The sequence below is a fragment of the Zea mays genome, chromosome 1, assembly GCF_902167145.1.
Source record: "Zea mays cultivar B73 chromosome 1, Zm-B73-REFERENCE-NAM-5.0, whole genome shotgun sequence".
NCBI lineage: Eukaryota > Viridiplantae > Streptophyta > Magnoliopsida > Poales > Poaceae > Zea > Zea mays.
This window is the reverse complement of record NC_050096.1, coordinates 45,505,298-45,576,757: the sequence shown is the minus strand read 5'-3', so window position 1 is coordinate 45,576,757 and position 71,460 is coordinate 45,505,298. Positions and strand designations below refer to the sequence as shown.

Here is a 71,460-nt window from a genome sequence, read left to right as displayed (position 1 = left end):
GCTTCATCGACACCTTTGTCGTAACCTCGTTTCCATCCTCATCTAGCACCACTGCATATCTTGACTTACTGCAGTGGATGCAATGTGTGGTATTTTCATGCTCCTTCCAGAACAACATGCAATTGTTCTCGCAAGCATCAATCTTTTGGTAGTTCATGCCAAGACCAGCTACGAGCTTCTTGCAATGGTACAAGTCCTTCTGCATGTTATGATTCAGTGGGATGATATCAATAATCAGTTTCACAATATCGTTGTAACAGTTGTTGGAGAAGGTGTACTTTGACTTCATCGCCATAAGACGTGTTACCACCTGCAGTACGCTCACATTGGTTCCTTCATGCACTTTAGCCTCTGAGGCTTCAAGAAGCTTGTAGAACTCTCTCACATCCTCTGGAAAAGCTTCATTATTCTGTAGTTCTGGGTACTCATTCCTAATATCATCTAACATCTCTTCCATTCGGTCTACATCCAGGTCCCCATCCGACTCAATAGTATGGTCCACCTCTCCATGCTCATGCCATATCAGATAGTTCGGCATAAAACCATGTTTGAAAACATGATACGAGAGCTCCACTTTTTTCAACCGAACCAAGTTCCGACATTTTATACGCAGGCACCTCGCTAAACGAGCATCACCAGCAAATGCGAGTGCCACGAATTCATCTGCAACTCTCACCCATGCATCAGAGTGCCCATGAGTGGCACTGTCGAATCCATCGTACATCGCCCTTCTTCGATCGTCACTCATATTCAAAGCTAAAGAAATGACACATATTTAACAACATATATACACTTAGGTACGAGTTAAAGCATCACTACAATTACACATTAGAAAAATATACAGGTTAATGCATATTTATACTCAAAGTTGGTAGATATTTGTACTCACAGGTTAATGCAGGGTGTTGCGGGCGGGGTGGCGCGTCGGCGAGGCTGTGCTCAGGACGCAGGAGGGCGTGGGCGGCGCTGGATGTCGGCGGGCGTCGCTGGACGTCGGCGGAAGTCACGGGAGAGAGCGGGCAGAGCGGGCAGCACTGGAGGGAGCGGGCGGGGTGAGCGGCGCTGGAGCGGCGGCGCTGCGGGAGGGAGCGGGTGGCACGCGGGATGCAGCGGCGGCGGCGGGTTCGGGGACGAGGTAATGCTGGTAGCGGCGAGGGAGAAAGAGGAGGTGGAGGCGCGAGAGCAGATGCGGCAAGCTGGAGCGAGCGGGGCGGCGGCGCGCTGCGCGCGGAGGGAGCGGGCGCCCGGGGCGTCGCGGGTGGGCGCTGGCGTCGCGGCTGTGCGCGGAGGGTGGGCGCCGGCGTCGTGGCGCGTGGAGGGATGGAGGTGGGCGGCGGTGTCGCGGCGGCCAGGCATGGGCGACGGCGAACGGGGGTGGCGGTTGGGCGCCGGTGCCGCGGCGGGATGGAGGTGGGCGGCGACATCGCGGCGCGGGCGGGATGGAGGAGGGCGGCGGCGGCGCGGGCAGGATGGAGAAGGATGCAGCGGCGTGGGCTGGTGAAGCTGACCGGGTTAGTTTCGGGCTAGGGTAAAAGAATAAGAGTGTGCGGCAAATGGTGGGCCGACACTCTTAAATTAAGAGTGTGGATTCACGCGAGACCCCGACACTCTTAATTTAAGAGTGTCGGTACTGTTAGAACCTACACTTTTATAGTAATAAGAGTGTCGAGACCGACGCTCTTATATTTACCGACACTTCTTCAACGTTTTCTTGTAGTGATCCAAACCCGTATATATGGCACTGCCGACGTGGAAAACCAGTGAATATATTTTTATAAATAAATTTATTTAAAGATACAAATGTTGCTAATTTTTTTGTACATCTAGTTAAACTTGAGAAAATTTAACATATAAAAATATTATAACTATGAGCCTCTTTGAAAGTAAAGTATTTTTATAATTTCTAGATTTTACTATAGTTTATAGGAATATTATAGTATTTTTATGTCATGAGTGTTTGGTTGTATTTCTAAAAACTATGTTTTTAAAATCATGATATTTCAAGATAGATCATATTTTTAGAGTATTGAAACCTACACTCGAATTGAAAGTTTTTATGGTACGGCTAGTTTTTATCTCAGGAGCGGAGCTATAGGCAAAATAGGCCATCGCCCCCTCAATTCTGTGCAACCTATTATATCTAATGATTATATCTACAGATAAGTGTAGAAGAAATTGAAGTTTTGGATAGGCTAAAGTCCGAATCCAAACCTCTAAAACTAATTACTAGCTGCTAAAATTAGCTAAGGGGTTTAGAATAGATCGACTAATTAACAAATTAATTATTAGCTATACCACTAAAATAACCATTACTTGTTAGCTACCTCAACCGAGCTAAAAACAGTTAACAAATTAGGCTCTGTTCCAAACCTCTAGAGCTAATTATTAGTAAACTAATAAGTTGTTAGTTGGTTGAAGCAACTAACATTTAATGGCTATGTAAGGATATAATTAACAATTAGATGGCACATTCTAAACCTCTCAGCTAATTTTAGCTACTAAGTACTAATTATTAGTTTAGATGTTTGGAAAAGGACCATATCAGGGGGCTAATATATAGCTTTAAATGTTTATAATAGGGTCTAAAGCAATCTTGTCATGAGCTTCCTCGTTAAATCAGTTTAGTCCTTCCGACTCTTGTCCTCCTCCTCAATTGAGTCCTAGCATCTATCCGTCTGGCAATATTATTCTTGATGCCACCCAACTAGTCTACCTCGATGCTCTGTTTTTGCCATCGCACCCTTCCCGACACGACGCCATCCGGCCCACCCCTTCCTTGTGCCTCCGTTATTGCCCCGTCGTCGTCATGGCATCGGCCCGCCCGACAAGACGGATCTCGCTTGTCGCAATGATACGACACGTCCTCGGCGAACTAGCGAGCTTTGGCTCTCAACTGGAGACGTCGCGTGACCCTACCCCTTTTCTCGGGTCCCTGTCCTTCGAGGAGATCAACGTTTAACAAGGTACACACGACTTCGATTCAGTCATCAAGAATTTGGTGACATGTTTGTTTTCTTTTGTTCATATAGTTTTCGTCTTTAACCTTGTATTGTGTATTCATATGAAAGTTGAATTATTTTTAACACTTGTTTTTTAAGGTTCTGCTTCGTTTTTTAGCCCCCGTAAATTCTCCTCCTACGTCTGCCACAATATTATCTAAATATCATGGTATATAATGTTGTATTCAAACACTATATAATATTTTAGGAGATAATCAACACCATGGTATTGCCATAACGATTGTAAAATATAGTATTCTAAAACTACGGTTTTAAAAAACATTGTTACTAAATAGGCTTTATATAATTATATAGAGAAAATAGAAAATATGTCGAGTATGGACTAGACGGAATGCCGTTGTAGGTTGGGACTTGAGAGACGCCCTGTTTTGGCTTCGTGAAGACAATAAGATCGTTCGCAATGGAAGGTTTATGAGATATTTCATTATATTAATTAGTATGTCACATGGTAATTTTAATGATATGGTACTATATTTATTTATTATAAAATAGATGAAACTAGTTTCATCATAATAGAACTATGCCAAAAAAGTTTCCATGGTATTGTAAAACACGTGAAATCACTATTAGGAACAATTTGTTTCATCTTTATCTATTTCATTCATTTCTTTTGGTTATTTAGATGTAGCATTTAAGTCACATGTTAGCCTATAAAATTATGGTACCTATAAAATTATGGTACGAAACACTTTATTAAGAAATAATGTTTCATTCTTCATTTTATCTTATTTTTATTGAAGCGTCAACATTAGAAATAGTGTGATGTAAGGATGGCCTAATAAAGCGCGGGATCCTGGATTCATGATACGGAACGGGGCACACCAGTGCCGGGCAAAGGTTGGATGTACGTGTGGAGTAATCATGGGGGGGGGGGGGGGGGGGGGGGCTGCTGATAGGCGATACCAGCTGTGGATTAGCGTGGATCCCTTAACCTGGTGGGGTCATTGCATAGTACTGTTTAGGCTTAATCTGGCCACCCATGATGGGCTGAGCAAGATGGGGATGGGGAGGCGGACGACCCCATGTGCTAATCCAAGCTCACGCCATCACGGCAGCAATCTGCTGCCGGCGCGTCGCGACAAGCTCGCGCGGCGCAAACAGATTGGCAGTGGCATGGCAGAGCATGGATGAGTCCAAATCGACCTCGAGCAAGAGCTTATCGCGGACGCTGAAGGCAGGTTAACATCATGGGTGTTTGCTCTCTCTCCCTCGTTTGATGTTTGATGAAAAAAAAAATGCTCCCCCCTCTAATCTATCTAGAGTTCTCCCAGTAATGGGCCGCACGCCCGCACCCTTTGTCCGTGGCCATCAACCAAGCGGACGGATGACGCGGTATGCTGTCCACGCACACGCGCCAGGGGAGAAAAAAAAGGTGACGAGGCTCCGAATGTTCGGCGCACTGCTCCATGCGTGCGCGTGATCACGAGTCATGGCTGCCATACGGACCCCACCTTCCCAAATTGAAAGGAACCCGCTCATCGTAAGGTTATACGGGGACATAACGTGGCTCGGCCCATGTATAAAATTTCCCAGGTAAAGCGGCCTGCGTCCAATCGCTCAACTGGGCCCAATTAGTAACAGGCCAGCACATCGTTGTATCATGCGGCTCACTCTCACACCCTCTCCCGTTCATCCCACCAACCACCCGAGCGTTAGAGTATCTCCGCGTGTTCACTCTAGAAATAATACAATCTGCAATATAAAAATAATATTTTAAGTAATCATATAAGTAAACTGTTGAACACAATCTTAGAACATGATTGAAAGAGCTCTAAGGTTTTGTTCGGTTGCACATGAATCCAAAGGGATTTAATCTTTCATCTAATCCCAACTAAATTCGTATGTTATTGTCACATTGAATGTTTGGATGTTATTTGGAAGTATTAAATATGGTCTAATTATAAAACAAATTACATATATGTAAACTAAACGGCCAGACGAACTTATTAAGCTTAATTAGTCCATGATTCTTTAATGTTTGACACTGCTCTGTGTTTCAGCTTCAACATGAAGCTATGGTGTATGATATAAATTTAAACAGTTTAAAAAATATTTTAAAATTAAATAAAATAATAAATTTACTTATCAAAATATCTTATAAAATTTTGCAACTTTAACTTCACAATTTTCTGAAGCTCCTAATGACCTGCTTCATCAACTTCACCAAATTTTATGAAGCTAAAGCCATCCCAAACAAAGCTTAAACTTTTGCTAATCATATATTAATTAGGCTTAGTAAATTTGTCTCGCTATTTAGTTTTTGAGCTGTGTAATTATTTTTGTAACTAGATTATATTTACTACCTGTAATTGACATTTAAATATCTGATGTGACATAAACTAAACTTTAATCAGCAAAAAAAACAAACACTCCTAAGTCTTAACTAAAATTAAAATCTAGATCTATAGATTTATTATAGAACATGTTTAGCTTAGATCCGCGATGCTATTCTAGAGCAGGACAAACAAAGCAACTCTAAATTCACAACCAAGAATTCGATGGGGTTTTCCACTTGTGCACTTGGAAATCAGTTTGATTATTTTTTTTGTAACAAACACGTTGTAATGTATAAGAATTGGTGTAGTTTTTATAGTCCAAATGCAATATCTCAAAATTAGCTTTGATTATTATAAAATTGGCGCATGAGATAGATAATGAACCCATATTCGTTGCAATATCTCTACATAAATATGTTTGTTTGAAATATGTTCAAGTTACACTAGCATTTCATTATATGCTAGTTCTATGCAAGAGCAAGAATGATGACCCATTTATCACGATATACATTCATAGTGGTGGGCTGGTGGCATTGGCTTTCGTAGTACAACCATCCGTGTTACTGCTTAGCGGTTGTACCTTTTTGGTATTGTTGAAATAAAATGTGGATGATGATCAAAATGAGCAAAGTCTGAATCTTCAGTGTATTATGCTCATGAATGAAATTGGCAAGACCATACAAGAAACCATAACCATTTTTTGATTCCACACAGGGTAATTGGGCACCTTGTATATAATTTGCCACTTCACTTTGAAACTCCATAATATCAACCAATAACATTTCGAATTGATGGTAAATGTGAGTGACATTTTCCTTTTGTGTTTTTAGATCTCTACCCCTATGCCACACTCGCATATGATACCTTTAACCTATGTAACAATGCAAATAGCTTGGCCAGTTAGAATATCCAACATCGACAACATAATATTTTCCTTTATATTGTATAAACAATACAAGTTATTATTTGCTATCATGTCAAAAAAGTGACTAAACAACAAAATATTCGTTCATATCACCTTTTGGGGGATGAGGGAAGAAGGTTTTGTCCAAGTTGATTGTATTGTATAGCTCACTTATATCATGCGTAGCTCATAGATGACCCGTGAGTCCAGTGGCGAAGCTGGAGCAAAATTGAGGAGGGTGCAATTGGTCTAGTGGATGCATACTAATTTTTTCTAAGGGTGCATATATGGTGAAATTTTAACTGCATTTATAGAATTTGCATTTTTGAGGGGGTGCATTTGCATCCGCTAGATACAACCTAGCTTCGCCCCTGCGTGAGTCGCATGTCAAAATCATAATTTGCAATAAAAATTTGAGTTTACTAGCTCGGGTCATATCAAAGTTGTAATATGAAACATATGTTAGTGTTTATTAGCTCGAGTCATATAAAAGTTGCAAACCTTGCCACACCCGGTTTTAAAAACAAAACTAAACACATATCACATGCATGCAAGTATCAATTTAATCATACATGCGACTAGACTTGATCATGGTCCACTCAACCCGACCAACCCGATCTGATCTATCCGGGAAAAACCTGGCCTTACCCGACTCGACCATTACAATAGGTGGGTATGTGACATAATTTTTAACCCACAATAATTCACGAGCCAAGTATGGATCATGATTTTTGATCCAAAACCTGATCTAACCCGAAAACCCCTGACCTAGAGTTAAAAATCCGAACCCAACCTAAAAAAAACCGACCCAACCCAAAACCCCCAACTTGACATGTCAAACAGGGCCAACCTGCCATTAGGCATGAGTGGGATATGTACCGTGCTAAATGGTTCACAACCCGACTGGACCCAACGTTTGAACATGTCTGCATGCGACATCAATAACAGTGATACTCACTACTATAATTCCTTTTATATTATAGCACCTTACCTAGCTGGTCCTATTTTTATTTTTTAATATTAAGCAATTGACTTAGAAAAAGGCCTAGCTGCTCTTTTCCTGGCACCTGCCATATTTTAATTAAACTGCATATGGTGGACATCAATTATTTTGCTGGTTTTCGTTTTTCTCAGGTTTAGATTTATTTAAGTAAACAAAATTTATTTTTAATATCAAAACATGATTTTTAAATAAAAATATATTTCTGAACTCCTGAGAATCTCTAGTTTTTATACGTTTTTTCTGATTTTTTTTAATTTTAAAAATTTAAAACGAAATATTCAAAATCTATTCACAAAATCCGTTTTCGCCTAAGGCTGCGAACGAGAAAATCAGCCGGTTACCGTCGGATTTCGTTCGAGATTTGCAACCGTGGTTGTGAGTTGTGATCACTGAATGCGGAGGCAAGCCAGTGATCAGTAAGTCACTGCTTAAACAGAACAGAAATGTATAAAGGTTATATGGAACCTGTAAGATCTCTGTTACATTGAAAAACAGGCTTTTATTGTATTGGAAAAAAGATATACGTTGTGACCTCTGAAGCGCCCTGAAAATTCTGAAACGCCTATCTTTCTCTGATCGATCTTTGCACCGCTGTTCTGCTGGGGAACCGTTATCGCCTGTCAGCCTTCTCCAACCATTAGAGTGATGAATGGCAGGGAAAGTACATAACATGCACCACGGCGCCAGAAGCACGTTGCCTATCATTAGCAGAGTGATGATCATAGGCTGAGCAACATAATCATAAGCAATATAGCATCAGACAAAGCATCCAAGGTATCATATGTACTGGATGATCAGAATGTCTCTCAACTGAGCAGCCGAACAGCTGTAAATCAAGAGGGATTACAGCACTAGTTACCAAAGGATAGCTAAACATTAACGAAGATACTTTTCAGGCTATTCTCCCCCCTTTTCAGTTGCTGCAGACCTGCAATCAAAGAACTAAAAAAATCTCACCATGTGCTATCCTACATCTGGCTAAGCTTTTCCTGTAACCTAAACCGATTTAACTTTGTAGAAGAACATCACATCAAGTGACCTCTATCTCCATGATGCGATCGTCTCTTTGAAGAAAAAAACATATAGGCTGGAATTGGCTACCTTGGCCAGCCAGTTATCCAAGTCCCTCTGCAAAAGAGAACAAAGACAACAAAACTGTCACGGAGTTGTATCTTCTGGAAAATCGAACAGTCACACGTGATTAACTTCTCATGCATTCAAAGCAGATTATCACTCCATTTCTGAACAATAACAGTCGCTTATGGAAATTTGAATCGTCTCTGTTTGCTAGAGGTGAGACAGGAGATTTCAGCAGGGGTAAGCTTGCATAATGAGTAGTTTCATCAGAAAGATCAGCATTCCTACACTACTACATACCAAACGATATGAGCAACCAATTCGATGCCCATTCTAGAAATTAAGAATGTCTAGCCAAATCGAGTGATCATGTGTTAGCTGATATTCTCATAGTGAAGTGGAAATTTCTAGCCGCGCTGCCTCACAATTCCAACATGAACCAACCATTATCGAACGTGAATCCCGCAATAATCATTTCGTGACCTGGTCCCTGCTAGCGCAAGCACGCGTTTACCCAGAGCAAAAACCATACCTCACCAACTAGAAGTCGCCGGTGGCGGTTGTGGCGGTCGCGGCGGCGCCATCGACAACGACGGAGGCGGTGACGGCGACGTCGACGAGGAGCCGCATGCGCTCGATCTCGAGATCACGCATCGCCTCCAGGCGCCGCTCCTCCAGCCGCGTGGCCTCCCTCTGCTTGGCGGCCTCCACCCGCTCGTACGTCCCGGCAAGCCTATCCAGAGCCGCCGCCACTTCCGTGCAATTCCTCCCACCGCCTCCAGGGTGGTCCCCGGAGGCGGCGGTCAACGGCGACAGCGACACCGCCGTCCTCGGCCGCTTCGGCACCGGCGGCCAGTAGCGGGGCAGAGGAGCCCCGCCGCTCGGCTTCTCGTCCAACACCTCCTCCTCCTCCTCCACCTTGGGCGTTTTGGCGCCAAGACGGTGCGCGAACCCGGGAGGAGCGGAGGGGGCGAGGTGCAGCAGCGCGCGGAGGCGGGTGAGCCACCCCGAGACCGGCGGCGGCGTCGGCGGGGCCCCCTTGGGCCTGGAGCGCTCGGCCCTGAGGCGCTTCTTGAGATAATCCAGGCGGTTCTTGCACTGGTCGACGGTGCGCGGGGCCCGGCCGGCCGCGGCGCGGCGGGAGGTGACGGCGTCGGCGCAGGCCCGCCAGTCGGCGGGGCGGAGCGCGCCGCCGCACGCGCGGAGGTGGCGCGGGCCCCATGCGTCGAGCAGCGCGGACGTCTCCCCGTCGCTCCACGGCTCGGGCGTCCACGCCGGCGGCGGCGGGGGCGGGCGGCGGCGCGACGACGACATCCGCGCTGGCGGAGAGAGAGGCTGGTTCGAAAGGGAGGCGAGGCGAGTCCGGTTGGGTGCGGCCGTGAGGAGCGTGTGATGTTTGTGCTGCTGCTCAATCGATTGGCCAGTCGGTCGCGTCGCGTCCACCCATAACTTCTGCGTGGTTCCGTCGTACGCGTGTGTATATATAGGTGGGTGGATGATGCGTGCATCCACGGCGCGGCGCGGCGCGGTGCAGGGGTGAGTGGGCTTGCGTGCGATCACGCTGAGGTTTTTTGCTGCTCCATCGGCCTGGGTTGGCTTGGTACTGTGCTGCCACTGAAACGCTGGTTGGTCACCACTTTGTCCTCCCGCTGGTGGGAGGCGATCAGTCACCATCCCACGGCCTGGTTTCGCCGCGGCCGCGACGGGCGGCCGGTGCGCGGTGGCGGACTGGCGGCCGGCGCGCGTCTGCGGGAGTCGACGGGGCGCAGCAGAGAGCAGACTAGCTGAGGAGGATTACTGTTACTACGGCATTGGTTCTGACTTCTGAATACGACACGGTGCTAAACAGACACGTTATTATTGGACACGATGACAAGACGTGTCATACCGTGACGGACTCTCGTGCCAAGTAATAGTAATCTTCTAAAATGATTGGACATCAACGTGTAGCGCCTAGCAACAGCAAGTAACTGCAGTGCCAGTACAAAAAAAATGGAACTAAAAGTGTACTGGTACGATGCACGATCCGACCATTTAGTTAATCTTTCATCCAGTCATTCATGATTTCCTTAGCAACAAAGGTCACTCCTGGTAAGCATTACTCCTAGATATGTTGTTGTTGTCGACTACACTAAAGTCAAGTATTGGAGCTAGCATAATTCTACCGTGCATCCATGTTTCATGGTCAGTGGCAGTAGTTTTCAGCTTCTACTGCTCCACCTTCAGGGCGCTGAACATGGCCTTCTACACCTCCCATCTCCTGCTGCATCTCCGTCTTCACCTTCTCGGCGCCGATTCTGGCCAGCTCCACGCGCTCGTACACCTCCGCCAGCTTCGTCACCACCGCCCCCGGGCAGAATCCCGTCCCTGCTGCGGCCGCATTCCTCGGCCTCCTCGGAACAGTCCAGCTCCCCACCAGCCCAATGCCTCCTCCGGCCACCTTCTCCTCCTCCTCCTGCTTGACGAACGCCGGCGCCTTGGCCGGAAAGCCCGGAGTCGACTCGTCGGGGCTGGCCAGGAACGCGTGGAGCCGCGGGAGGTGACACCACCCCGACGCCGGCTGCTTCAGGAGCTCCTCCTTGTACCGCTGCTTGTGCTTGAGGGTGCGGACACGGGTCTGGCACTGGACGAGGGTGCGGTTGAAGCGGCGCCCCGCGGCGGCGCTGTGGGCGTTCACGGCGCTGGCCGCAGCGCGCCAATCCCCCAGGAAGAGGCGTCGCTGCCCGCGACGCCGGTGGGCGGCGCCCCACGCGTCGATCAGGGTCGTCGTCTCACCGTCGCTCTAATTCCCGGAGGCACTCTCCGGCGGTGGACTGTGGCTGCGTCGTCCGGGCATGTCGTGCGAGCGCAACTGAACGAGCAGAGCGGGTGGAGGGTGGTTGCACTTCGACAAGCAGAGAATTCTAGCGTGGCTGCAGGCCGCAGGCAGCAGGCACCTCATATACTAGCGTCAGGCCGCAAGCCGAGAATACTTTGCGGTACCTACCAGCGAGGCAGCGACTCACGCCTGTTCCTTTCGCATGGAACAAAGGGTTGAATAAATCTGGCTTGAATTTCTTTAATAATTACTATAAATTTTGGAGATTAAAAATTAATTTTGATCTGTTCCAGCAGAAACAAACGAGCCCTCCATTTCAAAGTTTCATGGGTAGGAGAGAAGAGAAGAGAGGAAAAACCATTTGCGAGACACACACCTTCGACTCACAATTACCAATTTACCATAGTAAATTTGTGGGAAGGAGAGGAAAATCATTTGTGTTAATTCATCATTCTCTTCCTGAAACTTCTCTTCATTTTGAGCGGGCCCGCAACGGTAAATAGTTGGTTACCTTTTTACTCTTTAGACGGTTAGGGTATTTAAACAGAGTTACATCGCTTAAATAGTTGATTACCACTATAGCTCATTTCTTTTTTTGTTAAACAAAGGATAGACATTGCAATATAAGAATGATTGGTGTTGCAAATATATACACCAATAGTTTGAAATTTTAAAATATAATTATTTGGGCTGGGCTAGCACTCTCGGGCCATACACGACACAATTCTCGGACTAGGTCACAACACTATTAAATGTGTCGTGCATTGGGTCGACTCGTCGGTCAAGATCCATTTGCCCATTTATAGTCCAATACCTCCTCACTCACCATCTCTGAACTTGCGAGCGTGGAAAAGAAGCGAGAGAAAAAACTTCATCTCGTCACACCACGTACCACGCTACCCGTTGACTCCGCCTCTCTCCTCGCCACGTCACCGCTCGACATCTCTAGGACCAAATCCTAGGTGCATCGCTAGACATAGTTGGATCCACGTGACCCTGGATCGTGCCGCCACATGGGTGCACTGTCAGGATGACACCGCCGCACGCCAAGCTCGACATTGATTTGGCCTGATCCAAAGGCGCGCCGACAACCAGTTTGTGTGCTGATCTTGTCCTGGTCCCAGGTTGTCTCCCTTTGGTACGATCTAGAAAAATCTATGGTTTTGGATCATGTTTAAATAAATATCTTGTCGGGGACCATAATTAGGGGTACCCTCAAGGCTCCTAAATCTCAGCTGGTAACCCCCATCAGCACAAAGCTGCAAAGGCCTGATGGGTGCGATTAAGTCAAGGATCGGTCCATTCAAGGGACGGGATCGCGCCTCGCCCGAGCCCAGCCTCGGGCAAGGGCAGCCGACCCCGAAGGGTTTACGTCTCGCCCGAGGACCCCCTACGGCAACGAACGCACCTTCGGCTCGCCCGAGGCCCAGTCTTCACCAAGAAGCAACCTTGGCCAAAATGCCACGCCAACCGACCAAATCGCAGGGGCGTTTAATGCAAAGGTGGCCTGACACCTTTATCCTGACGCGAGTCCTCCAGTTGACAGAGCCGAAGTGACCGTAGTCACTTCGCCGCTCCACTGACCAGCCTGACAAGAGGACAGCGCCGCGTGCGCCGCTCCGACTGCTGTGCCACACGACAGAGTGAGGCTGACAGCAGCCAAGCCCGGCCCCAGGCGCCATAGGAAACTTCGCTTCGCTGGACCCCAGGGCTCGGACTCGGGCTCAGCCCCGGAAGACGACGAACTACGCTCCGCCCGACCCCAGGGCTCGGACTCGGGCTCAGCCCCGGAAGACGACAAACTCCGCTTCGCCCGACCCTAGGGCTCGGACTCGGGCTCAGCCCCGGAAGACGACGAACTCCGCTTCGCCCGACCCCAGGGCTCGGACTCGGGCTCAGCCCCGGAAGACGACGAACTCCGCTTCGCCCGACCCCAGGGCTCGGACTCGGGCTCAGCCCCGGAAGACGACGAACTCTGCTTCGCCCGACCCCAGGGCTCGAACTCGGGCTCAGCCCTGGAAGACGACGAGCTCCGCTTCGCCCGACCCCAGGGCTCGGACTCAGCCCTGGCCTCAGCCGACGGTCTTCGCCTCGCCCAACCCAGGGGCTCGGACTCGACCTCGGCCTCGGAAGATAGACTCGACCTCGACCTCGGAGGAGCCTCCACCTCGCCCAACCTAGGGCTCGGACCGACCACGTCACAGGAGGTGCCATCATTACCCTACCCCAAGCTGACCCAGGCTACGGGGAACAAGACCGGCGTCCCATCTGGCTCGCCCCGCCAAACAAGTAATGATGGCGCCCCACACGCTCTATGACGACAGCGGCTCTCAGCCCCCTTACGGAAGCAAGAGGACGTCAGCAAGAACTCGACAGCCCCGACAGCTGTCCTTCCGCCAGGCTCCAGCGCTCCTCCGACGGCCACGACACCACACAAACCGGGTGCCAAAACCTCTCCGGCTGCCACGATGGCATGTACTTAGGGCGCTAGCTCTCCTCCGCTAGATACGTTAGCACACTGCTACACCCCCCATTGTACACCTGGATCCTTTCCTTACGCCTATAAAAGGAAGGTCCAGGGTTTAGGGTTGGCCGCGCGGAGAAGGACGGGACGGCGCTCGCGTGAGGCCGCTCGCTCCCTCCCGCGTGGACGCTTGTAACCCCCTACTGCAAGCGCACCCGACCTGGGCGCGGGACAAACACGAAGGCCGCGGGATTTCACCTCTCACGCCTGCCTCCCTCCGGCTTCTTCCCCCCTTCGCGCTCCATCTCGCGCCGACCCATCTGGGCTGGGGCACACGGTGACAATTTACTCGTCGATCCAGGGACCCCCGGGTTTCGAAACGTCGACAGTTGGCGCGCCAGGTAGGGGCCTGCTACGTGTTGATGAACAGCTTCCCGTCAAGCTCCAGATGGGCAGTCTTCAGCAACCTTTCCAGCCCGGGACGGTACTCCGTTTCGGGAGTCTTGAGTTCATATCCCTCGACGGCAGCTACGACATGATACTCCTTCCCCCGCCGCGCGACAGCGACAATGGCGGCCGACAGCCTGCCCGCCGGCGGCGGAATCGATGACGTCTTCCCCGCGTGGTGGAAGAACAACATTCGAGCTCGCCCCATCCCCTCCCCCGCCGACGGAGGAGGAGGCGGGGCAACCAAGGCCAAGCAGGAGGCAGCACCTCGTCGGCTGTCGAGCGAGTCGACGGCGCCGGCGCCCCAACAGGGGGCACGTCGGGCATCGACCTCGCTTCTGAGACGATAACGAGTGCCGTCTCCCCGCAACACGCCAATCCCAAACAAACGGACGACGCCAGCACGCTCGCGAAGGACTTGCTGGGCGTCACCTTCGTGCCTGAGATGACGGTGCAGTAAGCCCCTGACGTGACTTCGTCACCGCCCGTCGACCAAGAGGTACCAACCGATTCCCATCTCACGCCTTTTGGATTCAGCCTCGACCCACCAAGCGACTTCGCTTTGGTGGAGCTCTCGTAGAGGCGAGTCCAAACCCTCTGGGGTATCGTATGCGGTCACCCTGGGACCGGCTGACGGTCGTCTCGACCTACGGGCCCTCGGGGTCCGAGGAAGATGACGAGCCCGATTTCTGTTGGGATTTCTCCGGACTTGGTAAACCCAGTGCCATGCGGGATTTTATGACCGCGTGCGACTACTGCCTTTCCGACTGTTCCGACGGTAGCCACAGCCTCGGCGACGAGGACTGCGGCCCAAGTCGTGAATGTTTCCATGTCGATCTAGGGGGTCCCAACGAAGGCAACCACCTTGGTATGCCGGAGAACGGTGATCTCCCTAGGCCTGTGCCTCACGTTGACATCCTTCGGGAGCTAGCTGTGGTCCCCGTCCCGGCGGGGGGTCATGACCCACAGCTCGAGCAAATCCGCGAGATGCAGACCAGGTTCGACGAGGGGGCAGGAACACTTGAGCCGATCCGCCGGGACATTGGGCAGGAATGGGCGGGCCAACCTCCGGGCGGAGAAGTGCATCATCTACCCCAGGGTATCCAGCACCGCATCGCCGACGATGTCAGGGTAAGGCCGCCACCGACTTCTAGTGGAGTCGGCCAGAACCTGGCTGCAGCGGTAATACTTCTCCGCGCGATGCCAGAGCCATCAACCACCTAGGGGCGGCGAATTCAGGGAGAGCTCAAGAATCTCCTGGAGGATGCCGCGGTCCGGCGGGCCGAAAGCTCCGCCTCCCGAAGGCAGGGGTACCCCTCGGAACATCGCGCCGCGACTTCCCGATTCATGCGGGAAGCCTCGGTCCACACTGGGCGCACGCGCAACACAGCGCCTGCGGCCCCGGGTCGCCTCGGCAACGAGCACCATCACCTCAACCGTCGGGCCCACCTCGACGAGAGGGTGCGCCGAGGTTACCACCCCAGGCGTGGGGGACGCTACGACAGCGGGGAGGATCGGAGTCCCTCGCCCGAGCCACCCGGTCCGCAGGCTTTCAGCCGCGCCATACGACGGGCGCCGTTCCCGACCCGGTTCCGAACCCCGACTACTATCACAAAGTACTCGGGGGAGACGAGACCAGAACTGTGGCTCGCGGACTACCGGCTGGCCTGCCAACTGGGTGGAACGGACGATGACAACCTCATCATCCGCAACCTCCCCCTGTTCCTTTCCGACACCGCTCGCGCCTGGCTGGAACACCTGCCTTCGGGGCAGATCTCCAACTGGGACGACCTGGTCCAAGCCTTCGCCGATAATTTCCAGGGCACGTACGTGCGCCCTGGAAACTCCTAGGATCTCCGAAGCTGCCGACAGCAGCCGGGAGAGTCTTTCCGGGACTACATCCGACGATTCTCGAAGCAGCGCACCGAGCTGCCCAACATCACCGATTCGGATGTCATCGGCGCGTTCCTCGCCGGCACCACCTGTCGCGACCTGGTGAGCAAGCTAGGTCGCAAGACCCCCACCAGGGCGAGCGAGCTGATGGACATCGCCACCAAGTTCGCCTCTGGCCAGGAGGCGGTCGAGGCCATCTTCCGGAAGGACAAGCAGCCCTAGAGCCGCCCACCGGAAGATGTCCCCGAGGCGTCAACTCAGCGCGGCGCCAAGAAGAAAGGCAAGAAGAAGTCGCAAGTGAAACGCGACGCCACCGGCGCGGACCTTGTCGCCGCCGCCGAGTACAAGAACCCTCGGAAACCTCCCGGAGGTGCCCACCTGAAAGGGAAATGTGCCCTTGGGCCATTTCTAAGTATTTTGGTGATTGAGTGCCAACACAAGTGCTTAAACGTGAATCTATGCCCATGGATGGACAAAGTGCAAATCAAGAGCAAAGGTATGTTTCTAAGTCTTAGTACATTGGTTTTGTGTACTAATATACTTGTCTAAGTATCAGAAACAGAAAGAAGAAGAAAAGAGAAGAGGTGGCTGTGTACAGCCAAGAGGCTGTTTCGGTCTGGGGCACCGGACTGTCCGGTGGTGCACCGGACAGTGTCCGGTGCGCCAGGCTGGCTCGAGCGAAGTGGCCGCTCTCGGGAATTGACCGGCGACGTACGGCTAAAATTCACCGGACTGTCCGGTGTGCACCGGACTGTCCGGTGAGCCAACGGTCGGCCGGGCCAACGGTCGGCCGCGCGATCTGCGCGGGACACGTGGCCGAGCCAACGGTCGGAAGGGGGCACCGGACTGTCCGGTGTGCACCGGACATGTCCGGTGCGCCAACGGCTCCCAGATCTGCAACGGTCGGCTGCGCCATTTTAGGAAGGAGATCGGGCACCGGACAGTGTCCGGTGTGCACCGGACTGTCCGGTGCGCCCGATGACAGAAGGCAAGATCAGCCTTCCTGGATTGCTCTCAACGGCTCCTAGCTGCCTTGGGGCTATAAAAGGGACCCCTAGGCGCATGGAGGAGTACATCAAGCATTCCTACAACATTACTAAGCACCAAGACATCGATTCCACGCATTTGGTTCATTGTGATAGCATCTAGAGCTCTTGTTGAGTTGTGAATTCATTGAGTTGTGTTGCGAGCTCTTGTTGCGACTTGTGTGCGTGCTGTTGCTCTGATTTTGAGTCTTGTGTGAGTTGCTAGTTTCTCCCTTACTCCGTATTTCTTTGTGAATCTTAAGTGTAAGGGCGAGAGGCTCCAAGTTGTGGAGATTCCTCGCAAACGGGATATTGAAAGGCAAAGCAAAACACCGTGGTATTCAAGTTGGTCTTTGGACCGCTTGAGAGGGGTTGATTGCAACCCTCGTCCGTTGGGACGCCACAACGTGGAGTAGGCAAGCGTTGGTCTTGGCCGAACCACGGGATAAACCATTGTGTCATCTTTGTGTTTGATCTCTTGTGGCATTGTGTTTTGTTGAGACTCCTCTCTAGCCACTTGGCAATTATTGTGCTAACACTTAACAAGTTTTTGTGGCTATAAGTTTAAGTTTCACAGGATCACCTATTCACCCCCCCTCTAGGTGCTCTCAATTGGTATCGGAGCCGTTCTCTTCAAGAAAGGGACTAAGCGCCCGAGGAGATGGATCCTAAGGGGAAGGGAATCGTGATCAACGATAAGGAGAAGGAGTCCTTCGTCAACGAGCCCAAAGATGACAAGCCTACCGACACCAGCTCGGGCCATAGACGGAAGGAAGGGAAGAAGAAGAAGACAAGGCGCATCAAGGAGATCGTCTACTACGACGACAGCGACGAATCTTCCTCTTCCCAAAAGGACAACGACGACAACGACTATGATAAACAAAAGACGGTTAACTCAAACTTTTCTTTTGATTATTCGCGCATTCCGCATAGCTCAAATGCTCATTTGCTCCCCATTCCACTTGGCAAGCCTCCTCACTTTGATGGAGAGGACTACGGATTTTGGAGTCACAAAATGCGTACTCACTTATTTTCTCTCCATCCAAGCATTTGGGAGATTGTGGAAAGTGGAATGAAATTTGATAGCTCAGATAGCCCTTCGTTTATTAATGAACAGATCCATAAAAATGCACAAGCTACTACTGTGTTGCTAGCCTCTTTGTGCAGGGACGAGTATCACAAGGTGAGCGGCTTGGACAATGCCAAGCAGATTTGGGACACCCTCAAGATCTCTCATGAGGGGAATGATGTCACCTTACTCACCAAGATGGAGTTGGTGGAGGGCGAGCTCGGACGATTCGCGATGATAAGGGGCGAGGAGCCGACACAAACATACAACCGGCTCAAGATCCTTATCAACAAAATAAGGAGCTACGGAAGCACGCGATGGACGGATCACGACGTCGTCCGCCTAATGCTAAGGTCATTTACCGTTCTTGATCCTCACTTGGTAAACAATATTCGTGAAAATCCTAGGTACATCAAGATGTCGCCCGAAGAAATTCTTGGAAAATTTGTAAGCGGGCGAATGATGATCAAGGAGGCAAGGTACGTGGACGACGCGTTGAATGGCCCAATCCATGAGCCTCAACCCATTGCTCTCAAGGCAACAAGGAGCAAGGAGGCGCTACCCAGCAAGGTGGCGCAAATTGAGGCGGCCGGTCTTAATGATGAAGAGATGGCCCTCATCATCAAAAGATTCAAGACGACGCTAAAGGGTCGCAAGGGACAGCCAAGCAAGACTAAGACCAAGGGAAAGCGATCATGCTTCAAATGCGGTAAGCTTGGTCATTTTATTGCTAACTGTCCCGACAATGATAGTGACCAGGAACACGGGAGCAAGAGGGAAAAGAAGAAGCATTACAAGAAGACCAAGGGCGAGGCACATATTGGAAAGGAGTGGGATTCGGATTGCTCCTCCTCCGACTCCGACAATGAAGGACTCGCCGCCACTGCCTTCAACAAGTCATCTCTCTTCCCCAACGAGCGACACACTTGCCTCATGGCAAGGGAGAAGAAAGTAAGCACTCATAATACTAGTACTTATGCTTCTTCAAGTGAGGATGAGTCTAGTGATGATGATGAGATAGATTACTCTAGTTTGTTCAAGGGATTGGATAGAACTAAAGTAGATAAAATTAATGAATTGATTGATGCCTTGAATGAAAAAGATAGACTCTTAGAAAAACAAGAGGACCTTTTGTATGAAGAGCATGGCAAATTTGTAGAGGCACATAAATCTTATGCTTTAGAAGTTAAAAGAAATGAAGTGCTTTCCAGTGAACTATCTTCTTGTCATGAAACCATTATTGCTTTAAAAGGTGTTAATGATGATTTAAATGCTAAACTAGAAGTAGCTAGTAAATCTAACTCTTGTGTAGAACATGTCATGGTTTGCACTAGGTGTAAAGATTTCGATGTTGATGCTTGTAGTGATCATTTAGTTTCAATTTCCAAATTAACTGAGGAATTGGCTAGTCTTAATGCCCAACTTAAGACTAGCAAGAATGAATTTGATAAACTAAAATTTGCAAGGGATGCCTACACGGTCGGTAGACACCCCTCAATTAAGGATGGACTTGGCTTCAAGAGGGAAGCCAAGAACCTAACAAGCCATAAGGCTCCCATTCCCGCTAAGGAGAAAGGGAAGGCCCCTATGGCTACTAGTGCTAAAAAGAACCATGCCTTTTTGTATCATGATAGGAGACAAACTAGAAATGCTTATAGGAGTTATAATGCTTACGATGATTTTTCTCATGCTATGTTTGCTTCTAGTTCCTCATATGTGCATGATAGAAATGTTGGTAGAAGGAATGTTGTTCATAATATGCCTAGAAGAGATGTTGTTAATATTCCTAGGAAAGTTAATGAGCCTTCTACAATATATCATGCTTTGAATGCTTCCTTTGCAATTTGTAGAAAGGATAGAAAGGTAATTGCTAGAAAGTTAGGGGCAAAATGCAAGGGTGATAAAACTTGCATTTGGGTCCCTAAGGAAATTGTGACTAACCTAGTAGGACCCAACAAGAGTTGGGTACCTAAGTCCCAAGCCTAAATTTGCCTTGCAGGTTTATGCATCTGGGGGTTCAAGCTGGATTATTGATAGCGGATGCACAAACCATATGACGGGGGAGAAGAAGATGTTCACCTCCTACGTCAAGAATAAGGATTCCCAAGATTCAATTATATTCGGTGATGGGAATCAAGGCAAGGTAAAAGGGTTAGGTAAAATTGCAATTTCTAATGAGCACTCCATATCTAATGTGTTTTTAGTAGAGTCTCTTGGATATAATTTGCTATCTGTTAGTCAATTATGCAACATGGGGTATAACTGTCTATTTACAAATGTAGATGTGTCTGTCTTTAGAAGAAGTGATGGTTCACTAGCTTTTAAGGGTGTATTAGACGACAAACTTTATTTAGTTGATTTTGCAAAAGAAGAGGCCGGTCTAGATGCATGCTTAATAGCTAAGACTAGCATGGGCTGGCTGTGGCATCGCCGCTTAGCACATGTGGGGATGAAGAACCTTCACAAGCTTCTAAAGGGAGAACACGTGATAGGTTTGACTAACGTGCAATTCGAAAAAGATAGACCTTGTGCAGCTTGTCAAGCAGGTAAACAAGTGGGAGGAGCGCATCACAGCAAGAATGTGATGACCACTTCAAGACCCCTGGAGCTGCTGCATATGGACCTCTTCAGACCCGTCGCCTATCTGAGTATAGGGGGAAGTAAGTATGGTCTAGTTATTGTCGATGACTTTTCCCGCTTCACTTGGGTGTTCTTTTTGCAGGATAAGTCTGAAACCCAAGGGACCCTCAAGCGCTTCCTTAGGAGAGCTCAAAATGAGTTTGAGCTCAATGTGAAGAAGATAAGGAGCGACAACGGGTCCGAGTTCAAGAATCTTCAAGTGGAGGAGTTCCTTGAGGAGGAAGGGATCAAGCACGAGTTCTCCGCTCCCTACACACCACAGCAAAATGGTGTGGTAGAGAGGAAGAACAGGACGCTAATCGATATGGCGAGGACGATGCTTGGAGAATTCAAGACCCCCGAGTGTTTCTGGTCGGAAGCCGTGAACACGGCTTGCCACGCCATCAACAGGGTCTACCTTCATCGCCTCCTCAAGAAGACTTCGTATGAGCTACTAACCGGTAACAAACCCAATGTATCTTACTTTCGTGTATTTGGGAGCAAGTGCTACATTCTAGTAAAGAAGGGTAGAAATTCTAAGTTTGCTCCCAAAGCTGTAGAAGGGTTTTTGTTAGGTTATGACTCAAATACAAAGGCGTATAGAGTCTTCAACAAATCATCGGGTTTGGTTGAAGTCTCTAGCGACGTTGTATTTGATGAGACTAATGGCTCTCCAAGAGAGCAAGTTATTGATTGTGATGATGTAGATGAAGAAGATGTTCCGACGGCCGCTATACGAACCATGGCGATTGGTGATATACGACCACAGGAACAAAAGGAGCAAGATCAACCTTCTTCCTCAACAATGGTGCATCCCCCAACTCAAAACGATGAACAGGTTCATCAAGAGGAGTGTGATCAAGGGGGAGCACAAGATGATCATGTGATGGAGGAAGAAGCACAACCGACACCTCCAGCCCAAGTTCGAGCGATGATTCAAAGGGATCATCCCGTCGACCAAATTCTGGGTGATATTAGCAAGGGAGTAACTACTCGATCTCGATTAGTTAATTTTTGTGAGCATTACTCCTTTGTCTCTTCTATTGAGCCTTTCAGGGTAGAAGAAGCCTTGCTAGATCCGGACTGGGTGTTAGCCATGCAGGAGGAACTCAACAACTTCAAGCGCAATGAAGTTTGGACACTGGTGCCTCGTCCCAAGCAAAACGTTGTGGGAACCAAGTGGGTTTTCCGCAACAAACAGGACGAGCACGGGGTGGTGACGAGGAACAAGGCTCGACTTGTGGCAAAAGGTTATGCCCAAGTTGCAGGTTTGGACTTTGAGGAGACGTTTGCTCCCGTGGCTAGGCTAGAATCAATTCGTATCTTGCTAGCATATGCCGCTCACCATTCTTTCAGGTTGCTCCAAATGGATGTGAAGAGCGCTTTCCTCAACGGGCCAATCAAGGAGGAGGTGTACGTGGAGCAACCCCCTGGCTTCGAGGATGAACGGTACCCCGACCACGTGTGTAAGCTCTCTAAGGCGCTCTATGGACTTAAGCAAGCCCCAAGAGCATGGTATGAATGCCTTAGAGACTTTCTAATTAATAATGCTTTCAAGGTTGGGAAAGCCGATCCAACTCTTTTTACTAAGACATGTGATGGTGATTTGTTTGTGTGCCAAATTTATGTCGATGACATAATATTTGGTTCTACTAACCAAAAGTCTTGTGAAGAGTTTAGCAGGGTGATGACGCAGAAATTCGAGATGTCGATGATGGGCGAGTTGAACTACTTCCTTGGGTTTCAAGTGAAGCAACTCAAGGACGGCACCTTCATCTCCCAAACAAAGTACACGCAAGACTTGCTGAAGCGGTTTGGGATGAAGGACGCCAAGCCCGCAAAGACTCCGATGGGGACCGACGGACACACCGACCTCAACAAAGGAGGTAAGTCCGTTGATCAAAAAGCATACCGATCAATGATAGGGTCTTTACTTTATTTATGTGTTAGTAGACCGGATATTATGCTTAGCGTATGTATGTGTGCTAGATTTCAATCCGATCCTAAGGAGTGTCACTTAGTGGCGGTGAAGCGAATTCTTAGATATTTGGTTGCTACGCCTTGCTTCGGGCTCTGGTATCCAAAGGGGTCTACCTTTGACTTGGTTGGATACTCAGACTCCGACTATGCTGGATGTAAGGTCGATAGGAAGAGTACATCGGGGACGTGCCAATTCTTAGGAAGGTCCCTGGTGTCATGGAACTCTAAGAAACAAACTTCCGTTGCCCTATCCACCGCTGAGGCCGAGTACGTTGCCGCAGGACAGTGTTGCGCGCAACTACTTTGGATGAGGCAAACCCTCCGGGACTTTGGCTACAATCTGAGCAAAGTCCCACTCCTATGTGATAATGAGAGTGCTATCTGCATGGCGGAAAATCCTGTTGAACACAGCCGCACAAAGCACATTGACATCCGGCATCACTTTTTGAGAGATCACCAGCAAAAGGGAGATATCGAAGTGTTTCATGTTAGCACCGAGAACCAGCTAGCCGATATCTTTACCAAGCCTCTAGATGAGAAGACCTTTTGCAGGCTGCGTAGTGAGCTAAATGTCTTAGATTCGCGGAACTTGGATTGAATTGTAGCATACATGTGTTTATGCTTTTGATCATGTTCATTCTGCATTTTGTGGTGCTCAAGTTGTACAAACACTCCCTGGACCTCACAAGTCCTGTTTGCAAGTGATGCACATATTTAGGGGGAGCTGTGCTACAACTTGACCCTTTGAGACTAACTGTTTGTTTGAGTTTGATTGTTTTAGTCTCAAAGAAGGTTTGAAAGGGAAAGGTGGACTTGGACCATGAAAGACTTCCACTGCACTCCGATGAGAGGGTAACTTATTTCAAGTTCATCTTTAAACTCTTATTGCCTATTTGCTCTTAATTGAAAATTTTGGTGAGGCAATGGGGTTAGAGGGCCAAGATTGATCCCGTTTTGGTGCTTGATGCCAAAGGGGGAGAAAATAAAGGCCAAAGCAATAAATGGATCAGCTACCACTTGAGAAACTTTGAAAATAGTAGGATAGAGCTTTTGGTTTGTCAAAACTCTTGCATTGTCTCTTTTGTCAAAAGTTGGCCTCTTGTGGGGAGAAGTGTTGATTATGGGAAAAAGGGGGAGTTTTTGGAATCTTGAATCAATTTTCTTTGGAAAACCTCTCTTTATGTTTCTACAAGTGGATTTGACTTAGAGATAGGATTTTGAGTTTGATTTGCAAAAATAAACCAAGTGGTGGCAAAGGATGATCCATATATGCCAAATTGAATCAAAATAAACTTGAGTTTTTATTTGAAGTGATATTGCACTTGTTCTAGTTGCTTTATGTTGTGTTGGCATAAATCACCAAAAAGGGGGAGATTGAAAGGGAAATGTGCCCTTGGGCCATTTCTAAGTATTTTGGTGATTGAGTGCCAACACAAGTGCTTAAACGTGAATCTATGCCCATGGATGGACAAAGTGCAAATCAAGAGCAAAGGTATGTTTCTAAGTCTTAGTACATTGGTTTTGTGTACTAATATACTTGTCTAAGTATCAGAAACAGAAAGAAGAAGAAAAGAGAAGAGGTGGCTGTGTACAGCCAAGAGGCTGTTTCGGTCTGGGGCACCGGACTGTCCGGTGGTGCACCGGACAGTGTCCGGTGCGCCAGGCTGGCTCGAGCGAAGTGGCCGCTCTCGGGAATTGACCGGCGACGTACGGCTAAAATTCACCGGACTGTCCGGTGTGCACCGGACTGTCCGGTGAGCCAACGGTCGGCCGCGCGATCTGCGCGGGACACGTGGCCGAGCCAACGGTCGGAAGGGGCACCGGACTGTCCGGTGTGCACCGGACATGTCCGGTGCACCAACGGCTCCCAGATCTGCAACGGTCGGCTGCGCCATTTTAGGAAGGAGATCGGGCACCGGACAGTGTCCGGTGCGCCCGATGACAGAAGGCAAGATCAGCCTTCCTGGATTGCTCTCAACGGCTCCTAGCTGTCTTGGGGCTATAAAAGGGACCCCTAGGCGCATGGAGGAGTACATCAAGCATTCCTACAACATTACTAAGCACCAAGACATCGATTCCACGCATTTGGTTCATTGTGATAGCATCTAGAGCTCTTGTTGAGTTGTGAATTCATTGAGTTGTGTTGCGAGCTCTTGTTGCGACTTGTGTGCGTGCTGTTGCTCTGATTTTGAGTCTTGTGTGCGTTGCTAGTTTCTCCCTTACTCCGTATTTCTTTGTGAATCTTAAGTGTAAGGGCGAGAGGCTCCAAGTTGTGGAGATTCCTCGCAAACGGGATATTGAAAGGCAAAGCAAAACACCGTGGTATTCAAGTTGGTCTTTGGACCGCTTGAGAGGGGTTGATTGCAACCCTCGTCCGTTGGGACGCCACAACGTGGAGTAGGCAAGCGTTGGTCTTGGCCGAACCACGGGATAAACCACTGTGTCATCTTTGTGTTTGATCTCTTGTGGCATTGTGTTTTGTTGAGACTCCTCTCTAGCCACTTGGCAATTATTGTGCTAACACTTAACAAGTTTTTGTGGCTATAAGTTTAAGTTTCACAGGATCACCTATTCACCCCCCTCTAGGTGCTCTCACCACCTCTTCGACAAGATGCTCAAGGAGCCGTGCCCCTATCATCAGGGGCCCGTCAAGCACACCCTTGAGGAGTGCGCCATGCTTCGGCGCCACTTTCACAAGGCCGGGCCACCCACGGAGGGTGGCAGGGCTCGTGACGACAATAAGAAGGAAGATCACCAGGTAGGAGAGTTCCCCGAGGTCCGCGACTGCTTCATGATCTACGGTGGGCAAGTGGCGAACGCCTCGGCTCGGCACCGCAAGCAAGAGCGTCGGGAGGTCTGTTCGGTAAAGGTGGTGGCGCCAGTCTACCTAGACTGGTCCGACAAGCCCATCACCTTCGACCAAGACGACCACCCCGACCGCGTGCCGAGCCCGGGGAAATACCCGCTCGTTGTCGACCCCGTCATCGGCGACGTCAGGCTCACCAAGGTCCTCATGGACGGAGGCAGCAGCCTCAACATCATCTACACCGAGACCCTCGGGCTCCTGCGGGTCGATCTGTCCTCCGTCCGGGCAGGCGCTGCGCCTTTCCACGGGATCATCCCCAGGAAGCGCGTCCAGCCCCTCGGACGACTCGATCTACCCGTCTACTTTGGGACACCCTCCAACTTCCGAAGGGAGACCCTCACATTCGAGGTGGTCGGGTTCCGGGGAACCTACCACGCAGTACTGGGGAGGTCATGCTACGCTAAGTTCATGGCCGTCCCCAACTACACCTACCTCAAGCTCAAGATGCCGGGCCCCAACGGGGTCATCACCGTCGGCCCCACGTACCGACACGCGTACGAATGCGACGTGGAGTGCGTGGAGTACGCCGAGGCCCTCGCCGAATCCGAGGCCCTCATCGCCGACCTGGAGAGCCTCTCTAAGGAGGCGCCAGACGTGAAGCGCCACGCCGGCAACTTCGAGCCAGCGGAGACGGTTAAATCCGTCCCTCTCGACCCCAGCAACGACGCCTCCAAGCAAATCCGGATCGGCTCCGAGCTTGATCCCAAATAGGAAGCAGTGCTCGTCGACTTTCTCCGCGCAAACGCCGACGTTTTCGCGTGGAGTCCCTCGGACATGCCCGGCATACCGAGGGATGTCGCCGAGCACTCGCTGGATATCCGAGCTGGAGCCCGACCCGTGAAGCAGCCCCTGCGTCGATTCGACGAAGAAAAGCGCAGAGCCATAGGCGAGGAGATCCACAAGCTAATGGCGGCAGGGTTCATCAAAGAGGTATTCCATCCCGAATGGCTTGCCAACCCTGTGCTTGTGAGAAAGAAAGGAGGGAAATGGCGGATGTGTGTAGACTACACTGGTCTAAACAAAGCATGTCCGAAAGTTCCCTACCCTCTGCCTCGCATCGATCAAATCATGGATTCCACTGCTGGGTGCGAAACCCTGTCTTTCCTCGATGCCTACTCAGGGTATCACCAAATTAGGATGAAAGAGTCCGACCAGCTCGTGACTTCTTTCATCACACCTTTCCGCATGTACTGCTACGTTACCATGCCGTTCGGTTTGAGGAATGCGGGTGCGACATACCAAAGGTGCATGGACAACGTGTTCGGCGAACACATTGGCCGAACGGTCGAGGCCTACGTCGATGACATCGTAGTCAAGACGAGGAAAGCCTCCGACCTCCTTTCCGACCTTGAAGCGACATTCCGATATCTCAAGGCGAAAGGCGTGAAGCTCAATCCCGAAAAGTGTGTCTTCGGGGTTCCCCGAGGCATGCTCTTAGGGTTCATCGTCTCCGAGCGGGGCATCGAGGCCAACCCGGAGAAGATCGCGGCCATCACCAGCATGGGGCCCATCAAGGACTTGAAAGGCGTACAGAGAATCACGGGATGTCTTGCAGCCTTGAGCCGTTTCATCTCGCGCCTCGGCGAAAGAGGCCTGCCTCTGTACCGCCTCTTAAGGAAGGCCGAGTGCTTCACTTGGACCCCTGAGGCCGAGGAAGCCCTCGGGAACCTGAAGGCGCTCCTCACGAACGCGCCCATCTTGGTGCCCCCCCGCTGCCGGAGAAGCCCTCTTAATCTACGTCGCCGCGACCACTCAGGTGGTTAGCGCCGCGATCGTAGTTGAGAGACGAGAAGAGGGGCATGCATTGCCCGTCCAGAGGCCAGTCTACTTCATCAGCGAGGTACTGTCCGAGACCAAGATCCGCTACCCACAAATTCAGAAGCTGCTGTACGCGGTGATCCTAACGCGGCGGAAGTTGCGACACTACTTCGAGTCTCATCCGGTAACTGTGGTGTCATCCTTCCCCCTGGGGGAGATCATCTAGTGCCGAGAGGCCTCGGGTGGAATTGCAAAGTGGGCGGTGGAAATCATGGGCGAGACGATCTCGTTCGCCCCTCGGAAGGCCATCAAGTCCTAGGTCTTGGCGGACTTTGTGGCTGAATGGGTCGACACCCAGCTCCCAACAGCTCCGATCCAACCAGAACTCTGGACCATGTTCTTCGACGGGTCGCTGATGAAGACAGGAGCAGGCGCAGGCCTGCTCTTCATCTCGCCCCTCGGGAAGCACATACGCTACGTGCTACGCCTCCATTTCCCGGCATCCAACAATGTGGCCGAGTACGAGGTTCTGGTCAACGGGTTGCACATCGCCATCGAGCTAGGGGTCCGACGCCTCGACGCTCGCGGTGACTCGCAGCTCGTCATCGACCAAGTCATGAAGAACTCCCACTGCCGCGACCCGAAGATGGAAGCATACTGCGATGAGGTTCGGCGCCTGGAAGACAAGTTCTACGGGCTCAAGCTCAACCACGTCGCCCGGCGCTACAACGAGACTGCGGACGAGCTGGCTAAAATAGCCTCGGGGCGAACAACGGTTCCCCCAGACGTCTTCTCCCGAGACCTGCATCAACCCTCCGTCAAGACCGACGACGCGCCCGAGCCCGAGAAGGCCTCGGCCCAGCCCGAGGCACCCTCGGCTCAGTCCGAGACACCCTCGGCTCGGCCCGAAGCACCCTCGGCTCGGGCCGAGGCACCCTCGGCTCGGCCTGAGGTACCCTCGGCCTCCGAGGGTGAGGCACTGCGCATCGAGGAGGAGCGGAGCGGGGTCACGCCTAATCGAAACTGACAGACCCCGTACCTGCAATATCTCCACCGAGGAGAGCTACCCCTCGACCAGGCCGAAGCTCGGCGGTTGGCGCGGCGCGCCAAGTCGTTCGTCTTGCTGGGAGATGGGAAGGAGCTCTACCACCGCAGCCCCTCGGACATCCTCCAGCGATGCATTTCTATCGCTGAAGGCCAGGAGCTCCTACAAGAGATACACTCGGGGGCTTGTGGCCATCACGCAGCACCTCGAGCCCTTGTTGGAAACGCTTTCCGACAAGGTTTCTACTGGCCGACGGCGGTGGCCGACGCCACTAGAATTGTCCGCACCTGCGAAGGGTGTCAGTTCTACGCAAGGCAGACCCACCTGCCTGCTCAGGCCCTGCAGACCATACCCATCACCTGGCCATTTGCTGTGTGGGGTCTGGACCTAGTCGGCCCCTTGCAGAAGGCACCCGGGGGCTACACGCACCTGTTGGTCGCCATCGACAAATTCTCCAAGTGGATCGAGGTCCGACCCCTAAACAGCATCAAGTCCGAACAGGCGGTGGCGTTCTTCACCAACGTCATCCATCGCTTTGGGGTCCCGAACTCCATCATCACCGACAACGGCACCCAGTTCACCGGCAGAAAGTTCCTGGACTTCTGCGAGGATCACCACATCCGGGTAGACTGGGCCGTGGCTCACCCCATGACGAATGGGCAAGTAGAGCGTGCCAACGACATGATTCTACAAGGACTCAAGCCTCGGATCTACAACGACCTCAACAAGTTCGGCAAGCGGTGGATGAAGCAACTCCCCTCGGTGGTCTGGAGTCTGAGGACGACGCCGAGCCGGGCCACGGGTTTCACACCATTCTTTCTAGTATATGGGGCCGAGACCATCTTGCCCACAGACTTAGAATACGGTTCCCCGAGGACGAGGGCCTACGCCGACCAAAGCAATCAAGCTAATCGAGAAGACTCACTAGACCAGCTGGAAGAAGCTCGGGACATGGCCTTACTACACTCGGCGCGGTACCAGCAGTCCCTGCGACGCTACCATGCCCGAGGGGTTCGGTCCCGAGACCTCCAGGTGGGCGACCTGGTGCTTCGGCTGCGACAAGACGCCTGAGGGCGGCACAAGCTCACGCCTCCCTGGGAAGGGTCGTTCGTCATCGCCAAAGTTCTGAAGCCCGGGATGTACAAGCTGGCCAACAGTCAAGGCTAGGTCTACAACAACGCTTGGAACATCCAACAGCTACGTCGCTTCTACCCTTAAGATGCTTTCAAGTTATTCGTACGCCTCGTCCACACACAAAGTCTAGTCATCAAGGAAGGGTCAGCCTTGCCTCGGCAAAGCCCGACCCTCCCTCGGGGGCTAAAAGGGGGGAACCCCCTCTGCGCCGAAATTTTCAATCAAAAAGGCTTCTGCGTTCCCCGGCTATGTCAGTAGCAGGACCCCAAGAAGCAAACGCGGGTGCATGTAAGTGGCAAGGCTGACTGAGCCGAGAGACTCCTACGCCTCTGGGATACGGATACCTCACTCGTCACCTACCACGAAAAATGACTCCTACTTGGGCAAGCCACCCTGCTACTGACGAACGGGGCCGGACACGCAAAATGAAAGGAAAAGGAGCACGACTTTATTCTACGATAATAAAGTGTTCGGGCCTCAGCGGCCGCAAAAGACACACGTGCATTCAAGGAAAACTGCTCCGGCAGAGTTAGGCGTCGCCCGGAGAAGGAGCCACGCCCTCGGCTTCGTCCCCGCCTTCGACAAAGTCCACCCCGGCCTCGGACGACGGCGTAGGCAGGAGGATCTCTGCCTCGAAGGTGGTTGCCAGCACCACGCTCGGGCCCGCGGCGGCCGCGTCGAGCCTCTGGACTTCAGCCAGGGTGGCTTCATCTTCGTCAGGGAGGCAATACCCCTCGCTGACCCGCTCCAGATCCACGACGTAGTGGGAAGCAAGCACGGCGAAGGCCCGCCTAACGCCGTGATGTAGCGCCTCGCGGAGTCTGCCGCGCACATGGTCACCCAAGGCCTGCAGGCGACTTTGAGGGGAGCTTCTTGAGGGGACGTCGCCGACGCCAAAGACCCGGCAGAAGTCCGAGATGGCCTCGGACATGGCCGCGTGGTCGGCCTCCCTCTGCTCGGCCGCCTGGGCAAGCGCCCTGGTGGACTCATCAAGGGCAGACTCGAGCTCCGCGAACAGCCAGAGCGCAAGGCCTCAAACACAAGTGGAGGAAACGAGCTGAAACGAAAACCGAAAACAGCCAGGACATACCTCCGGCTCGGGCACGTTGCTCCGAGGATGCAGTTTGGGCTACGGCTAGGTCTGCTGCAAGGGCTCCGGCCCGGCTTTCGGCCTCGGCGGCCCGGCCCCAAGATCGATCTCGCTCATCGGCGACCTGGTCAAACTCCGACTGCCGTCGCTGCACCTCTGCGCGTGCCGCTGCTGCCTCTGCTCTCAGATCGGCGCAGAGCAACCGAAGGTCCGCCACCTCGGTGTCCTGCTGGGAGAGGCACGCGGTAGCCCCGGCGAGCGAGGTCCTCAGGGATCGCAGCGAGCCCCAGACATCGACCTCGTGGCGGATGAACGACGACTTGTGTAACACTCCTGGTGTTACTGTAACTAAAACTTGAGCATGACATCATAGCATTGGCATTGCATGTGTTTGACACACCTAGAGTGCATTCACTAGGCAAAAATTTCAAACAAGTTGTATTGTTTTAAGTGTTTTTGCAAATAGAACCCTGGATAGGAAACTTAACCCTAAATAGGGAGTAAAGGGGTAAAACTTAACCCAAATTGAGAAAACCTAAAGGCTTTAGGGAAATAGTTGTAAAATATCCCCAAAAACAAAGTTGAATCTCATTTATACCCCTGGGATACTAAAAACCCTAATTGGAACCCTGGAAAACCCTAAAACCAAACCCTAGGGGCTTATGTGCAAAATTAGTCCACTTTTGGGCTAAAGTGCAAAAACCAAGTCAAATAAGTATTTTAAGTCATTTGGTTCACAAATATGTGGACTTGAAAGCCAAACCCTAAGTTTTGGACTTAAATGCAAAATGGACCTCATTTGAGTTCTATACTAAGTCTGAAATTCAGTGTTGAAGGCTCAACTTTGGGGCTTTGTAACTTTCAAAGCATAGGGTTTTTGCCCTAGGTCACCACATAAAGATTGTAGAGCAACCAAAGGAGAACAACTTTGCTTAAGGGTGTGAGCTCAGTTGTTAAGAAAAATTTGGAGATAATCATGCTCAAACTTTGGCTGTCAGGCTGGATTCATTCTGAAATTCAGCTTTTCAGTGTAACAGGGTCAACTTTGAGTATGAATTCAACCTTGATCCAGTGCTCAAATAGGTTTAATCCCTATAGTCGAGTTGTAGCTGGTATGTAGCACTACAACTTTGATGCAGAGACTTAGACCTGTTGTCACATGAAATTGGAAGAAAACTCCCTTGCAAATCGTTCTGTCAGTTGTCTGATGGAGCACTCGCCATGGTACAGTGTCGTGTATGGATCAGATCGGTCGCGGCAGAAAAATCTCACCGCCGGCGACCTCTTCGCCGGGATTCGTGCTACGTCCGTATGGGTTTTGTTCACCAGGTAAAGATCTCTTTGCGAATATGTATGAGCTACCGTAGACTCGTCGCTCCCTGTCCTTTTTCACCGGCGACGTGGCCTCCTGGCCGTCACCGGAGTCGCCGTGTGTTACTGCGGCTGCGCCACGCTCCAAGCTTTCTACCACGTCGTCTCTAGCCGCACCAACTCACCGGTGGCCGCCGTAGCTTATTAACCGGTGATCACCGGAGGAAGCGCCACGATGTTCGCCACCTATCGCACGCACCAGTGAACTCTCTCCCCTCCGGCCGCCAGCACAACCTGCTCGAATTGACCGTCGCCGCTGTCGCTCCCTATAAATTGAGCCCCCACCAGTTCCATAAAGTCATAAGCTAACCAGCCACCTCGAATTAGCCCCAACCGTTCGCTGAGATCCGCGAATTCAGAGTTTCCCCCAAATCGATCTCCGCCACCGTAAAATCCACCCCACCGCGGCCAGACCATTCCGGTAAGGCTCTGCGCCTCTCAACTACTGTTCTAACAGCTATGTAGGCCCGTAAAGCTCACCGTAGCATCCGCTTGACCAATTCGGGCCTGGATAATTGAGAACATAAGATCGACACCGCGGTTTCCGTCGTGCTCGTGGACCGGTCGTTCTCGGGGTGTTCAGGTCCAATTGATGTATGTTCCGAGGCTGTCGTAGGTCCGTAATGCCTCCCCGGTAGTTGGCTGTAGCCGCCATCGCCAGCCATGGCCGGTACGAACCACGTCGGAGACGATCTGCGTGCGTGCCGTGGTCAGGGGCATTCGCGGGGAAGAAATAGAAGGGGGAGGGCCTTTCTGTGATTTGTCAGCGACACATCAAAACAGTAGAAAAACCCATCTCCAGTTAGTTAAAACCCCAAGGGCCTCTGTGCAAGTCTGCCAGCGCGGGCGCGGGCGCGCGCACTTCTGCTGCTAGTGGGCCGTCCTGGGCTGAAATCAGTCCAATACTATTCATCTGTTTTCCTTTTTCTTTTATTTCCAGAGCCAAAACAATTATAAAAAAATGTAGAAAAATGGTAAAATTATGAAACCAATTTTCCTAGGCTTGTTATTTTCCCTAGAATTTAATAAAAATAATTTTGTGATTTTTAGTGGAAATAAGAAATTTCAGGGTATTTAAAGTGGTTAAAAGTAATAGTTATGGATTTTTAGAAAATAATTGGTAAGTCCAAAAATGCCCAAACTTTTTATAGGAACTTAAAGAAATATTTAGAAGCCTTGGGTAGGGTTTGAGTTGATTTGGATCATGTTTGATAACTAGAACCCAAAACCACCCCCCTGCCCTATGAACTCCTTTACCGACTCCGGAAACCCTATGTTCTCGGAGTTCCGTGAAGGAAAGTTGTATTCAAGACATAGATAATAAGTTTATATTATATTTGCATCCTCATGAGCATCCCATGGCATCCATTCTTATACATATGTATGGTTATGATTAGAACGTGAAGAAGAGATAGAAGTCACCGAAGAAAGGACACCACCACCTTGGGATTCTCAAGCAGGCAACTGCTTCTACTTCGATATTTGTGGATCCGAACCTGACTCACCTGTGAACGAAGGCAAGCCCCGGTGCATTTGCCACCTCCCTTGATGTTTTTAAAATCTTTCTCACTTGATTGCTGCATTAGGTGATAGGAGTTGATTGATTAAACAATTCCTGCATTACCTTCCTTGATCTTGATTACCCTCCTAGAAACCCTGTTTTTACAAAAAGGTTTTACTATGCTTAGTATTGCTTTAGAAAAACAAAAGGATTTGTTTTACAAAAGATGATTGGCAAAGTGGGAGGGATGTTTTCAAAAATAAAACTTGATGGTGAATCCATCACGGCCGTGATGGATTCAACATCAGAAAAGATGTACCTCTGCCAGGTACCAAGTTTTTTGGGTTAAAAGATTAAGCTGAGACCGGGCGGGTGACTTGCACGAGAAGAGAGTCTCGGTGTAGTGTCTCCGTCTGAGTCGATTAAGGACCTTGTCGATGTAGGCTTGATGATCGGGGACCCTTTAACTGGTCACATGCCTCGTCATGGGTAAGCCTTGCCTCGGGCAGACTAAGGCCAGAATAAGATAACACGAAATGGGCGTGGAGCGGTGGCGAGAGTAGCGTGTACCCTCCGTGGCAAGAGGCTGGACGGTGGTGTATCTGTGCTCTCGGTTTGCGTGAACCTGATCTGGTCTTAAGAACCCCGGTGGCGGGTTGACATATGCAAGGGTTAAGTGCTACATATTCGTGTGATTGGAGATCCTCAGCTGAGTATAATCGATTCGGATCGCCGTACCTTCGCGGTTATGAAGACTTGGTCACTGCCCTACACGTAGCATTCCACTAAAGATGATGGGTTTTTGTTAAGAAATTGGCTAGTACAGGACCAGTGATTGAACTAGGATAGAAAGAACTCTAGTTGCAGGTAATTGTACATAACCTAACAAATAAAATTTGGATTTTTAAGGATCCACTTTAGTAAGCATTTCTGCAAAACAGTCTTTGATTATTGGAAAGCCTTACCTTGACTCCCATATAACCAGCATACCCTTGAGAGTCTTTTCTTTAGTCGGGTAAGACTTGCTGAGTAATTCCATACTCAGGGTTTATCCCTTCGTTGTTTTTAGGTGAGGAAGTAGCAGATTTCTGCTGCTTCTGTGCCAAGGTGGTTCCCAAGGAAGAAAAACAAGACTGAAGTGCGGGAGGACTTGGTCCTCCATATAGAACTTTTACTTAAAACTTATCGGGAGGAGTTTTTGCCTCCCTTGGTTTGTATAATGTTACTACTCAGCACTCGCCTTTTTAGTTCTGGTCTGTAATAAAACAACTTAAGCTTGCTTTTAAATAAATGTAAGTTATGTAATCGCTTCCGCAATTCTTTATCTCCGATGTTCTATAATGTCTGCAAGACGGGTGAATCGTTCGTGGTAAGGTAAGGAAAGATACCGAACTTGTCAAGTAGTTCAGGGGCACCTACAGGGTTGTCTGAAGTCCGTTGGACAAGGACAACTGTAGGTGGGCCTAATTACTTGGGAGGTTCCGTCACAGCTGGTATCGGAGCGTAGCCCTTCTTTGCAGATATTATGAGGCATCTTCAAAAGGATTTTCAAAAATCTTACCTAAAAACTCTTTTCTCTTCTTACCTGAGTATTCTGAAGAGTCTATCTTAAAGACCAGATAGGAAGAGTGCAATGTATAGAAGGTTGAATCGACTAAGGTTGATTCTGTACTTACACATGCATCATGCTAAGAATTATACTAATAACATTTTTCCCCCTTAGAAAGATGCCGCCACGCACAAGGCTAACGACACGCAAGTCCACTGGACCAATTGCAGTGCCCCGGCATCAACTGGCCCCTCGGCATGAAAGCAGTAGCAGTAGGAGTAATGACCCCATAGGAGATCTTGAAGCCCGAGTGAGTCGACTTCAAGCAGCGCTGCAACACAGGACCGATGCTTGGGTCGCAGACGGAGATAGAATCAATGAACTAAGAAGGGACATCCGTCACCTACAGGATCAGCTTGCTGATCGGGACTTAGCACTTGACTGGGCAGTACAGTCCCGTTTGCTGGCGTGTGCTAAGGAAGCAAGGGCTCAGGCCCGAATTAAGGAATTTAGCTCAACTGTCAATGACCTGCAGATTTATTGCAATACGTTGCATGAGGAAGTCCATGTACTATACTCGCAATTACACCCTAGTGCACCTGCACACCCTACTGAGGCGGAAGCCGGACCCTCTCACGTTGCGGGACGCGCGCTGGGTGGGGAGTTAGACCTTTTTGAGCCTCCTCCTTCCTTGAGGTTGGTTGACGTCTGGACTCCCACACCTGACGATGAGGCCGCCAAGAGTAATGGAAAGCAGGACTAATGGTGTAATAGAAGGAGAGTAGTGTATTGTAGGTTGTACTGTTGTATAATAGGTTGAACTTTTGTATAATGGGTAATGTATCCTGTTATGTAATATCGAGTCTGTATCATTACTTTTTATAGTAATGTAAAATGGAAGGTTTCTCTGGCATATTATGTTTACTTCAAATGTTCTTTGCCACAGATGCCGACCAGGACTCGAGGACAGGACGCAGCAGGAACTTCTGGGGGAAGGGATGTTACCCCAAACCCACCTCCGGTTCCTCCCACATTAGCCGAGGCGATTGCCGCCCTGGTGAATGCCACCGTAGACAATACCCGCTTTCTTAGGGAAATGGCGGGTCAACAACAATTCCAGCAGCAGGCAGGAAGGGGTTATCAGCAAGGCCCCCATGAAACCACCTATCTGGACTTCTCTGAAACCCGTCCACCCCTATTTGTGAAAGCTGAAGATCCACTAGAAGCCGACGAGTGGATACGGGTTATTGAACAAAAGTTTGGTCTTCTCCGTTGTTCAGAGACGCAGAAGCCGTTATTCACAGCACAACAACTACGTGGTCCTGCCAGTACCTGGTGGGGAAATTTTGTGGCTATTCAACCTGTCAACCATCAAATCACCTGGGAAGAGTTTAAAGCAGCCTTCCGTGAGCACTACATACCCGAAGGAGTGCTGCATATGAAACAAGAAGAATTTATGAAGTTAAAATAAGGAGGAGATACCATCAATCAGTATCTCAACAAGTTTAATCACCTGTCGCAGTATGCCATTGACCAGGTGAATACTGATGTAAAGAAAAAGAACTGCTTTATGAGAGGACTCAATGATCGGCTACAGAGGAAAATGGCTGCTTGTATTGACTTGACGTATGGAAAGGCTGTCAGCACAGCCTTATCTGTTGAAGCAAAATACGCAAGTTCTGGGAAGAATAAGGGATTCAGTGGTGAGAAGCCTAATCAGGGCCAGGCGAAGAGGCAACGGTTTGTGATCCGGCCTTCAAGCCAAAATCGCACTTTTTCTCGTCCACCCTCATTCCCTTTCAAACAGCCAATCATTATTCGCCCCAACAATACCCCCACTACCCAAACCAGCCGGGTGCCCCAGGCACTCGATTCCCGGCCTTGCCCAGCTCTTCAACTGGGTGTTTCAATTGCGGCAAGTCGGGACATTTCATCAAAGACTGCCCATATCCTAAGCAAAATCAATCAAATGCTCCGCAAGGATCTAGGAGATCAGCTCAGCCCAAAGGAAATGCTGTGGGGAAAAATACAAATAAGACGGGGCGTGTATATTACACCCAAGTGGCCACTACATCGGAAGGAGAGCCGGTGATGATGGGTACGTTTCTCGTGGCCAGTCACCCTGCAATTATTCTTTTTGATTCTGGTGCTTCGCATACATTCATTAGCAAGAAATTTGTGGAGCAACATCACATTGCATGCCATGAATCAAAAGAGGGATTTAAAATTCATTCACCTGGGGGACACATTTTTACTAGAGAAGTGGCCTATGAAGTGCCAGTAACAATGGCCGGACGGAACTTTCCTGCTAACATGATTGTTCTGAAAGGCCAGGATATAGATGTAATTTTGGGTATGAATTGGTTAACCCAACACAAGGCAATTCTCAACACTGAACTCAGAACCGTCAGGTTGAGCTATAATCAAGAAGAGATTCTTTTGTCTCTCCCCGTAACCAATCCAGCCAAAGCTTCTGGTAGAATATATGAAGCCATTGTACCGGAGATCAAGAACATTCCGGTAGTATGTGAGTTTCTAGATGTATTTCCAGAAGATTTGCCTGGACTGCCCCCAGAAAGAGATGTAGAATTCGTAATTGAACTAAGGAACAATTGGATCTATACCATTAAAAGATCCAAACTTTAGATATATACCATGGACCCCACATGTCATTGACTCATGTGGACCCACATGTAAGTGAGATAGTAATGGTATGGATCCAAAGTGGTGATCTTTTAATGGTATGGATCCAAATTTCCCTTGAACTAAAGCCCGGTACGACCCCCATCTCCCGAAGATCATACCGTATGCCCCCTAATGAGTTGGTCGAATTGAAGATTCAATTACAAGATCTACTGAATAAGGGATTCATCCAGCCAAGCTCGTCTTCATGGGGTTGCCCCGCCATTTTTGTTAAGAAGAAGGATCAAACCTTGTGAATGTGCGTGGATTATCGACCCCTGAATGAGGTCACCATCAAGAATAAGTACCCTCTTCCAAGGATCGACATCTTATTTGATCAACTGACTGGGGCGAGGGTATTTTCTAAAATTGATCTCAGGTCGGGCTATCACCAAATCCATATTCGGCCCGAGGATATACCGAAGACCGCGTTTACTACGCGATACGGATTGTTTGAATACCTGGTAATGTCTTTCGGGCTCACAAATGCTCCTGCCCACTTCACCTATTTGATGAACTCGGTGTTCATGCCCGAGTTGGACAAGTTCGTGGTGGTCTTCATCGACGATATCTTGATATATTCTAAAAATGAAGAGGACCATGCTCAGCATCTACGGATTGTATTGACGCGCCTGAGGGAACATAAGTTGTATGCCAAGTTCAGCAAGTGCACGTTCTGGCTGGAGGAAATTCAATTTTTGGGGCACGTGTTATCAGCTAAAGGAATTGCGATAGATCCTAGCAAAGTCAAAGATATTCTGGAGTGGAAACCCCCAACCACTGTTCACCAAGTCCGGAGTTTTCTTGGACTAGCTGGATATTATCGCAGATTCATACCAGATTTTTCTAAGCTTGTAAAGCCAATCACAAGTTTACTGAAGAATGACATTAAGTTCAATTGGTCTTCTAAGTGTAATGAAGCCTTTGAGCAATTGAAGACATTATTAACCACTGCTCCGGTATTGGCTCAACCGGACATCACTAAGCCTTTTGAGGTATATTGTGATGCATCTGGCAGTGGGCTCGGCTGTGTACTAATGCAAGAGGGCCGAGTAATTGCGTATGCTTCAAGGCAGTTGCACCGACATGAGGAGCATTACCCAACTCATGATCTGGAGCTAGCTGCTGTAGTTCATGCCCTGAAGATTTGGCGTCACTATCTGCTGGGAAATATCTGTCACATATATACAGATCATAAAAGTTTGAAGTACATTTTCACCCAGTCAGAATTAAATATGAGGCAAAGACGATGGCTTGAGCTTATCAAGGACTATGAACTGGAAATCCATTATCACCCAGGCAAAGCCAATGTGGTGGCAGATGCACTGAGCCGTAAGGCTTCCTGCCACTGTCTTATGGTGAAGACCTCTGCCAACACTTTGTGTCAAGAAATGGAAAAGCTAAACCTGGGGATAATCCAACAAGGGACTCTAAATCAGCTAAAGCTTGAGTCAATCATTTTGCAAAGGATAATTGATACTCAAAAGGATAATCTGGGTATGAAGCACATACGAGAGAAGATAAGGGCTGGAGTAGTCAAATGTTTCAAGGAAGACGATCAAGGTGTGCTATGGTTTAATAACCGCATAATAGTGCCAAAGAATGAAGAACTCCGCCAGCAAATCTTAGATGAAGCGCATCTTAGTCGCTATTCTATTCATCCGGGAAGCACTAAGATGTATCATGATCTAAAGCAGCACTACTGGTGGACGAAAATGAAAATTGAAATTGCACGTTATGTGGCTAAGTGTGACACTTGTAGACGTGTCAAGGCCATACACATGAAAACTGCTGGTCCATTACAATCGCTACCAATCCCAACATGGAAATGGGAAGACATCAGTATGGACTTTATTGTGGGATTGCCCAGGACCGCAAAAGGGTATGATTCTATTTGGGTTATCATTGATCGACTTACCAAGATCGCCCACTTCCTCCCTGTCAAAGTAAAATATCCCGTCATTACCTATGCGGAGTTGTACATCGCCCGTATTCTCAGTTTGCATGGTGTTCCAAAGACTATAGTGTCGGATCGTGGACCACAATTTGTATCCAAATTCTGGGAAGAACTTCATAAATCCCTGGGTACCAAGTTGCTCCACAGTTCGGCCTACCATCCTCAAACCAGTGGACAAACTGAGAGAGTGAACCAAATACTTGAAGATATGCTGCGGGCATGTGTTCTGGACTTCTCACAGAAATGGGATGAATGTTTGCCTTTGGCGGAGTTTTCATATAATAATAGCTATCAAGAAAGTATCAAGATGGCACCCTTTGAAGCTTTATATGGACGTCGATGTCGTACTCCGCTAAATTGGTCTGAACCTGGTGAAAGGTGTTTCTTTAGGCCTGATATGGTGAAAGAGGCCGAGGATAAGGTTCAGAAAATTATCCATAATATGAAGAAAGCACAAGCTCGTCAGAAGAGTTATGTAGACACACGGCGAATGCCCTTATATTTCCTGGAAGGAAACTATGTTTACCTGAAAGTCTCACCAATGAAAGGAGTATCGCGTTTTGGGGTTAAAGGGAAGCTTGCACCCAAGTACATTGGTCCATTCCTGGTACTTGAGCAATGTGGACCAGTGGCATACCGACTCCAACTACCCGAAACCTTGTTTGTTGTGCATAATGTGTTCCATGTGTCACAATTGAAGAAGTGTCTTCGGATTCCCGACCGAACTATTGAAGTAACTGATGTTGTCCTTGAGCCGGACTTGACATATTCTGAGCATCCTATTCGAGTCTTGGATCAAAAGGACAGGGTTACCCGGAGAAAAACTCTCAAGTTTTATAAGATACAGTGGAACCAACATTCTGAAGATGAGGCTACTTGGGAAACTCAAGACTTCTTGAATAAGAATTTCCCAGGCTTTCTAGCCTCATGTAATTTGTAAAGTGTATATAGTTACTGCAATAAAGAAATGAACCCCCACATCACCCCTGCCTTGTACCAGAAATAAGGAAATAAAAGTATTCCGCGTTTCCTTTTCCATTACTTACCCTAGGACTTTTAATCTCGGGACGAGATTCTTTTATGGGGGGAAGGATGTAACACTCCTGGTGTTACTGTAACTAAAACTTGAGCATGACATCATAGCATTGGCATTGCATATGTTTGACACACCTAGAGTGCATTCACTAGGCAAAAATTTCAAACAAGTTGTATTGTTTTAAGTGTTTTTGCAAATAGAACCCTGGATAGGAAACTTAACCCTAAATAGGGAGTAAAGGGGTAAAACTTAACCCAAATTGAGAAAACCTAAAGGCTTTAGGGAAATAGTTGTAAAATATCCCCAAAAACAAAGTTGAATCTCATTTATACCCCTAGGATACTAAAAACCCTAATTGGAACCCTGGAAAACCCTAAAACCAAACCCTAGGGGCTTATGTGCAAAATTAGTCCACTTTTGAGCTAAAGTGCAAAAACCAAGTCAAATAAGTATTTTAAGTCATTTGGTTCACAAATATGTGGACTTGAAAGCCAAACCCTAAGTTTTGGACTTAAATGCAAAATGGACCTCATTTGAGTTCTATACTAAGTCTGAAATTCAGTGTTGAAGGCTCAACTTTGGGGCTTTGTAACTTTCAAAGCATAGGGTTTTTGCCCTAGGTCACCACATAAAGATTGTAGAGCAACCAAAGGAGAACAACTTTGCTTAAGGGTGTGAGCTCAGTTGTTAAGAAAAATTTGGAGATAATCATGCTCAAACTTTGGCTGTCAGGCTGGATTCATTCTGAAATTCAGCTTTTCAGTGTAACAGGGTCAACTTTGAGTATGAATTCAACCTTGATCCAGTGCTCAAATAGGTTTAATCCCTATAGTCGAGTTGTAGCTGGTATGTAGCACTACAACTTTGATGCAGAGACTTAGACCTGTTGTCACATGAAATTGGAAGAAAACTCCCTTGCAAATCGTTCTGTCAGTTGTCTAATGGAGCACTCGCCATGGTACAGTGTCGTGTATGGATCAGATCGGTCGCGGCAGAAAAATCTCACCGCCGGCGACCTCTTCGTCGGGATTCGTGCTACGTCCGTATGGGTTTTGTTCACCAGGTAAAGATCTCTTTGCGGATATGTATGAGCTACCGTAGACTCGTCGCTCCCTGTCCTTTTTCACCGGCGACGTGGCCTCCTGGCCGTCACCGGAGTCGCCGTGTGTTACTGCGGCTGCGCCACGCTCCAAGCTTTCTACCACGTCGTCTCTAGCCGCACCAACTCATCGGTGGCCGCCGTAGCTTATTAACCGGTGATCACCGGAGGAAGCGCCACGATGTTCGCCACCTACCGCACGCACCAGTGAACTCTCTCCCCTCCGGCCGCAAGCACATCCTGCTCGAATTGACCGTCGCCGCTGTCGCTCCCTATAAATTGAGCCCCCACCAGTTCCGTAAAGTCATAAGCTAACCAGCCACCTCGAATTAGCCCCAACCGTTCGCTGAGATCCGCGAATTCGGAGTTTCCCCCAAATCGATCTCCGCCACCGTAAAATCCACCCCACCGCGGCCAGACCATTCCGGTAAGGCTCTGCGCCTCTCAACTACTATTCTAACAGCTATGTAGGCCCGTAAAGCTCACCGTAGCATCCGCTTGACCAATTCGGGCCTGGATAATTGAGAACATAAGATCGACACCGCGGTTTCCGCCATGCTCGTGGACCGGTCGTTCTCGGGGTGTTCAGGTCCAATTGATGTATGTTCCGAGGCTGTCGTAGGTCCGTAATGCCTCCCCGGTAGTTGGCCGTAGCTGCCGTCACCAGCCATGGCCGGTACGAACCACGTCGGAGACGATCTGCGTGCGCGCCGTGGTCAGGGGCATTCGCGGGGAAGAAATAGAAGGGGGAGGGCCTTTCTGTGATTTGTCAGCGACACATCAAAACAGTAGAAAAACCCATCTCCAGTTAGTTAAAACCCCAAGGGCCTCTGTGCAAGTCTGCCAGCGCGGGCGCGGGCGCGCGCACTTCTGCTGCTAGTGGGCCGTCCTGGGCTGAAATCAGTCCAATACTATTCATCTGTTTTCCTTTTTCTTTTATTTCCAGAGCCAAAACAATTATAAAAAATGTAGAAAAATGGTAAAATTATGAAACCAATTTTCCTAGGCTTGTTATTTTCCCTAGAATTTAATAAAAATAATTTTGTGATTTTTAGTGGAAATAAGAAATTTCAGGGTATTTAAAGTGGTTAAAAGTAATAGTTATGGATTTTTAGAAAATAATTGGTAAGTCCAAAAATGCCCAAACTTTTTATGGGAACTTAAAGAAATATTTAGAAGCCTTGGGTAGGGTTTGAGTTGATTTGGATCATGTTTGATAACTAGAACCCAAAACCACCCCCTGCCCTATGAACTCCTTTACCGACTCCGGAAACCCTAAGTTCTCGGAGTTCCGTGAAGGAAAGTTGTATTCAAGACATAGATAATAAGTTTATATTATATTTGCATCCTCATGAGCATCCCATGGCATCCATTCTTATACATATGCATGGTTATGATTAGAACGTGAAGAAGGGATAGAAGTCACCGAAGAAAGGACACCACCACCTTCGGATTCTCAAGCAGGCAACTGCTTCTACTTCGATATTTGTGGATCCGAACCCGACTCACCTGTGAACGAAGGCAAGCCCCGGTGCATTTGCCACCTCCCTTGATGTTTTTAAAATCTTTCTCACTTGCTTGCTGCATTAGGTGATAGGAGTTGATTGATTAAACGATTCCTGCATTACCTTCCTTGATCTTGATTACCCTCCTAGAAACCCTGTTTTTACAAAAAGGTTTTACTATGCTTAGTATTGCTTTAGAAAAACAAAAGGATTTGTTTTACAAAAGATGATTGGCAAAGTGGGAGGGATGTTTTCAAAAATAAAACTTGATGGTGAATCCATCACGGCCGTGATGGATTCAACATCGGAAAAGATGTACCTCTGCCAGGTACCAAGTTTTTTGGGTTAAAAGATTAAGCTGAGACCGGGCGGGTGACTTGCACGAGAAGAGAGTCTCGGTGTAGTGTCTCCGTCTGAGTCGATTAAGGACCTTGTCGATGTAGGCTTGATGATCGGGGACCCTTTAACTGGTCACATGCCTCGTCATGGGTAAGCCTTGCCTCGGGCAGACTAAGGCCAGAATAAGATAACACGAAATGGGCGTGGAGCGGTGGCGAGAGTAGCGTGTACCCTCCGTGGCAAGAGGCTGGACGGTGGTGTATCTGTGCTCTCGGTTTGCGTGAACCTGATCTGGTCTTAAGAACCCCGGTGGCGGGTTGACATATGCAAGGGTTAAGTGCTACATATGTCGTGTGATTGGAGATCCTCAGCTGAGTATAATCGATTCGGATCGTCGTACCTTCGCGGTTATGAAGACTTGGTCACTGCCCTACACGTAGCATTCCACTAAAGATGATGGGTTTTTGTTAAGAAATTGGCTAGTACAGGACCAGTGATTGAACTAGGATAGAAAGAACTCTAGTTGCAGGTAATTGTACATAACCTGACAAATAAAATTTGGATTTTTAAGGATCCACTTTAGTAAGCATTTCTGCAAAACAGAGTCTTTGATTATTGGAAAGCCTTACCTTGACTCCCATATAACCAGCATACCCTTGAGAGTCTTTTCTTTAGTCGGGTAAGACTTGCTGAGTAATTCCATACTCAGGGTTTATCCCTTCGTTGTTTTTAGGTGAGGAAGTAGCAGATTTCTGCTGCTTCTGTGCCAAGGTGGTTCCCAAGGAAGAAAAACAAGACTGAAGTGCGGGAGGACTTGGTCCTCCATATAGAACTTTTACTTAAAACTTATCGGGAGGAGTTTTTGCCTCCCTTGGTTTGTATAATGTTACTACTCAGCACTCGCCTTTTTAGTTCTGGTCTGTAATAAAACAACTTAAGCTTGCTTTTAAATAAATGTAAGTTATGTAATCGCTTCCGCAATTCTTTATCTCCGATGTTCTATAATGTCTGCAAGACGGGTGAATCGTTCCTGGTAAGGTAAGGAAAGATACCGAACTTGTCAAGTAGTTCAAGGGCACCTACAGGGTTGTCTGAAGTCCGTTGGACAAGGACAACTGTAGGTGGGCCTAATTACTTGGGAGGTTCCGTCACAACTTGGCGGCGCTCAGATCCGTCAGATCCTGAGGGAAGGAAGCGGGGCGTCACAAAGGACGCCTTGATCACAAAAAAGGTATGCCCGAAATCATTACCTGGAGGATCTTGGGGACGTCCCTACAAAAGACCTCCAAGGTCGACCGGAGTGACCCCACCGTTGCCTCGGCACACTCGCGGAGCTCGTCCCAAGACTGCTCCTCCCGCTCATCGTCAAGAACGAAGAAGGGATCCGAAGCCTCGCGGGTCCGGAACCGGAGCAACTGGCGCCGCCCCTCGGAGCTCCGCCGCGCAGGGACAAGGTTGCCGTTCGGCGGGACGGGTCGCGTTTCCACGCCCCCCTCCTCCGAGGCACCAAGTGGCGACGCCTCGGCCATCTCAGCGTCGGCGGCGATAGGTCGCTCCCCGACCAGGACGGCAGCGGCTTCGGCAGCAGCTGGCACTAGCGCCGGCGGCATGTCTGGTGGGCCCGAGGCCACGTCCGCGCTAGCCGCCTCCCCCAGCGCGACAGCCGCCTCAACAGAAGAGCCGGCCTCGGGAACTCGCTCCACGGCAACTGGTGCCGCTTGAGCCCTCCGCTGTGGGGCGTCTTGCGAGAAGGTCAGCTGAACGGCGGGGCCCGGCGCGGCACCGGCTGCGGAAGCCGACGCCGTCTTGAGGACCTTCCTGGGAGCCAGATCGGTCAGGCCATGACTCCTCTTGCTGAGGAGGAAAGGAAAGTCAGGGTCGGGACATACAAAGGAGGAGCCGAGACGAAGACATTCTAAGGTACTTACCCACTTCGGGCCATGATCAACCGCGCCTGTGGTGAGGTCTCCCGGATCTCAACCCCCGAAGGTACCGCCGAGGTCCGCCCTGCCGCCAGCTTCGGTACCATCCTCGCCTTGGGCACCCTAGACGCCCGGGAGCCGGACTGCCCAGGCGCTGCCACGACGACCTCAGGGTCGCCCTCCTGCGCTGCCGGCACGGGCGACGGTCTTCGGGGAACAGGCACCTCAGCCTGACTCCCCGGGGTCACCTCAACTTCCCCAGCCGAGGGGTCGAGTACCCCCTCGGACTGCCCCTGCTCTTCGGGCCGGGACCTCGGCGTCCCGACCCCGGGAACTGACGGCGCCAGCCCGCTCGAGGGCTGGCTTGACGACTCCTGGCCTAGCCTCAAGCCCGGGCTGAGGCCAAGGCGGGCAGCCATGTCGTCATCCTCGTCATCGTCTTCATCATCGTCGTCGTCATCAGGCGTTTCCGGCGACGGCTCCCTCGGGAGTCCATCCCTCTCCTGCCGACGATGGAGCTTTTCCAAGGCGTCTCGGGCCCGCGTCCGCTCGCGGGCCCGAGCCTTCTTCGCGTCCTTTTTCTTCTTCTTCTCCTCCGCGGCAACCCGCCGCGCTGCTCGGTCCACCGCGTCCTCCGGGACCCATGGCCGGAAGGCTTGTGACACCCTACCTCCTGGAGACAGATGAAAAGTCTCGACCGTAAGGACCAAGGGCAATCCGACGCAAGGAGAAAGAAGGAGCGGACACTCACCAGGGACACACACCCGCGGTCGGGACGCATCAAGGGCTAAGAGAGGGCGCTGGCGTCCGGTTTTCCCAACGCGACGGCCACCCGCCCGTGGAGAACGTCGACGGGAAGGGGATCCGAGGACATCCGCGAGCCCTCTAAGTCAGCCTCTGGCGTCATCTCCCAAAGCGGCAACCGCCGCTCCGCCAAGGGAAGCACCCTCCGGCGATGAATGGTGGCAATCACTCCCGCAGCGGTGAGCCCTCCTTTCCGCAACACCTCCAGGGCCTTGAGAAGGGGCTCGAGATTCTTCTGTCTGTCGTGCGGGGTCCCGTAGCGCCAAGCATCGGCGGCGATGGTGACCACTCGCTGAGAAAACGACGGGAGCCTCTCGTCGTCATTCCGGAGATAGAACCACCGGCGCTGCCACCCTTTATTCGAGGACGCAAGGACGGCGGGAATATACTGCGACGCCCGCGCCTGCCTCAGCTGGAGGATGCAGCCGCCGGCCCGCACCGCCGCGCGGACCCTTCTCTCCCCCGTCGGCGAAGCAAAAAGCTCCGCGGAGAAGAAATGAGTCCACAGGTCCCAGTGGGGGTCGATCCCCAAGTATCCTTCGCAAACCGCTGCGAAGATGGCGGCTTGCGAGATGGAGTTGGGGCTGAGGTTGTGCAGCTCCACCCCGTAGTTATGCAGAATCACCCGCATGAAGCGGCTTGCCGGCACTCCGAATCCCCGCTCGTGGAAGGAGACGAAGCTCACGACGTACCCCGGCGGCGGGGACGGGGCGGTTCCGCTCGGGGGGGAATCCACTCCGGCTGCCTCTCATCAGAGAGAGGGCGAAGTAAACCCTCAGCAACGAGGTCCTCCAGGTCATCCGCCGTGACTGTGGAGAAAGGCCATGGGTCGCGCGACGGAATAATGGTCACCCGGTCGGCCATCACCGAGCAGAAGAGGTGGCGGCGGAAAGGACTGGGTGGGCGGTTTCCTTTTCTCTGGCTAATCCCTCAGGTTGCGAAAACCTAAGAAGGAGGCAAGAAGCAGAGCAAAGAACCGTCACCAGACCCTCCCCCGAGTATATAAAGACCCAGGCAAGACCCGTTCAACGCATCGCCCGAACCCACCGCGGGATTCAAAAACCCAAAGCGAAACGACCGTTTCTCGAACGGCTCGCGCACGCGCAACGACTGCCCCGCGAACCACTCGCCCCGTCGCATTAACTCCGCGGCGGGACAGGTGGCGCCCTTGGCAGGAGAAGCGAGCGACGCTTCACCTTCGCCATAAGGACCGCGTCAAAAAAGGTGCGCCACGTCATCTCAATTTCGTATTCTTTCCTTTTTCCTCTTTCTCTCTCTCTTACAACAGGGACCGGGAAAGGGGGATACCCCGAAAAGGGATCCTTCTCCGCGAAGGAAACAGGCCCCGAGCCTCCCTACTGATCAGAGGTTCAAAGGTTGGCCCCTCAGAGGGGTTCAACAGCCGCCTTAGAGCGCTTGGGCTCCGCGCCCACTACTGGTCAGAGGTTCGAAGGCCGGCCCCTCGGAAGGGTTCAACGGCCGCCTCAGGCCACTCGGGCTCCGCGCCCACTACTGATCAGGGGTTCGTAGGCTGGCCCTCGAAGGGTTCACAGCCGCCTCAAACACAGAGCGAGGGATGACCCTGGGTACGTTCGATACATAACCAAGGCTCGGGCTACGCTCCCGAGGTACCCTAGGACATTTCCGAGACCAGCGGGAACGATCTTGTAACAGAATCCCATCAAGGGAGGCATCGAGCCCTCGAACCCCGTCGAAAGGGGACCGGGTCCGGCAGATCACCCGCAGGTACTTTTGGAGCGCGCCTCCGGGCCTCTAACCGACCCCTAACAAATGGGGCACGGGCGTCCACTCGGATTACCCGTCAGCAGCTCACTGGAGACACCATGTTCGGCGCCCTCCATGGGCAACATGGCGCTTTTCCCCCCTCCTCCTTGCGGAAAGGCGACGCAGGGGCGTATGTAAAAAAGTCGAGTCTGTCCTTGACCGTCCTCTCGCCCTGTGCGGAGGCTCGGGGGCTGCTCTCGCAAACCCGGCTCCGGCCAAACCGTTGACAGCGTCAACATACCAGCCCGAGAACTTGGGACCCGACCGTGCACCCGGGCTACGGCCAGCTCGCATAAGGGAACAACCAGACCAGCCGAAGTGTTGTGAAACGCACTAAGACCTCGAAGGAGTCAAACCACTCCTCCGAGGCCTCGGGGGCTACACCCGGCGGGTTCGCTCGCGCGCACCCACCGGAACAAAACGCAACCAAGAAAGGCTGGTCCCCTTGCAAAAAAGTGCGACAAAAGCCTCCAAGCGAGTATTAACACTCCCTTCGAGGCTCGGGGCTACTGTCGGGGACCATAATTAGGGGTATCCCCAAGGCTCCTAAATCTCAGCTGGTAACCCCCATCAGCACAAAGCTGCAAAGGCCTGATGCGTGCGATTAAGTCAAGGATCGGTCCATTCAAGGGACGCGATCGCGCCTCGCCCGAGCCCAGCCTCGGGCAAGGGCAGCCGACCCCGGAGGGTTTACGTCTCGCCCGAGGACCCCCTACGGCAACGAACGCACCTTCGGCTCGCCCGAGGCCCAGTCTTCACCAAGAAGCAACCTTGGCCAAATCGCCACGCCAACCGACCAAATCGTAGGGGCGTTTAATGCAAAGGTGGCCTGACACCTTTATCCTGACGCGCGTCCTCCAGTTGACAGAGCCGAAGTGACCGTAGTCACTTCGCCGCTCCACTGACCAGTGTGACAAGAGGACAGCGCCGCCTGCGCCGCTCCGACTGCTGTGCCACACGACAGAGTGAGGCTGACAGCAGCCAAGCCCCGCCCCAGGCGCCATAGGAAACTCCGCTTCGCCCGACCCCAGGGCTCGGACTCGGGCTCAGCCCCGGAAGACGACGAACTCCGCTTCGCCCTACCCCAGGGCTCGGACTCGGGCTCAGCCCCGGAAGACGACGAACTCCGCTTCGCCCGACCCCAGGGCTCGTACTCGGGCTCAGCCCTGGAAGACGACGAACTCCGCTTCGCCCGACCCTAGGGCTCGGACTCGGGCTCAGCCTCGGAAGACGATGAACTCCGCTTCGCTCGACCCCAGGGCTCGGACTCGGGCTCAGCCCCGGAAGACGACGAACTCCGCTTCGCCCGACCCAGGGCTCGGACTCGGGTTCAGCCCCAGAAGACGACCAACTCCGCTTCGCCCGACCCCAGGGCTCGGACTCGGGCTCAGCCCCGGAAGACGACCAACTCCGCTTCGCCCGACCCCAGGGCTCGGACCCGGGCTCAGCCCCGGAAGATGACAAACTCCGCTTCGCCCGACCCCAGGGCTCGGACTCGGGCTCAGCCCCGGAAGACGACGAGCTCCGCTTCGCCCGACCCCAGGGCTCGGACTCGGGCTCAGCCCCGGAAGACGACGAACTCCGCTTCGCCCGACCCCAGGGCTCGGACTCAGCCCTGACCTCAGCCGACGGTCTTCGCCTCGCCCGACCCAGGGGCTCGGACTCGACCTCGGCCTCGGAAGACAGACTCGACCTCGACCTCGGAGGAGCCTCCACCTCGCCCAACCTAGGGCTCGGACCGACCACGTCACAGGAGGCGCCATCATTACCCTACCCCAAGCTGACTCAGGCTACGGGGAACAAGACCGGCGTCCCATCTGGCTCGCCCCACCAAACAAGTAATGATGGCGCCCCGCACGCTCTATGACGACGGCGACTCTCAGCCCCCTTACGGAAGCAAGAGGACGTCAGCAAGAACTTGACAGCCCCGACAGCTGTCCTTCCGCCAGGCTTCAGCGCTCCTCCGACGGCCACGACACCACACGAACCGGGTGCCAAAACCTCTCCGGCTGCCACGATGGCATGTACTTAGGGCGCTAGCTCTCCTCCGCTAGACACGTTAGCACACTTCTACACCCCCCATTGTAAAGGAGTGAGCCTGAGCAGCAAGAGTTGAGGATCGGGACCTCTCAACTCGAAATGACACATGAAGGCCATCATGTGAGAAAATGTAACCAGTCACCCTCTCAATGATGAACATAATATACGAAGCATATGGAAGAGCCCTCCTGGAATCCTTTGAGACCATCTAAATCTCAGTCCAAATGAAGTGGGACACTGAGAAAGGGTCAACATTAGGTCTGATCCTAGCAAGCAGATTCCTGGCATACCCATAAAGGTTTAAAGCTGAGCCAATCTTTGGTAAGAGAGTTTGTTGAAAGAGATTGTTGAGAATATAATGAGGTGTTTGGTTTGATGAATCACTCTATCTAAAATGAAGTGGTGCATCATGGGTCCATTCCTCAAATTTGGTGGGATGACTTCATTCCACATATTAGTACTAAACAACTAACTATGAGGAATGAGGTGGTGATAGATTAACTCACTCCATTCCACAAACCAGACAAAAAAATGAGAAGTGAGAAGATGATGGACTATCTCATTCCTTAAACCAAACACCCCATAAAAGAATGACTTGAGCCCTCTCGACAGACCATCAGCAGTAGAGGGGTCCGCATACATAAGAGCAATTTCATGGTCTGTCAGGTTTCTCTCATCATGAATCTCACTGAAGCTCCTATCATCAGAGCCAAAACCCAACAGACGAGCAAAGGTGACATAGTCCAGCCTATAGTGCCTTCCTTCAGTCATTCAATGCATCACATCACAGGATGTCTCACAGTAGTAGGTAGCTGAGAACTGATACATAATCTCAATGTTCCAATTGTGCTGGAATCCCATGATGTCATAGAGGCCAAATCTCTTGCAGGCATTCACAATGTTCTTCAATACTTTATCTGACTTGCTATCAATGTGCTCCCAATCAACATACTTCACTCAAAGCACTATGTCATGCTTTGCATTGTAGGGCACAGAGAGATAGAAATATGAGTGAAATCCATTCCAGAAGCGATAATCAATGCTTCTTTCCCTGGGCACAACATAAGGCATCCTCATACGAGCTTATCTGACAGTACAGAACTGATTCTGATAGATCACCCTATGTCTGTCCTGGGTGTCATGTGGCCTTCTTTCTTGGACTTCCTCACTATAATGAACCATATAAGAGGAGTCATACTCATTGATACTCGCTGGAGTGCCAGGACAAGCATCCTCCTGGATCAATCGCCCATACATCTCAATTCACATCTCTTGCTGAGCCTGCTCTCGGAGCTTTGCCACTGCCCACTGTTGCTTCTCCCACCATGACGGGCAGGCTGCTTCATCCATCCACGGTGCTCTGTCCACATCTTGGTGCGGTGCTCTCCATCATCTCCCGAAGCAATCTGTTTGCACCAGAGAGAATGGATCAGAGAAGTATGTGTCAGAGAATATATGGCGCCATGTATCTATGCGTGGAGGAGAGAATCGAGGATTGAAACAGTCATAGCGTGGCCCGACACTGTCACCTAGAGGCCCGACACTGCCGCGTGCACCAATATGTCGTTTCAACTATAGAGTCTCAGATCCATGTAACTTATCATATGATTACACCTATTTGATCAATAGCTAAACAATCCACCCAAAGGAACATAGCAAAATCAACAAACAAAGGCTAGGGTTTAAGAAACCAACACAATACCTTGGATTGAAGGGGAAAGAGGAGCAACAAAAGATCCTTGGGGCCTTGATCTCCCCCTGGCTCTAATGGAGAAGAAATCCCACTAGATGGAGAGGCTCCTTGGATTTGTGAGAAATTTGGTGTGGAATGGAGAGAGGAGGGGATGCTCCTACGTGAAATGCCGATGAAGTGGGCCTTTTGCGCACAGAGGAGAGAGGAGGTAAGTCATAGGTGCATAGAAAAGTGGAGGAGTTAATTCAAAAATAATAATGGTTGGAACTGCCACCCATCCTTTTTTTATTAAAACTAGGTGTGTGCCCGTGCGTTGCAACGGAAACATATAATATTATGATAACTTATATATAAATATGTTACATTGTTATGAGAAGATTTTGTAATTTATTGATGATCCTGGCTATACATATAAAATTTGTTATTTTAATATATCTGTTTCACCACTACATTGCAACCATCAATATTATGCAGACCTATATATATATGATAGTTAGGTATATGTGCGTTGAAACGACTCACAAATCTATTACTACTCTATAAGACCCTATTGTAGGCGTCCCACTCGATGGCCTTAGCTGTGCTGCACGCCACACTTGGCCCGCCAGGTACCGTCAGGATAGCATATTTCTTCATGGCCAATGATTTAGTAATATATTTACATGTTAGTTGATAATGTCTGTTGGCTGAAGAATGCCCCTCCATCCTGCTAAAATTAGTAAAGGGTTTAGATCTTAATTTTTATGTCTATATTCAAATAAATGAACATATATCAATTATTGTATGAATTTATTAAGAACCTAAACGAATTTAAATTAGCTCCACCCACCTGTGGGAAGAACCTCTCGAAGACCATCCTGTAGTAGTAGGCCTCCTTGGTGGTCGGAGTGTTGTGTGGGAAGATGAACTTCGCATTCGACAGCATCTTGTCAGTCACCTGCATTCAAATAGTGTATGTATATGGATCATGATCCATGGAGAGAGAGAAAAAACAGAGTTGTCCTTAAATTGACATGGCAGCATTTACATTTGATGTTGCATGAGCCTTCTGGCCATCGATCCAGCTGTACCCAACGCCGTCACTGAACTGGTCCTTCTGTCTGTAGAGGATATGCTGCAAGACAAAATCTTTTCAGATGTCTGTCTGAACGTCCAAATTTTGGCTAGGGAAGATTCAGTAGAAGCAGCTGAAACGCAGGTTGGCTACCACCTTGGGCAGGAATGGCTGCTCCTCATCGTCGAATGCCTTCCTCAGCACCCACTTCTCAATCCTTCCAAGATCAGGCCAGACCTGCAAATTAAAGCCCTCATCTGGTCACATATACATACTGCTTTGATTTGCTTTGTTTGATTGAAAAGGCAATGAGCTCTCTTTCCGTTCTCAGCTAGGGTAGTGTCAGTAAGTACCATTTTCCACTCAGGATCGATGCTCATGGCCGCATTGATGAACTCCTTGTCCAGGAACGGGACGCGAGCCTCCAGGCCCCAAGCCGATGTCGCCTTGTTGGCTCTCAGACAGTCGTACTGATGCAGAGCCTTAACCTGCAGAGCAAGAATCGATCATCCATCCATCCACCAATGCCAGCCAGTCAGTCAGTGAAAGAAACTGACACAGACCTTCCTGCACGTCTCTCGGTGCAACTCCTCCTTGTTGGGCGCCTTGTGGAAGTAGAGGTAGCTTCCGAAGAGCTCGTCGGAGCCCTCGCCGGAGATGACCATCTTGACCCCGAGGGACTTGATCTTGCACGACATGAGGAACATGGGCGTGCTCGCCCTGATTGTGGTGACGTCGTACGTCTCCGTGTGGTAGATCACGTCCTCGATGGCGTCGATGTCGTCCTGCACGGTGAAGTGGAACTCATGGTGCAGGGTGCCTAGGTACTCTGCCACCTCCCTGGCCGCCTTGAGGTCAGTGGACCCCTCCAGGCCCACGCAGAAGGAGTGGAGCTTGGTGCCCCAACGCCTGGCGGCCTCTGTCCCGGTGAGGTGGCGAACGATGATGGCCGCCACCAGCGACGAATCCAGCCCGCCGGAGAGTAGGACGCCGAACAGGACGTCTATCATCAGCCGCTCGACCACGACCTTCTCGAACACTTTCCATAGCGCCGGCGGGTCATAGGGGATGGAGGGAGTGACGACGGCCTCGTCGTCGTCGTTGTTGTACCAAGGAGGGTTGGACGGAGTGCCACGATATGATGGCTTTGGGCTGGGTTGGGCTGAAAGGAAGAAATCAAATCGGGGACGGAGAGCACGAGCTAGAGCAGTCGAGCTGGTCAACTGACTGGATGGAGCGAAGATGTCGGTCTCGGACAGGCGCCGAGGCGGCTGAGGGGCGAGGGCAGAAACGGGGCCAAGGCCGAGCGCCAGAGCGGGCGGTCAGCGGTGAGCGGCCGAACGACGATGGGAAGAGTTGTCCTGCTCGACTCGCTCTCCCCGAGGTGGCATTCCGCGGTGGGGCGGCGATGGGAAGAGTTGGGAGGCACGAAGCCGCGGCGGCGGCACGGTACTGCGAGGAGAGCGAGTCGAGCAGGTAGAGGAGCGGCCACAGCATGTAAGGCAGTTCCTATACAGGGAGCCACCTTCATTGGCCTCTGAAACTGCTCCACTACTAAAATCAATCTTCTACGAAGGTTTAGAGCATGCTCAGAACATTGGAGACATTTTACTGAAGAGCAGTGGCAAGAAAGAACAAATAGTACATGGTGGAAGATATCCTGGTACAACACAAAGTGGATCCTTGGCCAACCTTAAAGATATTCTGCGACCGAAAGGCCCTAATATTGCCAGCAGCATGTCCTTGTATGTTTAAAGATCTCCTGCGCGCGCACAGTCACACACGACATGTAGATCCATTGTCTGAGCCAGATATATACACGATCTGAAAACCCAGAAGTGAATCAATTACTCATCACGTACTGCTATATATAGATATATACGTTGTAATACCATGAACTGGTCGAGCTCTGGGTCTGCTGCTCGTCGCTGTTCTTGTCAGTCGTCTGAATTCATTTCAACGTCATCAACGAGGGCGGAAAGCCGACCGACAATCTCTGGCGGCGCTCCGACCTCAAGTAACAAAAAACACACACACAATATATAAGGACGGAGCTAGCACATTAAAAAAAATCAAGAAGCCATGCTAGCTTTCGCTCTCTGGCAAAATTAGCTGTAGAATTGTATGTATCTGGGAAACCTGCTGCACGCATACCTTCCGGCAGTCTATGAAGGCTCTCAAGACAGCCGGATAGAGTGGGTGGGACATGATCTTCGCCTTGATTATTTCGGATCCCCTCTCGCTGTTGGCAGCACACGGCAGCGGCGGCGCCTCCGCCGACGGTGGAGACGACGTGGCGGAAGCTGTGTGATCTAAGGCGAGGTAGAAGGGCGTCGTGGTGGCCGCCTACTTTGAGCCACCGATAAGATTAGCAGGCAGCTCCTCCTCCACCTCCATGCGTACGTCCCGGCCGAGCCTAGCTATCGCGGTCGGATCTGGGCGAGTAGGGCGCTAATAATTTAGAGCATGTCCATTTAAATGACTAAATCATTAGTAAAAAACAGAGTTGCAGTTTGCTCCATGAAAAGCTACCATGTAGACAGATTGACAACCAATGTCATATACTCATATGTCTATGCTATCAAAAATAAAGAGGAATATGGATATAGTAAGCATTGGACTGACCTACGCACTATGTCTACATAGAAAGAATTTTCACGCATGCATATTCCCGCTTCTCTAACTTCAGTAATTGGTTTATCAACAACTCTTTTGTGCGCCTGCATTGTGGCGTAAGAACATCCATGCAAGGCTCGCCAAAAGAGAATTTACCAGTGAATTTGGGAACAGTACCTTTTGGCAGTATTTCTTCAAACGATCCTTCAATTTAAGTAAATGTTATGGTTTTGAGAGGTCAAGAAAAGGCTTTGACGATGCAATGCCACCAGATTGAATCAGTTCTGATTCAATTTGCCTCTTTATGTGATAATAGTCACTACAAAACATAACTGCATTAAAAAATATTCATAAAAATCATAGCACATAATTTTTTAGAAACATACTTCTTTTTTGCCATGTAGGTCTCTCCTCACCAGACCCATTCAAGCTTTATGAGACAATTTTTTCCAGGACGCTTGGAATCACATGTTGTGCAGTCCACATCTGTAACTATGGATGGTGGCTGCAATGAACAAGGAGTAAAAGGTTCATTTATTTATATAATCATGTAGGGTCTAATATGGTAGCACAACTTGACGAAAGTGGATGGTTTTTGAATAAACAGAATAATTCATGGAACTGAGCTATTGATTCAAAGAGACCTTAGTTGTTTCCATAGAGTCACTAATTTACATTGATACTAAGGCAACCACCAAGGTGCCTGTTGAAATATTTACATGTGCAACCTTCTAATAGCTTATCCTTTTAGGTGAATTGGTTTGTGTACAAATCTTAGTACAATTATTTGGAGCCGGAGGTATCAAGTAAAGGCTAACAAAAGTTTCATCCAATGTGACATGTGCTAAACTTCAGTCTCTAGAACCAAACACCACTTTATGAAAAGTAACAGTTCGCCTTGTTCAACAAAAAAGGAACATGAATCTATTTACAATATAATTAAACATAGTCATCCACTATATAACTCTAGCATGTTTCATTGACAATATAATGAAATACTGGATGAGATATATGGGCAGCATGACTCATGAGCAAGTATAAAAGAAGTGAAACATGAACTGTTGTCTAGGCATCTCAGTTCCAAGTTCCACAAACGAACCGAGGCCATCATCCTCAACGAAATAACCAAAAGCAGAAATTCGGGTTATTAGAACAACTAAAATCGGAGAAAATCAGAGGACCATACCACCATCACACCTAAGGAACAGACAATCTAATACAAGATCAATGGGGACGGAATGGAGTCAAGCTTCCATGCAGTTGAGCAGGATTTGTATAAGCAGATTTAATTGCAAATGGAATCAAGTGCGGGCTTGGACACTGTGAAACCAAAAACATTTTGTGAAGATGTTCGTTATTTTTTTTAGCAAATTTATTCTGATATTCCTCTGTGTTGCACCCACCAAATTTGAGCAAAGTTAAGCAGCAGTCCACACTGAAGCATAAGAATTGTTTGAAGTCCAAATTAGTCGGATGGTAAGTACAAATTTGAGGTGCACTTGAACAAAACATTAGTCAATTCTTCAGTCTCGACTCTTGAGCAACTCACCAACATGACACAAGTCGCAAGACGATTTGAGAGCGTCCCTGATATGATACTACGATGACAAGATCCACATTGCGCGACCAAACCAGTCTTGCAAATGAGGGGAAAACGAATCATAAAACCAAACAAGAAGTGCTCATGTATGTAATCCGCCATGGCGCCATCGTCAGTTTTCCTCCACCACGACAGGAGGCGCACCTTGACGTCGCACGAGCTGGACACCACCCTGGCGTCGACCGCGAGCCTGTCGACCGCCACGGTGCAGCACGCCCGCAGCGGCACGGCCCACGTCCTGACCTCGCCGAGCTGGAGGCGCACGGGCACATCGACGTCCACGTCGAACGACACCAACCGGAGTCGTTCCGCCGCGGCCAACTGCTCTCGCACGCTCCGCGACAGTCGTACCCCGGACCCCCTCGCCCTCGCCACGACCACCGTCACGTTCCGGGGAGCCTGGTAGAGCGCCGGCCGCGCGTCGTCGGCCAGGAGCGCGCCGCCGTACGACACGGAGACGCGGCCCCGGCCCCCCTCGTACCGCACGCCGAGCCTGTCGTTGCGGTTGTCGGTGCGCACGGTCGCGTCGAACCCCGGCGAGAGCGCTGCCGAGGAGGAGGCGTTGCCGAGACTGAAGATGGCCAACACCTGGACCGCGTACGCTGGCGGCTTCAGCCCGAGGACCAGGCACGCGAGGATGCCGACGAGGGCGGCGGCGAGCGCGACTGCGGCCCCGGCTCCAAATTGCTTTGCTGGTCGGGGACTTGAGTTCCTCACATGGCAGGCGGGGATTGTGGAGGGCGGGTGGGGAGTTCGCGGCGGGGATTGCGGAGGGCGGGTGGGGAGTTCGCGGCGGGGAATGCGGTGGGCGGGCGGATCGCGGCTGTCGCGTCTGGCGGGCGGACGGGGTTGGGAGGCGGGGGCAGTCTACAGTTCTCTCTTAATAGTTAGTAGAGATAAGATTTGAATGGTTCCACCTCCATTTTCATATATATATATATATATATATACACACACTAGGTGTGTGTCCGTACGTTGCAACGGGAGTATGCTGGGATGAGCATCGACACATATCTGATCGGATCTTATATTTTCTTAGAGGTCTGAAGAAAGTTTGCTCGGAAGCCAAACATGTTAAGACTTGAACATGTTGTTACCCTTGTGCCCGATCAGCACACTGTTCCACGCTTGTATGAGTCTTGCTAATTTGCATGCCTCGTGCATAGTCTCTCACCATCTATTCACTATAATATATAGAATCCGTGTGACAAACATTATCAATATCGCACAAACTATTTTAAAGAGTCAATATAGAATTTACAATTGGTGCCCGTGCGTTGCTACGGTTTCTATATATATCATATAACAAAGAATTTACAATTGGTTGCATGTTCTCAACCTACAACATTTAACCAATCATTATAGCTTTGCTTTGAAATGTAGAGCACAGTTGAACCCAACAGATCTAAGAAAGAACTGAGTTACATATACAAATTTCTCGATGTTTTGTTTACATGTCAAGTATTGCAAGATGAAAAGATTATCACTATGTACCACCGATTTTAAACTCTGGCGAGTTGGGTCATTTCTTCGGAGTGTAAACATTGGTCGTGTCAAAGACTTTCATCTTCCGGACAAACACTATTTCTAACATTATTTTGGCTTTGATAACGACAACTTTGATGAACTTAGGGCCTGTTTGGTTTGATGCCTAACTTTTCTTCCTAAGGTTAGTTCTTCAATTCGAACGACTAACCTTAGGCAAAGTGTGGCACATTTAGCCACGAACCAAACAACCCTTTAATACCAAATATGCAGCTGTTATTGACAAGAAATCCAGAGGAGTGATTGTTTAGCATTTTAGGGGTAACATGCATGAGATGCCAAAGCTCATACTTGCAATCTGGAAGTTCTAGTTAACTGCATAAGCAAAAAATATAGGGATATATATATATTCTTTCGGAAAATATATTTAATTACCATAACAAGATTTGAAGCAAAACGAGAACACATTATTTCTAGAGAAAAATTAAATGGAAACATGGAATTGAATAGAAGGTTTTATAAAAAAGCAAGTATCAAAGATTGTAAGTTATAACTGGCAGTTTCAAATGAGCATCTAGTCCAATGAGTATACAACGCTAACCAATTCTTAGAGGAAAACATTAAAAGTTTACAAGGTATATCGTAGGAAGGGTTTGATCGTTTGAGTCAACATGCATGTGCGTAATGATCAGTTATTTCCATAAGATATTTGGTACTTTACCTAGCTGCTCATGAAAAAGCCCCCAAGTAATATAGTGAAGTTTGTCGTCCTTGAAAAATAGCCCCCAGGTAGTGTAAAGAACGACGAGGTCATCTGCACCGCAATTGTTCAAAATAAAGGACACACATAGTACATCAAAAGAAAGAAGTTTCACCAATAAAAGTTGTACCTAGGACTTCGCCAACCAGTGATTGAGTACCACTCGTTGGAATTTCAACACTTGCAGATCACATACTTTCTCCAACTTGCCGGCCTTCTGATGACGGTGATGACGAGCTCGGTACAGGCCAAGCTTGTGTCTGTATAGAAAGCTAACTTGACAAAGTCAAGCCATCTCCTGTAATTTTAGCACAACATAATAAATGACTATAGAAGCAAAATAAAGGTTTTTTACGGTTGTGTTTGGGGCATATGATGAATTTGTAGTAATTAAAAAAGTGTCTCTTTTAAGACTAATTGAATTTTAGAAATAAAAGTATAGCTACAAAAAGGCAAAAAAGTTTTGGGTAGGGTTAATATGTCCAAATTAGTGCTTGATAAAAAAATTAAACCTGTTTGGAGTCTGTCTTCCCAGAAAACCTTGAAGTAGCCAAAAAGAGAGGTATTTAAATTCTCAAGTCAATGTTAGTGTATGTTTAGGAGGATTTGTACTATATAAAATGTTGGCTAACAAACTTAGTAGACTTTAGTATATTTAGCCCTTTGGTTTGTGCCAGTAAGTTCAGTTTGGTCCTTTAGATCAAATCTTAGGGTAAGTAGAAATATGTATATGCTTGCCATGTGCTTTATTAGTAATGTTTATGTGTTCCCCACCTCTCCCTTATGAGAGTTTGAATTCCATATCATTACATAAGCATTCATGTATTTGTAATTGACTTGTAGAACACCTAGAGAAAGTGGGAGTTGAAGAACAAGAAGAAATAGCTCGAGAAGCTAAAGCTCCTCTGGTTGAGGATAACTCTAACTGTGAATTTCAAGTAGAGGGACTAGAATCTCCTCTTCACCAAGGTAAGCCCTAGTGCATTTTAACGTTCCTTGTAGTTTAAAAGTTTTTCTCACCTGAAATGATGCATTAGGTGATACGAGTTGGGTGATGAACAACTACTGCATTACCTTCCTTGGAATTTGATTACTATTTATTGATACTTGTTTATAAAAGAGAACTAAATATGCTTAGTCCTGCTTAAAAGATTAAAACTTGTTGTTTTTAAAGGTGATGTGTAACACTAGACATGTGTTTTGATGAAAAAGAACATATAATGGTGAAGGCGTCAAGGCCTTGATGCGTTCATCATTCGAAAAGAGTACCTCTGATAGGTACCAAGTTTTGGAAAATAATTTATACATGGAGACCAGACATTGAGCATGAAAGGTCACGCGTATGTGTCGATTAAGGATCGTTCGAGTAGGCCTGCTAGATCATGTTTGTTAATTAGCCACATGCCCTGGTATGGGACGGGGTAAGCCTAATCTCAGCTTGACCAATACTAGAAAGGATACCACACAATGGAAGTGGAGAGATGGTGAGAGTAATGTGTGCCCACCTAGCAAGAGGCTCGATGGTGGGGTGCTGTGCTCTCGGTTGGCATGAACCCGTTCTGGTCAGCAGAGTCAGGTTGGCATATGCAAGGTTTAAGTGCTACATATGTTATGTAATTAGAGATCCCAGCTAGGTAAATCGATTCAAATCACCGGACTTCCTCGGTTATAGAGTCTTGATCATATGCCCTACATCGTAGTACAACAAGTATAACAAGATTTGTTTTATGTAAAAGAAAGCTAGACTAGGCCAAGTGAATGAGCTAGATTAGATCAATCTAGAGAAAGGTAATGACTTAACTTGGAAAGTAAAATATGGCTTAATGATCCACTCTAGTAAGCTTTTCTACAAAAGAGTCTTTGAAACTTGATGAGCTTTACCTTGATTCCTAACGACCAACATATCCTTAAGAGTCTTTTCATTAGTTGGGTAAGACTTGCGAAAGTACACTTTGTACTCAGGGTTCCTTGAACCCATAGTGTTGTAGGTGATAAGGAGTATTCTGTGTGTTCTTGTTGCTTGAGGGTGCTTCCCATTGAGAAGGATGAGTAATTTTTGTTTGTGGTTGTACTTAGGAAGGTTGCTACATTCCTTAAGTTTTAAGTTATAGCACTTGACACTACTTGGGCCTGTAATAACACGTACTTTCTATATTGTAATTGAAAAGGAAATGTGCCCTTGGGCCATTTCTATAGTGTTTTGGTGATTAGATGCACAACACATTATGTTTAACTAACACGATGTATGAGCAAAGGTATATGAAGCAAATTGAGCTCCGAAGAGTACATAATGCAAATCTAGATGGACCAAGTAAAAAGGTAAGCTCTGGACACCTAGTCAATTGTTTTGTGTGCTAATCATATTTGTCTAAGTGTCAGGAACTTCATAAAGACAAGTCCAAAAGAGAGCAAAAGAAAACAGAGAAAAGGTGCTGGACCGCAGACCACCGGACGGTCCGGTGCCACCCACCGAACAGTTCGGTATGCACCGGACAGTCCGGTGCTTGGTCCGACCAACTCGATGCTCTCGGGGTTTTCAGCCTACGTCGGCTATAATTCCCCAGATGGTACGTGCGAGGAAACGGACAGTTCGGTGTGCCAACCGCGCAACGGCTAGCTGCCACGTCGGCCTCGGGCCAACGGTCAAGTGCCGCACCGGACAGTCTGGTGCCCCACACCGTACGGTCCAGTGCCCCCTAGAACAGGAAAGTAGCCAATCAGGGATTCTCTGCCCGCAGACAATTCACTGTCTGGTGTGCACCGGACAGTCCGGTGCACCCTCTAATAGAAGGCAACTAGGGCCTTCCAAATGGAGCTCCAACGGCTCCTTGGTCCCTTGGGGCTATAAAAGGGACCCCTAGGCACATGGAGCTCCACACCAAGCATCCATTAAACATCATACAATGCCTAGACCTCGCAAGCACGCATTCGTTTCACAGTGATAGAGATTTGAGCACTTCTTTGAGCTATAACTCCGCTGCGTTGTTTCGTGTGCTCTTTTCTTGACTTGTGTGTGTGTTGTTGCTGTGACTCTAGCTCTTGTGTGTGTTTCTATTCCCTCCCTTACTCTTGTGGTTTACTTGTGATCAATTGTGTAAGGGTGAGAGACTCCAACTTGTGGAGATTCCCGCTGCAGTGGTGACTTCCGCTGCCACCAGCGGGCAGAAGATTGTTCAGTGGCCCAGCGGCAGCGGCGTGCGAGAGAAGGGCGTCGGGGTAGGCGATGGGGGTCATCATGGAGGGAGCAACGCACTAGGGGAGTCTGACGATGGGAGGCACCGACGGGAAGGGGCGATCGGTTTAAATCGCTAGGCGCACGGCAGTGCAGGTTGGGACAGGCTGGCGAGGAAGACGCCAGGGAGTGGAGGAGGCTCAACGAAGACAACAGTGTTGGGGACTTGTTCTCAAATGCTATGAATTAAGAACAAGGCAACATAGAATACTAAATGTTAATGTCCTTCGTCCGCCGAAGCATTATTTCCCCAAAGGATTTAATGAGCTTCGGACGAAGGTCTTGGGTAATATATCACGAAGGTCGCACCTTTGTGATAAGAGATAAAACTGTGCGAAATGAAATATAAAATATAAAATATTATAGAATAACAAGAATAAATGATATTATTCACTTATTTTATAATATGAATTTAAATATTAAAACATAATATTTAGGAACATTTATACCTTCGCCTTGACAGAGAACAATGATTCCAGCGTAATGTGTTAGCGATTACAAGATTCCGTGAACAGTAAAGGAGTACTGTTCATCTATTTATAGGCACAGGACGCAGCCTGTAAGAAATTACAATCATGCCCCTTACAAAAGATTACAATTATGACTCAAACCCTTATGGACTAAAAAGTCATTCCATCTTTAAGTCGGTTCGATCCTTCGTCTTTGGATACGTTATAGTATCGAAGCTTCATGAGCGGTAGCTTCGGTACCACGTATAAACAGATTTGTCGAAGGTGTTTCTTCCTGCAGGACCTTCGGCGACGAAGCATGGTCCCAACAAACAGGCTAGGGTGGCAATGCTGTCGCGAGCACGACGGGATACAACGTCGCTGGCGGCGTAGACTCGCCGGTGGCGAACAAAATCCGATGGATGACGCAGATCCAGGCAACGGCTAGAAGGCGTAGGGCCTGGCAGCTTGGCCTGACGCGACCAAGGGTGGTCAAGGCATGGGGCTGAAAGGGAAATGTGCCCTTGGGCCATTTCTATAATTGTTTTGGTGATTAGATGCCCAACAAAAATGTTTTGAACCCTTATGTGCTAAGTGAACAAGAAGTGAAAATCAAAGACAAGGTACATTTCTAGACTCAGTAAATTGTTTTTAAGTACTAACATGTTTGTCCAAGTGCTAGAAACAGTGTAGAGAAAAGAGAAACGAATTTGGAAAAGGATTGGCTGTGAGCAGCCAACATCAGCTCGGTCCTGGCACACCGGACTGTCCGGTGGTGCACCGGACAGTGTCCGGTGCGCCAGGCTGGCCGACAATGAACTGGCTGCTCTCGGGAAAACGACAGAGGCGTACGACTAAAATTCACCGGACTGTCCGGTGAGCCAATTGCGCCAGCGCCAACGGTTGTCCGCGCGATCAGCGCACGACACGTGGTTCGCTCCAACGGTCGATTGGGTGCACCGGACTGTCCGGTGTGCACCAGACAGTGTCCGGTGCGCCAACCAGCCCCGGGGAGCAACGGTCGGATGCGCCTGATTTGGAAGGAGATTGAAGCGTCCCAATCCTCTAGGACTCAAATGTGATACAATTACTAGTCCCAGGAGGCTAGTAAACACATTTATACATCAGATGATTCCAGATATGCTTAAATGAGACAAACCTATAAAGGTGACGATCAACTTTAAGAGTTGGTCCACAACTCGGGACATATCATCAGAGTGGGGCTGAAGCAGCCCGATATACGCAGCGAAGCAAATCAGCGGTCCAACAACCACATGCAAGGTTGGGAACAGTCGTAACTCTTACCCGATCTCTTTTTTCTGAAAAACAACAAATAAGCAAGGGTGAGTACAAACGTACTCAGCAGCCCACCTTCACCCGTGGAATGGGGAAATCAGATATAATGCATGGAATATGTGGAGCTCAGGATATTTTGCATAAACAGCAATATTTTATGCAGGGTTGTTTTGAAAAACATTTTGTATTTTGCAAAGCGCATCCTCTCCAAAAGGAACAGAAAGTTTTTCAATATAGAACAAAATCCCCTGGACTAAACCATCCAGGTATCTCAGCAGTTTCCCACTGGTTTTCATTTTCAAAAACAGCTACTGGACTTCCCGTCCACCATAGCTCACGGCTCAACCGCCGGACCTTTTAAAAACCACTTTTCTCAAACGCACCCTTTTTTTCTTGAAAACAAAACACTAATTGCCATACCACACCAGACTCGTCCATTCCTTTGGACACAAACTATTCGAATAGGTTTTCAAACTCTGCACAGAGGTGTACACTTTACCCACTAGTCCGGCTCTGCGATCTCATGATAAATGAGATCCGAATGCAAATCTCTTTCTTTCCCCGCACGTTATAACCTTAACGGTTATACTGGAAGGAGTCAGGCCACCACCATGTCCAAACAGGACAAAACATTCCCCCTCCTTATCCACCCGGTGCTCCCCAGCCTGAATAACCCTGGGGTTGGACCGTACGAGTTCAGATTGAGTGACTGCCCACACAGTCTCGAGTGGTTGTACTTATCATGAGTACAGGTAGTGAAAGATGACAAACCGGTCCTTATATGAGGGGACAATCCTTCTGCTCACGCCTAAACCAGTTGAGCCTTCACCTTAGGCCCTCCCCTAAACCAGGGAGTCCCTGATCATCCCTACTCAAAGGTGATAAGGGTGAAGACCCTTCATCATACACATTTTGAAAAGCATTTTCTTTTGAAAAACTCACACCTTTTCTCAAATCATTTGTAACAAATATATTAAGGATTGATTGCGGCAAGCGGCTTGGGTGGCCATAATAACTTGTCTCAAAATCACATCATGCATAAAATAACAGACTGAGGGTTGTGGTTGAAAAATCATAGGTAATTTATGCATCAAAGGGATCCAGTGAGCTTGTCGTGCTCATCTGGCGAAGGGGGAAGGAGAGCTCGCGGAACTGGCTTCTGGCTCCACCGCCTGACGTAGACTTGCAGATCTAGCCTCCACGAGACGGCACAAACGCTCCGATAACTATGCAACATGAGCAAGCAAACATACAAACCAGCAAGTATACCAACAAATATTTAGTATAGTGGTCAGAATAGCGATATATGGATGGGTAGAGTCTTGAGTAGAATCTGTGTCATGTGGTGTTGTGATATTACTGGTGGTGGAGCAGAGGTGCTTACCGGGAGGGTGGACTGGAGGCGAAGCGACACTATGCGTGTAGCCGGAAGAGCGGAGTAACTGAGTGGGTAGGGTGTTTTCCTTGGCTGAGGGTGTTGAGTGTGTGTGGAGAGGGAGAGGGTATCTGGGTGTATTTATAGCTGGGTGTATGTGGTGTAGCACAGTGAAGTTCACTGTTGGTGAGAATAGTGACGAATGAATCGTCTGACTTAGTATGAACAGGAGAGTTATAGGCAGAATATGGGACAAGAGTATTTTGAGAGTTTTCTGGAATATGAACCATGCTTAAGGGATGACATGGTTGGATAGAGAATAATTCGATAAGAATTTAGAAACAAGAATTATTGGAATCTGAGTTTGGAAGCCTGGTTCAAAGGAATCTCAAAGTTAAGCATGCTCAACTTGGAGAAACCTAGGATGGGTGACTAGATGGGAGGTTCCCTACTGGAAGGAAAATCACAGTCATCGGAGTTCGTATGACTGGAATATGGGTCTGGCTGGTCTTAGGTGGACTGGACAACATGATGGATGAGTAGTTGAAATTTGGGGCGATCGAATGATTGATAAATAGTAACGACGAAAAGTTATTATAGATATCGTCGATGAATAGTAACGATAATGAATAGTAACAGTGAATAGTAACGCTGAATAGTAACGATGAATAGTAATGGTGAATAGTTCGTATGAATGAACGATGAATAGTGATGATGAACGAACGATGAATGATGAATAGGAACTATGAACGAACGGACGAACGATCGAATGATCAGACGAACGAACGATCGGAATTTCGGCAGCATAACAGCAGGAAAAAGATTATTTGGACGAACGAACGGACGAACGATCGAATGATCGGACGAACGGACGAACGAACCATGAACGATCGAACGAACGAACGAACAAACTAAGAACAGGGGGACGAACGATCGAAGAACGACTGAACGTTCCTTGTGCTAGTGTGTGCTTGTGTGGAACATGGAGTGGGTGTGTGTGTGGGGGGGGGGGAAGAGAGTTGCCATGAAATGGCTTGGGGTGGGATGAGAGGAGGCCCTTGCCCCTCTATTTATAGCCATGGTGGGGGGATTAGGGGGAGGGATGAGAGGATTAGTGGGAGATTAACATGTATTTGTCTTGTATAAGTGAGATTAGCTTGTAGAGCTCGTCGTATGACACTGGAGGCATACGTATACGTATGAGCATGAGGAAAGTTATGAAGAAAATATTTATAGGGACTTGAAAAATGATTCTGAAGGTATTTCTCAAGAGGAAAATACTTGGAGATATATTGGTGGAATATTTGGGCAATATTTCTGGAAAGAACTTGAAGGGGATTACTCGGGAAATATCTGGGCAGTATTTCTGGAAAGAATTTAAGGGGGATCACTGGAGAAACATTTGTAGGATATTTGAGGAGGATTTTGGAGAGAATATAGACCACTATATTTTATTTGCTGATATCAACTCACAAACAAACATTTTGAAATGAAATTTGAAATTCATTTTGAATTTAGAGCGAGTTTGAGAAAATTCCAAGATTTGAATTTTTGGGATGCTACAAATCTACCCCACTTAAAAGGAATCTCGTCCTCGAGATTCGGCTTAGAAGGGTTATGGGTATAGCTTTACTTCAGCTACATATCTTCACTTTGCAACTCTTCGAGGAGATGGAACTTCAACAAAATCTGGCCTTTCAGGAGCATCCGGTTGCTGATTGCAAACGCTGATTCTGGCTACTCAAAGATCATCTTCAGGCTTCTAGCTTTTGCTTGGCAGCTAGCTTATTGAAGAAGCATCGATGCCAACACACAAACCTTCTTCTTGCGAACTCCCACATGGATTCCTCCCTTGATTGGTCTTCTGGTGCTTCATCAACGGAACTTGGGTGACCACTTCTCATCCAAAAACTTATAAGCTTCGATGATCCGGTCCTCCACAAGCTTGCTACAGGTCTTCTTCTTTTTCTCCAGAGCAGGAACCTTACTGGAACACTACCCCACTTAAAAAGAATGAGGGTAGATCTCTTGAATCTTGGGGATTTGAACTCCTTGAAGTACCTCATAACAAGGGTGTTACAGGGCCTTCTTCTGCTGTTGCTGCTTGAGCAGGCTGCGGAGAAATGACTGACACAGGGTTGATTCTGGGACAACCTTCTTCTCATCTTCTCTTCACTATCTTCTTTTCACTGACCCTTTCTTTCTCTTTGCTCTTCCCACTGGAGGATTCTATCAAAGAGTATTACTATCACACATTGGAGGAAACCAAAGATTATGAACCATGTACAACAATCTTCAACCCAAGAATCACCAAGCATTGTGATCTTAGGGGCGAGGGAGTGGAAAATGGAGTTGCTTGCGATTTGGCAGAGGGGATTTATCTGGAGTGTGCTTTGCTTTGAGCGAGATGGGAGTTGAGGGAGCTGGTGGGGGGTTTTATAGGCGAGCGGGGGTGCTCGGGGGGGGGGGGGGGTGGAGTGGTAGTGATGGAGCAGGTAACACGAGGCAGCAGGTGCGAGAAGGGGAAGGGGGGCCTGATGCCGGCGACGATGGCGGTGGGTGCACTGCAAAAGGGGGCGTGGGTGGCGGTAGTGCGCTGCAAAGGGGGCGTGGGGCGGTGGTAGTGCGCATGGAGGCGGGCACACGTGCGAGGGGCACGGGTGAGTGGTGGGGTCAATGACCCTGATGTTTGTGGTCTCTGGTTCCAAGAATCTTTGCCTCTCTGTATGGTAATAACTCCTTTTGTCCTCTTTTTCTGTTTACTTTGACTCAGGGGCAGCGCTTTGATTCTCACGGTCGGTCCTTTTGACCGAGTGGCTGGACAGGTTCCTTCTATAGCTTATTCCATGCTTCAAGGGTAAGCTTCCCGGTATCTTCTTGGGTAAGGCACTTTTCTCTTGAGATGGGTTAAGATGAGAATGGAAGCATAAGGTGAGGATTGGATCTAATTTGTGGTCTATGTTTTTAGAGAAAACCTTTCTTAAAAAGAAAGAGAACACACAAGCTCAGCAATGATAAGCACAAACAAATCAAATGTTTTGAATAAGGGAAGAATAGAGTTTTTCCAAAGTACGGACTACTCAGATTCGAGGGCTAAGCATAACTACTATTGCTTGGCTCCTGAATTGAGAACTATGCTAAACGCAACTTATGAGCACTAACGTTAAAGCATCACATATGCACTCAAAAGGGGAGAAAACATCAAGCGAAATTCATTTTGAAATGCCCTAGGGGGCCACACAAATAGAGATTTGCAAAACACGAGTCTACACGATTACCCCTCATACATGCAGGGCTCTAGCCAAAGTGAAGAAAAACTTCACTACCCAATGCATGCAGAGGACTGGGCATAACTAACTTCAGACCAGGCAGCTTCTCTTCTGGCAAGGCTGGCTCACAACTTTAATCCGAGACATCTCCTGGATGGGTTAAGAGGGAGCTGATGTTGATGACTTCTTCTGGCGGCGACTGAGATGGCAACACGGGGTTGAACTCTTCTTCAAGCGGGTCTGGCTCTTGTAGCTCCTCAGAGGGTGGCGGTGCTGGCGGGGTGCTTGCAGCTTCTTCCTTGACCTCAAGGGACGGTGCTGGAATCTTCTTCATGGTGAGGGGCTCAAACAACTCCGGCGGGGGATCTTGGGAGGATTCGGGGTGCTCTTGCTTATCCATAGCCTGAGGGAAGACTGGAATTCCTTCCAAGACTATGGCTCCTTCCGGGAGTTCCCAAGCCTTCTTCTCTCCTCTGATAGAGACCGGGCGACCTTCAAGAATCTGGGGATCTTCAGCTCTCATGGGTTGAACTGGGTTGGATGAAGCGGGCTCTTGGATCCGCATGGCTCTACGTTGGTTATGGGTTACCAAGTAGGCCTCCATCAACTTCTGGACATGCTCATCTTTGGCTTGCTTCAGAGCTTCAACAACAATGACTTCACGACTTTCTAAGGCAGCTACACGGGCTTGAGCTGAGGTGAGATCCACATGGAGCTGACAGATGCGCTTCTCTGCATCTTCTGCTCGGGCAATCATCTGACGGTGGTGCCGAGCCAAGAAATCATACTATGCACCCAGGGTGAGTAGGTATGCAGTGAGGTACACAACTGTGGGGTTGTCCTCAAGCAGCTGCTGCCCTCCCAATGCACACATCCTGGCCATCCAAATAGGACGGTTTCTCTAAAAGGGCGGAAAGAATCTGAGCGGGGTGTCGGCCACTTCTTCTTCATAAATTTGATACAGGGCCCTCAATGCCTTGCGAGCGACGACTTGACATGTGTCTTTGAATATGTGCCCAGCAGCAGTGACACTCCATTCCACATGGTGCGGACTGGATCCAATGTATACAGTCACGACACACTTCTCTGTGCCATGCTCGACGAATTCACGACCATCATACTATGGTTGGCTCCTGATTCCGAGGCGAACTGTGCATGCTCTCAACAACTTGGGGAAACCATCTTCATTCTGGCAAAAGCTGGTTTGGCAACGAACCTCCATCTGACTTCTGAGAGAAGGAAAGGGGAAAGCATTTTTGGAATGAAGGGATGAGAGCAAGATTTTTTTTAAGAAAATAGTTTTGACTCAAAAACTTTTGATCAGGCTAAGGGTTATGTCCTGCGGCCAACCTAACAGCTCCGATACCACCTGAAGCGTCCCAATCCTCTAGGACTCAAATATGATACAATTACTAGTCCCAAGAGGCTAGTAAACATATTTATACATCAGATGATTCTAGATCTACTTAAACGAGACAAACCTATAAAGGTGGCGATCAACTTTAAGAGTTGGTCCACAACTCAGGACATATCATCAGAGTGGGGCTGAAGCAGCCCGATATACGCAGCGAAGCAAATCAACGGTCTAACAGCCACAGGCAAGGTTGGGAACAATCGTAACTCTTACCCGATCTCTTTTTTCTGAAAAACAACAAATAAGCAAGGGTGAGTACAAACGTACTCAGCAACCCACCTTCACCTATGGAATGGGGAAATCAGATATAATGCATGGAATATGTGGAGCTCAGGATATTTTGCAGAAACAACAATATTTTATGCAGGGTTGTTTTGAAAAACATTTTGTATTTTGAAAAGCGCATCCTCTCCAAAAGGAACAAGAAGTTTTTCAATATAGAACAAAATCCCCTGGACTAAACCATCCAGGTATCTCAGCAATTTCCCACTGGTTTTCATTTTCAAAAACAGCTACTGGACTTCCCGTCCACCATAGCTCACGGCTCAACCGCCGGACCTTTTAAAAACCACTTTTCTCAAACGCACCCTTTTTTCTTGAAAACAAAACACTAATTGTTATACCACACCAGACTCGTCCATTCCTGTGGACACAGACTATTCGAATAGGTTTTCAAACTCTGCACAGAGGTGTACACTTTACCCACTAGTCCGGCTCTGCGATCTCATGATCAATGAGATCCGAATCCGAATCTCTTTCTTTCCCCGCACGTCCTAACCTTAACGGTTATACCGAAAGGAGTCAGGCCACCACCATGTCCAAACCGGACAAAACATTCCCCCTCCTTATCCTCCCGGTGCTCCCCAGCCTTCATAACCCTGGGGTTGGACGGTACGAGTTCAGATTGAGTGACTGCCCACACAGTCTCGAGTGGTTGTACTTATCATGAGTACAAGTAGTGAAAGATGACAAACCGGTCCTTATATGAGGGGACAATCCTTCTGCTCACGCCTAAACCAGTTGATCCTTCACCTTAGGCCCTCCCCTAAACCAGGGAGTCCCTGATCATCCCTACTCAAAGGTGATAAGTGTGAAGACCCTTCATCATACACATTTTGAAAAGCATTTTCTTTTGAAAA

At 49.2% G+C, this 71,460-nt stretch overlaps 3 protein-coding genes across 3 annotated transcripts; all 3 read right to left on the bottom strand.

Moving 5' to 3' along the window:
• Positions 1-7,634: 7,634 nt before the first annotated feature.
• Positions 7,635-9,726, bottom strand: LOC103634506 (uncharacterized). Its single transcript, XM_008656348.2, has 2 exons — positions 8,813-9,726; positions 7,635-8,331 (listed from the first exon to the last, which is right to left on the bottom strand). The coding sequence occupies exon 1, from the start codon at positions 9,592-9,594 to the stop codon at positions 8,821-8,823; it is 774 nt and encodes a 257-aa protein (XP_008654570.1). The 5' UTR covers positions 9,595-9,726; the 3' UTR covers positions 7,635-8,331; positions 8,813-8,820.
• Positions 9,727-52,308: 42,582 nt separating this feature from the next.
• Positions 52,309-54,322, bottom strand: LOC103644597 (asparagine synthetase [glutamine-hydrolyzing]). Its single transcript, XM_008667778.1, has 7 exons — positions 54,196-54,322; positions 53,389-53,987; positions 53,179-53,313; positions 52,982-53,062; positions 52,799-52,885; positions 52,601-52,708; positions 52,309-52,401 (listed from the first exon to the last, which is right to left on the bottom strand). Exons 1-7 carry the CDS (start codon positions 54,320-54,322, stop codon positions 52,309-52,311), a joined length of 1,230 nt encoding a protein of 409 aa, XP_008666000.1.
• Positions 54,323-55,760: 1,438 nt separating this feature from the next.
• Positions 55,761-58,045, bottom strand: LOC103644596 (NDR1/HIN1-like protein 13). The gene is made up of 4 exons (XM_008667777.2): positions 58,016-58,045; positions 56,991-57,908; positions 55,858-55,946; positions 55,761-55,773 (listed from the first exon to the last, which is right to left on the bottom strand). The coding sequence occupies exons 1-4, from the start codon at positions 58,043-58,045 to the stop codon at positions 55,761-55,763; spliced, it is 1,050 nt and encodes a 349-aa protein (XP_008665999.2).
• Between the last annotated feature and the right edge of the window lie 13,415 nt (positions 58,046-71,460).

Excerpts from the sequence above, each read along its gene's own strand:
- LOC103644596 (XM_008667777.2), bottom strand. The coding sequence starts at position 58,045 with ATGCTCATCCCAGCATACTCCCGTTGCAAC. Across the intron at positions 57,909-58,015 it reads CAGCATACTCCCGTTGCAAC|ACTGCCCCCGCCTCCCAACC; the intron begins GTACGGACACAC and ends AGAGAACTGTAG. Across the intron at positions 55,947-56,990 it reads TTGCGACTTGTGTCATGTTG|CCACCATCCATAGTTACAGA; the intron begins GTGAGTTGCTCA and ends TGTTCATTGCAG.
- LOC103644597 (XM_008667778.1), bottom strand. The coding sequence starts at position 54,322 with ATGCTGTGGCCGCTCCTCTACCTGCTCGACTCGCTCTCCTCGCAGTAC. Across the intron at positions 53,988-54,195 it reads TGCCACCTCGGGGAGAGCGA|CCCAACCCAGCCCAAAGCCA; the intron begins GTCGAGCAGGAC and ends TCTTCCTTTCAG. Across the intron at positions 52,709-52,798 it reads AGGCTCATGCAACATCAAAT|GTGACTGACAAGATGCTGTC; the intron begins GTAAATGCTGCC and ends ATTTGAATGCAG.
- LOC103634506 (XM_008656348.2), bottom strand. The coding sequence starts at position 9,594 with ATGTCGTCGTCGCGCCGCCGCCCGCCCCCGCCGCCGCCGGCGTGGACG.